At 50.7% G+C, this 70,121-nt stretch overlaps 1 protein-coding gene across 10 annotated transcripts; it reads left to right on the top strand.

The window, feature by feature from the left end:
* The first annotated feature begins 13,438 nt into the window (after window positions 1-13,438).
* NFASC (neurofascin) lies at window positions 13,439-67,498 on the top strand. 10 transcript variants are annotated; one of them, XM_074163151.1, is made up of 30 exons: window positions 13,439-13,532; window positions 16,267-16,284; window positions 17,174-17,279; window positions 17,467-17,663; window positions 18,025-18,147; window positions 18,346-18,516; window positions 21,905-21,955; window positions 26,725-26,836; window positions 27,458-27,642; window positions 28,045-28,176; window positions 28,435-28,578; window positions 28,983-29,094; window positions 29,193-29,359; window positions 29,918-30,065; window positions 31,188-31,312; window positions 32,226-32,261; window positions 33,051-33,152; window positions 33,256-33,453; window positions 34,421-34,491; window positions 35,124-35,346; window positions 37,344-37,459; window positions 38,771-38,975; window positions 40,885-41,007; window positions 41,600-41,773; window positions 43,779-43,793; window positions 50,761-50,997; window positions 60,239-60,370; window positions 60,961-61,030; window positions 64,484-64,495; window positions 66,801-67,144. In XM_074163151.1, the coding sequence occupies exons 1-30, from the start codon at window positions 13,439-13,441 to the stop codon at window positions 67,030-67,032; spliced, it is 3,831 nt and encodes a 1,276-aa protein (XP_074019252.1). In that variant the 3' UTR covers window positions 67,033-67,144. The 10 variants fall into 10 exon arrangements, with proteins under 10 accessions (XP_074019252.1, XP_074019253.1, XP_074019254.1 ...); XM_074163152.1 differs by lacking the exons at window positions 21,905-21,955; window positions 37,344-37,459; window positions 38,771-38,975; window positions 64,484-64,495 and adding exons at window positions 53,142-53,258; window positions 55,163-55,318 and having other exon boundaries at window positions 66,801-67,498; XM_074163153.1 differs by lacking the exons at window positions 16,267-16,284; window positions 32,226-32,261; window positions 50,761-50,997.
* The last annotated feature ends 2,623 nt before the right edge of the window (window positions 67,499-70,121 follow it).

The raw sequence follows: 70,121 nt of genomic DNA, 5'->3' as shown, positions 1-70,121 counted from the left end.
TTGTCAGCAAGAGGAGATTTGCATTTGCAAGGGTTTGTGGGACACGGGTTTCATATCTCCCAGCCCGTGGGATGCTGGAAATGATAATTCTTTGCCAAGAAAAGGTTGGACCAGATGATCCTTGGTGTCCCTTCCAGCCTGGCAGTCTATGATTCTATGATTAGATTAAATGGTTAGTCCTGCAGCTGATTTGTTTTTTTTTTTTTTTCGCTTCTATTACTTATCTGTCATTTATCGCTGACACCTACGCTGTTCCTGTGCCCATCTGCACCTTCTCAGGGCACAAACCGGTTCCTTTTGCCTTCCCATTTCCACAGCCAGTGCCAGAAACAGGGTTTCTGCAGCTCAGGGTGGGCATCGCCCCCGGGCACCAGAGACGGCGGGTTCGCAGGGCAGCTGGGGAGCAGTAGTACAGGGAGCATCTCTCCAGCAAAGCCTCACTGCCTTTGCCTTCAATTTGCTTCTTGTAAAAGAAATACTAAGCGCCAGCCTGGTCTGTCAATATGCATACACATCCCTTTTTCTTTTTTTATTAAAAACAAACAAAAAAAACCCCACAGTGAACAAGTAATCCCTATCCTGCATCCTATGCTCAGTCCTGAAGGTTAAAAGCTGTTTTTGTGCCAGCTTCATTATGCAGAAGCCAAATGCTTCTACCAATTAACTTATTACTGTTTTGGAGGGGGCTCAAAAGGCAGATGGAGTGACTGTGCCGGCAATGTTAATGACCGTGTTGCAAAGGGTGAGAATTTTATGCAGAGTAATGTGAAAACTTGTGAAGGCATTGCTGAGAAATACCAAAGAGTGGTGTTTCCCTTCTGGTTCTGAGCTCGGGGTAACAAATAACGTGTGATTTCACAGCATCTCTGCTACACCGGGCTAAAACGTGCTTGTCTGTCGTTAAAGGCTGTCGGTGTTTCACCTCTGAGGATGGGCAGTGGGAACGGGGCCACCGAAACGTGGATGAATGTCTGTCCCATAAGAGGAAAGCTCCCTGATGGGCCATTTTCAGGAAATTTTCAGGAATTGAATGTCTGTAGCGGAGGCTGAGAGGTCCCCGGCTGGATTTAAAACGGGCCAACAGGTTGGGGAGTTACTGGGCAGCGACCAGCTAAAAGGCAGGCAGTGCAGGGAGGGCTTTTCCTTTGGAAAACTGGCTGAAAATGTGAATTTGTGAGATTTGGTTTGCCCTTTTTTGGAAAATCATTACAAGACACACGTTATGCCTGCAGAATAATCCAGTAAAAGGTAATTTTTCATGAAGATTTGTGAAACAATGGCAGGTGGGCAGTAATTGGAAATCAGATTTCCCAGACATGAGCTCAATCATACTGTAGTAATGTGACTTGGTAAGGATGTCTAGATGAGAGGTAATGATCTCCTTCCTGTGATTCCTGTAATTAGGATCTAACTGTGCACAGGGCAAGGAAAACCCGTTACACAGCATTTTTGCAAAAGCAAACCCGGTGCTACTGAGAGAGGCAGATTTCCAGATAGCCTTGGTTTTTGCATTTTTATGTAAGGTTTTCAAGAACTGCCCTATCTTTCTTGGTCCCCTCCCATTTCTCCAAACTCTTCTGTGTCGTAGCCTCACTAAAGGGATGGCTCAGGGATGAAATGTCAGATTTGCTGCCGCTTTGCTCCGTCACCGCTGCCGAAGCGCCTGGGATTTGAGATTAAATGTCAAAGGCGTTTTGCAGAACACGGGAACCAGATGCGCTCCAAGGCCCCGGCTGGGAAGAGCAGAGTCACGTAATTGCCTCCGTTGACTCTTTTTGGGGAGATTTTTCCCTTGATTTGGGCTGATACCCAGCGTAAGGATGCGGTCCTGGTGAACGGAGGTTTCCTGGTCTAAGGGGGGTGGATGGAGGAGGTGGTGGGATGGGGGACACGGTGTCTGGCAGCTGCCCGCTCTCCACCGCTCGCTGTAAGGTGATACAACAGCTTGAGGGCCCTCGGCCGGGCTCTGGGGAAGAGCCGGTGTCTGTAAATACAGCTCACTTATGGGATTAATCACCAGCAGGCATGTCCCTGCTTTGTCGCTGACACCCGTGCGTTTGATCCGGTTACAGGCTGGGGGAAATGGTGTCTGGGGACCAGCTCTGGGAGCAGCTGGTGGTTGATGGGGTTGGGAGCATTGCCGAAAGCAGCCAAAAGGATGGGGGAGCCTGTAAAGGAGGTGCAGAGCCCGTTCTGCACGGAAAACACCCGTGGGGCTGCAGCAGGTGGGTCCCCGTGGACCTCAGCATCTCTGCTGGGCATGGCCAGCCCGTGCCCTGTTGTGTTCCCACTGGGAACGTGGCATTTCCAGCTTCTTGGAAGGTGCATTCCTGCGCGGGCGGGCGGCTGCACAGTCCTGCTTTGTTCCCCAAGCCCTCGGAGGAGGCGCAGAAGGACTTGCCCCCGACAGCTCCTCGGAGCTGGTCACAGCCCTCAGTGCCATTTCTGCCTCCTGTTCTCGTGGGAAACCCCTCCTTGCTCCCCCTGGTAGCTCTTGTCCCAGCTCTTCTGGGCTTACACCACCCCATGAAAATGAAAGTTTTTATGCTTAAGTCTTTCTTCACCTTTGAATACTGTAATTTCCAGTGGGAAGTGTTCAGCACTTGAATAATCGCACCCATTCAGGGTGTCCTGAACGGCACCCATGGCTGTGAGCAGCTCTGAAAGTGTCCGGCTCTGTCCCCAGCCTGGCCTCGCCACCTGCACAGCTTCAGGACGGTTCCCTAGAGTGGGTACTTCTACTTTCCAACCCTAAACTCCAGAATTATTCACCTTCCTTTTGGTTGTTCTACGGAAATAACTGCATTTCCCTGACGGAAGGAGCATTCGGCTTAATAAATCAAGGGCAGTCTGTACTAATGCAATTGTTTTCTTTTCCGTCTGCTAAATAAAAAATCTGGGTGAATTGTTTTGAAGGGAAAGCCCACGGAATAAGCAGCCTCTGTTTGCAGATGGGCAGGCAGGACCAGGGCTCTCCCGGGTCCCTCTGCTGCTGTGTTTGCCCAGGAATGCTCCCCCCACACTCACCCTTGTCCCCCCTATCACTTGTGACAGTGTTGTCCCTGCCTGGCCACCAAACCCCAGGGCATTGGGGACATTGGCTCTGGGCAAGGGCACAGGGCAACTCTCATTGATGCTGGGGACCATTCTGGGCTGTGGTACAGACCCACCTGTATCTGTGACCCTGCTGAGGCCAAAAACAAGTTTTCCTCCCAGTCAAAGGTCTCAACAGGTCACTGGGGGGTCCTCGGGAGGGAGTTGGAGGGGAATGGAAGGGTTAGTGGTTTTTCCCCAGGCTCTTTAGTGATCACAAGTGACCAGGACCTCAGTAATGCGAGATAGAAACACAAATATTCCAATTCATTGAGTACCAAAGTGGCTTCCTGGTGTCAGAGCAGCCAAGGGCCTTTTAACCCCTGGGCACCCCACGCTGCGGGTCAGGCCCTTTGGTTTGATTGACCTTTTTTTTTCCATCTGCGTGAAGGGAAAATGCTTCTTGCGGTGTCAGGGCATGCACATCTGTGACAACGAGCATCGTGTCCCTGGATACAGCTGAGGCGGCTCGTCCTGCCTGGCACCACATGCAGGAGGGCGTAGGCAGCCCGTGTGCCACCTACCAAAGAGGGGCTTTGGTGGCACAGTCGAATAAGTCACCATTTAGTTATGACTTGAGGGTGGGAGAGATGCCGTGGGCTGCGGGAAAGCCCTTGGCATGGGCAGGGGAGAGGCTGAGCAGGGACCAGCTCTCTGAGCTTGTGGGATCTGCAGGACCCTTCTCCTCCTGGGACCTCTGTGTGACAACCGGAGGCTCAACGCCTCGCTGACCTTTCCAGCATTTTAACTGAATGAAAGCACAGAGGGAGAGGACCTGGCCCGGGCAGCGTGTCCCTTGCCACGTCTTGCGGTCTCCTCCGGCCACGGGGATTGAGTGCGGGCAGCAGCGTGTGTCTGGGGGGCTCAGCCAGCTCACGGCTATTGACCCCTCGCTGCAGGCTCCTCCGGAGCGCTGCTGGGACACAGCTCCTGCCTGGGTCATCGTTATTTGCTGTCATGAAGGAGAAGCAGCCGCAGGAGGAACTCGTTGCTGGGATAAGTTGTGCCTGGTGCCCTGTGCTGGGCTGAGAGCTGCAGGCTGCTGGAGAGCTGGGTCTGTGGTAGGGGGAACGGGGGTCAGCGCTGGCTTGTTCCCATGTCCGACTGCTCCTCATGTGATGGGACATCAGTGCTGGGGTTTTCTACCCAAAGTGGCTTTGACCATTGCCACATCACCCCCGTGAGCATCTCAAGGCGCATCACTCGTGTGGACGAGGTGCATGGTATGAGGGATGTACAAGGAGGGAGGCAAGGGTTGGTGCCCTTAACGAATTCAAACCAAACCATCTCCTGGCCCCATGCAATTATCATAGAATCACAGAATGGTTCAGGTTGGAAGGGACCTTAAAGCCCATCCAGTCCCACCCGCCTGCCCTGGGCAGGGACACCTCCCACCAGACCAGGTTGCTCAAAGCCCCATCCAGCCTGGCCTTGAACCCCTCCAGGGATGGGAAGGGAATTCTCTGAATTAGAGAAGAACATGTTCTTGCTTTTCTCTGGGTGTCACATCCATCGTTTTTGCTGGAGAGGCTCAGCCTGCTGCAGACCCCCAGGTCTGTGTGCTGCTCCTCAGGGCTGTGCCCCACAAAAGGGAGCTGAGGTGGGGCGCGGGGGGAAGAAGGCAGCTTTTCCAGAGCAATTCCCGCACAAACTGTCCTACTGTTGCTGTTTATAGCTCCTGCTCTTTGTGATTAGCAGTTGGCTAATCACCAGGGGCCAGATGCTGCCATCCCCGGGAGGGGTGGCTGAGGGACACAGCGGGGCCGAGGGACACGGCGGGGGCAGACATTAACCGCTCGCAGGCTGGGTGTCCCCTGTTGCTGTTAGCTCTGTCACGCTTCCCCCGAGCAGCGTGGGGTGGCTGGCCCTGGAAAGGAGCTGTGCTGGGAGGGTGGGGGACTGGCACCCTCTTGTCTCCACCTCTCCTGGGACTCCTGGGGGGGCTGGGTTTGTATATGGGTGCTGGTCCATCAGGAACTGGACAGGATGCCCAGAGCGTTCCTCACAGGCACCACCCAACAGCCACTTTGGGGTTTGGCTGTTGGGGCTCCTGCTTCGGTGTAGAAATGGTGATTGAGAAGCTCCTGGACCATCCCCAGTATCACACGCAGCCCTCGGTGCAGGGTCCCATGCAGCACCAAAATAGCCTGCCAAGACAGTGCCATCCCTGTGTCCTGTGCCCTAAAACTGCCCCTTAAAGCTTCTCAGTGAGAAACTTTCCCACCTGTATTTTTTTTTTTCCTTTTTAACCCATATTTTTCATGCCACTTCCCTTCCTTGTCCCTTTTAAACAAATCAACATCCTAATTAAGTATTTTTTCCATGTATTTTTCCAAATAGGTTGCAATATCAGGAGAGCTGTTAAATATTTTCCTCAAAAAATAACAAATAAAAATGATAGCTTTTTCACCTTAGCTGTAACCCACCCTGTGTTCCTGAAAAGTCACGTCAAGCCCAAGATGCAGCCCGTGCAGAAATGATGCTCTGGAGCCCCTTTGTTTTCTACCAGGGATAACTCCCATGAATTGGGTGGGTTTTTTTCTTCCTCGCTTCCCACTCTTGCTGCTGAAAGGAAAAGATGCGGAAAGAAGCGGCTCCCCGGGAGGGTGGGAAGCTGATTAGCGGGGCCGGAGTGACCTGGTGTCCCGCGGGTCCCTGCGGATCAGCTGTCGCGGGGCCAATTCCCAGCTGCCGCGGGGGCACGGCACCGGCTTGGGGGCGATGTGCCGGCTGGCAAAGGCCACGGCAACCTCTCCCATGGAAAGTTTCATGCTTTTCCTTTTTTTTTTTCTTTTTTTCTTTCCCCTGACTGTGACCGGTTTGTAAAGGTTAAATGGTATTTTCTGATTAAAACTGAGTACTCCAGTGATCTCAGCTCATTTCCCACTCATGCCATATCTTTTGTCTGACCTTGGGGTAACACTTAACCTCTCCGGACTGGAGTTCCTCTGTGTAATAGAATGACAGTATTTCCTTACATTACCAGAAGGACAGGATGATAAATTAATTCACATTTATGTAGGGCCGAGATATGACCATGATAGATGAAGAGTCTGTCCCTGGAGTTGTCCGTGCTCTCAGCCAGCGATACCCAGCTCTACACGGGAATGAGTTACCTCCTGAAAGCGTAACCACTGTCTGAGCTCCAGCGCTGCAAAATGCAGCCCCAGCTCTGAATAGCAGCAAGTGCAATTATCCCCTTCCTCCTGAGTTTTTAAAATATTTCTGGAATTGGAGTGCAGGGGCAGCTGGTCCCGACTCCAGAGGTCGGGTGAGCTCTGGCTGGCTGATGGCAGTTGAGACGAGCTAAAGTATAAATCTCCTTTCTGCCGGCATCAGCTCTAAAGTTCAGGGGATTGACGGATCCGTTCCCACTTCCCACGTGCTGCCCTGCATGGAGTCGGAGGGATGCTGCCGTGGCTCTTCCCGGCATGTGCTGGTGGGTGACTTTGGGAAGCCATCCTTGTTCCTGGTGGTATCGCGGTGCTTTCTTCTCTCAATGCTTGTTTGTTTGCTCAGTTCTTTTAAAATGCACACAGCCCGCAGGGCTTGGGATTGAAAACTCCCCCACGTGCGAGGCAGGAGAGTCACAGGGCGTGAAAGGAAAATGCAGCATACGGCAAAAATCCCGTGGAGGAGTGAGACAAGAAACCAGGGGCTGTGAGATACGGGTGGTGCGGGTGTTCCTTAGAGATGTGCTGAAAATGTAACGGGAGGGGTGTATGGGCAGTTATCCCGAACAAATTGTTCTGCCTGGAGTTTTTACCGAGCATTGGCAGCGGTGGTGTCGGAAGAGCCTGTCCCTGCAAACCTCTGCTGCTGCAGGTTGTGTTTGGAGAAATGCCCTTTAGTTCAGAGGACAGGAGGAAAGATGTGTTTGGGGACTCCTTTGGGTCTAGAGCAGGTATAGAAAATGATTGTGGACAGACGCTGGGCCATCAATAATCTCAGCCTAGGACCCATTTCCCATGACAAGCCCAACGTCTTGCCCGTGATTAGAAGGCAGGCAGCTCTGAAGCGTCCGTTGCCGAAAGGATGGGTACCTTTAATTTTTAAGGGGGAGAAGATGAGATGCAAATGAATTTGCTGGTGTTTGCGCTGACAGTTGTTTGGCAGAACAATTGTGAAAGCCGTACCCAACCTCAGGAACAGACACAAAGCGCTGCTCTCTCCTCCAAACGGAGACAGGCGGGACGCGCTGACACCCTCCCCCCACCCCCGACGCTGCTGGTTGTCCCCAGAAAAGGGCACAGTCCATCCCTCGGGATGGAAATGCCAAATGATCATGTCTTGGCTTCTTCGTGATCAGTTCTTTGCTTCTTCATGATCATTTCTTTCCTTCTTTCCACTGACTTCTGCGCCGTAATGCAATGGAGAACCTGAACGGAGCGGGAGGAAAATGAAGCCTTTAGTCACTGTTAGGGAATCACATAAATATATTGCTTCTAAATCAGTGTTTTTCATTATCTGAAACCAAAAGGGTTTTCTCTTTGTGGAAAGGTTGCTCTGTGCTATTCAATCAGTATTAATTAAGCGGCTGAAATGCATTAAATGGTGCTGTAGGAATCTTCTTGGGAGCACTCGCTGCTTGAGTTTTACTGTTCCTCTTGCAACCGTAAATAAGGATAAATGCCTAATTGCTACTGAAAGCGTCCTGCTGGACCTAATGAGCTGATTAAAAACAATCCTTCATTGTGGAATTATTTAATTGTATTTAACTCCAGCCAGAGATTCCCCTTGCTTGCCATTTCTGTGTCTGCTCTACAGCCCCCCTCCCTGCCTGGGAGAGTCCATGCCCGTGGTCGTTTTGCAGGAGAGGGGCTACAGGGGAGGGATTTGCTTCTGTCATTATTCCGGAAGGTGTCATTTCATTAAGCTGTTGAGAAGGAAATGAATTTCAGCCCTTTCCCAGTGACATTTGTGCACCCGGGGGAAGTCCTCGGGCTCTGCTCAGTGTGCCCAGGGCAGGATGAAGGGCTGGGGCAGGGCATCCCAGGAATTATGACAAAGAGCCAAGTTTTGGCCAAATCAGCCGGGGGGGGGATTGGGGTCCCGGCTTCTGCTGCCTTGGCCCGGAGCAGGTTCTCGCTGGTGGTTGCATCTCTGCAGCAAGAGGAGGTATTTTCATATATCATTCCCCCTCCAGCACTGGGAAGCTGTGGAGCTCTGGAGGGGGAACTCAGCTGGAGAAGGGAACAGATTCCGTGGCGTGTGGTTCACGTTGCACTAATGAGCGAAACATGTCAGCAGCCTTGTCCGGCCACTTTCTGCTGGTGGAGGGAGCCTGCGATGGGAAAAATCCCCCCCTCCCACCTCTCCTGGCCATGCCAACTGAAGCCAGCGGGAATCTTGTTGGTGCGGAGCAGATGGGAGCTCTGGCTCGCCGGTGCTGGGGGGAGCAGGGATGCTCCGGGGCTGGGATGCGGGGATTCGCTAGCGCAGCTCTCCACCATCTGTGGAAAGGAGAGATTTCCCCCATCTCAAGGCAGGGAGGAGGCAATGTGCATGTTAAATCGACATGCGCGTGGAGAAATAGAGATTCAAAGTTTCTTCTGTATGGCTGTGAAGGTTTGCAGCTCTGCCAGGCTGGTCCCCAGCCCGCTCTGCTGGCTTGGTGTCCCCGAGGAGAGGAGGCAGTGCCTGCAGACAAAACCTTCTCTAGTGGTGCCGTCCACAGCTCTCCTGTTGCTGGAACAGGGCTCTTCAGGGAGGGAGAAGGACCTAAAGGAATTGTAAAAGCTGATTTTTTCCCCTTTTGCTGCAGATTTTGAGTGGCTTACAGGGAAAGCGCTTGGATATGTTTTCTGTTTTAATTATTGGTATGCGAGCCGTGTCTCTACATAAGGAGAAACCTGAGAGTGTGAAACTTGCAGCAGAGCAGGGCACTGACCCTGTAAGAGCATATGGGCCAGGTACGGTTTCAGTGGGATCCCGTTCACCACATGGCTCTTGGGATAATCCGGGCACGCTCGCCTGGTGGGTGCCATCGCCATCAGCACCTCTCAGGAGAAGGTGTCATTTCGGGGTGGGGGGGCTTCTCCCTGCTGGGGGAGGCACATGGGGCTTCCTGGGGCTCTGCCAGGCCACATGAGCATCCGAGACCCCTTGACTCTTCGTACCTCCTCTTGACTCCACCAACCCCTTGGGGCAGTTGCTTACCTGCCGCACTATCACTTGGAAACCCAGATATTTTCAGAAAACATTTGACAATGCAGCAAAATCACCCTCTGCCTCTAAATAGAAGAGAAAACCCACAATGCCAGGATCTTCTGCCCGTGTGTTTTGTGATGCAGGATGCCCTATGCACAGCAAGATGTTTCCTTCTGGAAACTTCTTTTTCCTTCAATCTGATTTGTCCTGACTGCTGCACAAGCATAAAAACTATGACAAATTTTTCTAGGGAAAGTACAAATCCTCTCCAAACCCTCCAGTTTCCATCCTGCTCGCCCAGCCACCAGCTGGGGCAGGAACTGCTGCTGTTGAATCCCAGCATCTATATTTTCAGCCCTGGGACTAATCATCCCATCATGGGTGTCTCAGTCACCCCCAAGTGTCCAAGCCTTTTCTGTCCTTTCTTGCATTTAATTTTCTCCCTCCAGTGTCTGCTCAGAGAGAGGAGGGAGGCTCCAAACGGAGCAGAGAGAAGGCTTTACATCCACCTCTTGGTTTCAGATGCGCCCCATGCTGGGTGGATATTTGGTTGCATTTTGCCAGGAGGAGTCGTCTCTAGTTTTAAAGGTCCTGTCCTGGGGTTATTCAAGCTTTTGTCTGGAGAAAAATATATTTACCAAAGCATCTGATGCATGTGGAGGGAGGTCTGGGCCAAGGTCTGGGCTGTATTTCTCAACTCAGAGTAACAGTTTGTGAGAACTGTTGTTGCAGTAGGTCATGGGGGAAATGGAAAGCACCAAAAAAGTCTGAAAAACACTTCTGAACTCTGGGTAAATATTTGGGGAAAAGGCATCTGAGTACAACTCACTGCTGTATCTTGCCCGTGGCTGGAGGAAAGTGCAGCAGGGATGTGGCTTTTTTCGGTGCCTGGATGCAGGCTCAACACTGGATGAGAAATGCATTTAAGCAGTTAAATTCCTATTTGATGGCATCACATTCTTGCAACTATTTGTGTGAGATTTTGGCCTGTTTTGTGTTTTTACTGAACATTTGGGGCCCAGATTTCAGATGGGTTTTGGGTCCAGGCAGCTCTGAGGCTTCCTGACCATCCCCAAACTCAACCCTCTCACCTCCATGGCTCTGGCCATCCCGGGAGGTGGCTGCAGGTATCAGGCTGAGGGGCTTGTTTTGTTCTTTGAGCGACAGTCAGATCTTTCCTGTGTTGCACAGGGGGCAGGGAACAATGATTAAGAAATGCCAAGTTGGGGAAAAAGAGGTCTCATTTCGATTTGAGTTAGCCTCAGAAGCAGATGAAGACATCAGGCAGCTTCACGGCTCGTAGCATCCCCAGATAAGCCCCTGCCGCAGCTCCAGCCCTCTGTGCTGGGGAGATGTCCCCGTCCCCGGGCCAGGAGTGGCCCTGACAATGTGGGCAGTGTTCTGCGTGGCTGGGGGCTCGCGGCACTGCCTGTCCCCGGGACCCTCCTACACGCACAGGCACGGCGGCAGCTTGTTCCCGGTGCCCGGCGAGTGGCACCCACATCTGCCCCGAGACAAAGGGGCCCTGGAGCCGCCTGGCGTTCGCTCTGCTCAAGGCGGGGATGCATTTCGCGTGTGCTCGGTCGTGGGTTTGATTATTTGCTCTCGGTCGGTGCTGCTCCATGGAGATGTCCTCCATGGCCGGTCCAACGGCACTGGAGGCGCCCGGGTCATTCCCACGTAGCTCTGCCCACGGGCTCCATCGTGTCCCTGCTCCTCCCTTTGGCAGCTCAAGTTATCTGCAAATTTCTCTCCTCCTGATATGCACAGCCCTTACTTTTCTCGTCCCCATGCGTGTGCTGTCGGGTAGGATACACTCCTTTGCATCAGTTAGATGCCTCCTGTGTATATTTTATATATCACTGTTTGGGCTCAGCCCTTTCTGCATTCCCCATTTAATGCAAAATGCATATAATATACAAATATCTCCCAAGCACGTGTGCCAGGAACCTACTCCTTCGTGTCACAGCCATTTCTTTCACACTAACTGGTACCCAGTCTAAAGGAAACAACTCGTTCTTTGCTTTCCATGCTCCAAGCAGCTCATAGAGATGTGCCCGATTTAAATTCCATCTGTCCTGCGCCTTCCCTCCCGTCGTACATCCGTGAATGAAGAGGGGTTTAAAGCATTTTGTGATGGTGGTGTGAAGCATCAGTGTGTGAGCGTAGGGAGGACACAAGAAATCTCAGCCTTGCGAAATCTCTGGGTGCAGCATTGGCTGATTCAGTTCATAAGTCAGGCTCGTGCTTAGTAACAGAAAGGCATACAAGCAGCTGATCCATTACTCATTTTAAGCTGTAACCGGAGAAATGAACCGCTCTAAAAAATGAAGGCTACAGATCAAAATGATGTCTTCCCTTAGACAGGAAGCTAAAGAAGTAATTTGAAAAGCTTTGTTCAGCATGACCTGATCACAGGACTGCAGAAGTCCTGGACGTGACTTTAATTACTGGCCCGGTCCTATAATTATTCTGTCCTTCAACTATTTTTATTGCAACAGCTGGATTGGAAAATCCTTAGAACAAGCAAAAAAGATCAAAGCAACACTCCCCTCCAAGCCCCTTCACAACCTACAATCTGTCATCTGGTGTAACTGGGACATGCTGGGACAGCAAGTTCCTTTGGGCTTCAGCCCAGGCGTGGGGACACGGAGACCCCAATGGCACTGAGCAGGGCAGTGAGGAGGGCTGGGGGGGGAAGAAACCATTTAGCACATCATGTTCCCCATCAGGGAAACGGGGAAAAGCATCCTAAAAGGTTGTCTTGGGCTGGATTTGAGCCTGTCTGGGGTTCAGGAGAGCTTCCCGGGCCATGTGTCAGGGCTGTTCATTTCCCGTGACATCTGCTGGCTCCTGGCAGTGTTCCCTGTGGTACCCGCAGCCCCCGGCAGCCCCACGCTCCCCGGGTTTTGTCTGTTGTGCCGTGTCCCCCCTCCTCCCTCCCGCAATTGCCTCGTACCGGGCTCGGGAGCAGCTGAAGGGGTAGCAGCATCCAAAGCTGCAGCCGGTTATTTATATTTCATGAAGACGGGCTCTCCTTGCTTGCCAAATGGCCTCTCCTTGGCGAGAGGCTGGGCGAGGGCCGGGGAGGAGCGGTGCTGAGCAAGGCTGGGGATTTTCCACTGTTTTCTGTCCTGGCGTTATTTTTGTTCTTCGCCCAAAGAGCTGTCTGCTCGTCTGATGCCCTTTTAATAACTCTATTACAGAGAGTTGTAACGCAGCCGTGATGCAACCTCTGGGCAGCCTTTCTAAGGGGGCTTTTATCGTACAGATGGGATTATTTATCCTCCTTTTTTTATGCTACGGGTATATTAACAGCAAAATTAAAGGTATGTGTATGGAAATTGCAAATTATAACCTGAGAGGAGGTGCAGGGGGTTTGGCTGGGTGCCTTTGGAAGCCTGGCGGCGGCGTGCTGCACATCTGGCACCAGGGGCTGTCTGGGGAGGGAATCAGTTGGAGTCTGGATGCAAATGGGCTCCTTTAGAGACTGGTTGGGAAAAGGTCCCACCATGCCCCAACCCCTGCTAGGGCTGTGTCTGCTCAGGGACAGGCTCTTTGGTACACGAGGGGGTCTCCAGAGCCAGTCCCCTGCTATTGCTGGGCTGCAGAGCTCATCCCAGTGCCCCACCGGAGGGAACGGATGTTTGATAGGTATTTCTTGTGCGTAAAATACAATTATTATTATTTTTTTAAATGGCAAATCATCCTTTTTATTTTATCCTATGGGGACTGCTCACTGCTTTTGTATTCAGTTGCTCTGAGTAACTTTCCATCCATCCCAGGAGACAGCGTGGTCCTTCTCCTTCTATCCAAGAGGTCTCTCCAGGTTTGAGAGACATAACCTTGATGTAACAAATAACCCTGATTTTCTAAGGCTGATTTTCTGCCAGCAGAACAACCCAGGGGTTGGGAGGACAGTGACTACGGGCTTGTACCTGGGTCACCAGGGCCTGTAAATTATTCCTGGCACTATTCACACCCCCCCCTGGCCCCATCCCTCCACACAAATAGTTTTGGATTGGAAACTCTCTCCACAGTTGCCAAAAGGAAGATGACAGAAACAGAGGTGGAGACGGCTCAGTGACGGCTGGGTTTGTGTTCGTTTTGCAGCTGAGGATCCGCCTGCGCCTGCCGCTGGTCTGCTCGCCCCGGGGGAGGCAACCGAGGTCCTAACGCTGCCCAGGCCTCCAAAATGGTCATGCAAAGACACCACCTCACCTGCGCAGGAATAGCATTGGCCCTCTGCCTTCATCACCTCGTCAGCGCCATCGAAGTCCCTCTGGATTGTAAGTTATGGTTCACCCCTCAAAGCTCCCACTGAAATGGTCGAGGAGGTAGAGTGAAGATGTGTACGGTCCAGGTGGCTTTCCTGGTCCAGCCTAAGGTTGTTTATTTGAAGCTATTTTTCTTTTTAAAACCCATGCCCTCCAGAAAGTCACCTAAATCACTCTCTGACTTAATCTGTCTCAAAAGCTGAGCGAAGGACTCGGTATCAAAATGGGACAGAGTATCTGAGCCCAGCTGGTGAAGAAACTGGGTCCTGGCACGTCTTCAGCCTGTTGATTCCAGGGGAGCATCCCGGGACTCCTGGTGTTCCTACAGAGCACGGGCAGGTTTCGGGATGCTCCTTCATGGAGGACAGATGCTGCCACCCAGGTCCCCAGGGGCAGGGATTTTTCTCTTTCTCTCTTTTTCAGTTAATTATGAGATGGGAGTCATGTTTTATTCAGAAGCGCTGGGGGATATGGAGCGAGGAGGAAAAGGGGGGACACGGGCTGATGTTTCTGCTGAATGGGCATCTTCAGGGCAGCGCATGGGAAAAGCCTGATTTGTTTGAATGCACTTGAGACGGGGGTTCATACCGAGGGCTGCTCAGCCACTCTTCTGGAAACCAGTTGCATAATTTCTTTGTGTCCCAGCTTCCTCCTGGAGCGGCTGTTAATAATAATCAGCCTGTCGCTGCAGGGAATCTCTTCCGACAGCGCAACGCACAGAAATCCTCCAGTGAGCAGTGCATTAGTAGAAAAAGCACGGCTTTTTTCTGGGGTCTAAATTCAGGCTAAAGTGCCTGGGTTGCTCTTGATAGGAGAAATTTCTATCCTGTTGGTTCTTTTGCTCCGTGGAGTCCCGGGTGTGCTGGCTGTAGCCGTGATACCTCAGCTGATCCCAGACTCTGGGCAGCAAAATGAGAGGGAAAAATCTGAGGCAGTGGCTTTTGGGTGAAATTGGGAAATAACTGAAGAGAAAGGGTGAGAAAGCTCTGATTTGTGGAGGGGGATAAATACTTATATTACTTGAAAAGGAGAGGGTCCTAGACTTGAGCGCAAGTCCCTGCTCTGCTCCGTTCCAGATGATTTGGGATGAAAATCTCTGTTCCCCTGGAGTCAGGGCTGTAACACGCACAGGGTGCTCTGGTTCCCAGCAATGGGAGTTTAATTTGATGCGCACAGCTCAGTGGTTCCTTCAGGCCTGGCTTTGTTAGCATCTATAATATTCCAGAAATGCAGGCAGCCGGCATGGAAGCAGGGGCCAGTGCATCTGGGAAAAACTGAATGGGTCTGCAAAGAGCTGCCTTCTGTCATTTCTCATGTTTTGCATCAGGAAAGGAGTGATTTTGCTACTTAAATGTAACGTGACCTTAGGAAAGTAAGAGAAATGCTGACAGCTGGTGGAGAAGAGCTCAAGGCAGCCTGCAGCAGCTGACCATCCTTCTCCTCCTCCTCCTCCCTGCTGCACAGCACTGAGAGCATCGTCCCCTCCAGTGCTGGTGGGAAACCGGGAGCCTAACTGAGAGCATCCTTTTGTCATCCTTCCCTGAATGGGTTCCCTGCATGACAGATATTTGTAAATAATGTGTGTGGGGGCAGTTGTGCCCAGCAGTGCCAAGAGAAGGTGAGTGAGAAGCATCTCCCAGCCCCGGGCGAGGGTCAGGGATCCCACTGATGCCTGTTCCCCCCCGCTGACCCTTCCCAGCCTCCCTCCATGGAGATACGGAGCATCAGCTTCATTTTACTTCCATCCCGACCTTCAGAGCCATCAGGGGTTTGCTCTCAGCTCCTGTTTAAGCCACCTGGTGATCAGGGCTCCCTTTCCTGCTGCTCATCTGTGGGGTTGAGCTAACGAAAGCATCGGCCACGCTCCAGTGGCTGCAGGTCTGACCAGGGGGGGTGTAAACAGCCCCAGCTGCTCTGGCTTTGTGCAGGAGCCAATAAACCTGCAAATCACGCTTCTGTGAAACTGTCTTTTTCACCAGCTGTGAAAGTCCTCCCTGCTCCATGGAGATCAGCTCCTTCATCCAGTGCTGGGGTGTGGGTTCAGCCCTGGGGGTGGGAGATCTCCCCAGGGAGGCATTTTGCTGCCCAGACCTTATGCTTTAAGAGCAGAAGCAGCTCGGGGGGGGGGGGGGGGGGGCAGATACGTGGACAAAGCCTCGGGGTCCCCTCACGGCAGAGGGAACAGCCCTTGCTCACCCTGTCTGATGGGGAGCTGCACTATTTGTTCCTTCTTTTAAGCCAGCCTAGGTGCTTTTTCCCTGACCCAACCATAACAAATTGTCTTCTTTGGAAGACCTACCTGCCCCTGTCCTGGGGACAGGATATATACATACGTCTGTATATTACAGGCACCTTCTCTGAGTTTGAGCATCACCTAAAAAGGGTTTACCAGGCAGGTATTAGCCTCTAACTCAGAGGGATGAAACAGTGGGGTTCAGGGAAAGCCTGGCCGTGGGGAAGGAGGGAAGGCAGTGGTGTGAGCACACCGAAGCCAGTCCAAGCACCCTGTGCTTTCTTTCGGCCTAAAACCCCCTGCAAACAGGACCGTTCAGCAGCAGCTTCTCCCACTTGGACAGTAAGTAGGTAAGATTAGAACATGCTTGAGTTGTAAAATGATTTGTGTGTAGTATTTGCAAGCCCTACAATAACTATACATGTTTATGTTTGTGCACATGATGTATACAGGTTTGTTCTTCAATTAATCTTCTTTCTTTCTTTCACTATGCTTGCACTTGGGAAATAACAGCAAATATTCAGAGTGAATGTAAGTGTCCCCCTCACCCTCTGTGCGTATGTGTCCGTCTCCTCTGCATGGCTGAAACAGGGCATGAGGGGGTCTGTACCGAGCAGGGGGTCACACCGGGCAGGGGGACAGTGGTGGCAGCTGTTTGGCACAGGGTGTACGTGACAGCATCACCCGCTCCTGATGCAGGACTGGCCAGGGTCAGGACAAGCCCCTTCTCCTGCCCAGCCAGGCTAGGAGAGGCACGGGAGGTACTGGAGCAGCTCAGGAGCAGTGCTAAGGCTCTTCTGCTCTCCCTGGAGCGGGTTTAGCAGTCAGACAGTGCCTTTGCCATGCAAATACTGTTTCTGCGGAGGCTTATAAAAGCTACGCCACATCTCAGAGGAGACCAGGCTCCTCTGCTTTGCATGAAGATGTGTGCCAAGCTCAGGTCTCCAAACGCCTAGCTCTGCCCTCCTGAACACCAGTGCTGCACTCCTTTGGGGTGAACCTGGGAGGTTTTGAGTACCTGTAAAGGTCTCTCAGTGGCTCTCTGGCTCCCTGTCCCAGCTGCAGCCCCTCTCTTTGAGGTACAGAGCCCGGATGCCTTTTAGTCCCATTCATATGACCTGAGGTAGCAGGAAAATGTAACTGTGAAATTTCTTAATGAGACCAAGATACCAAGTGAGAAACAGGCTTTTTGGTACCAAAAGGGAGTCTAAACAATGTCAATGGTCCAAGGGGTGGTGAGAAGCACACCCTTACAAGTGTTCATGCTCATTTCCTCGGGTGTTGAAGGGCTTTAAACCACAAATTGCATGTCCAGCCTGGGGAAGAAGCTGAAATCCCATCGGGATCTGCCGCAGGATGGCAGAGAGGGGACTCACTCTCTTTGCATGACCTTCCTCATGGCTTTTCTTTTGCTTTGCAGTGCCTCAGCCCCCCACAATCACCAAGCAGTCCGTGAAGGACTACATCGTTGACCCAAGAGATAATATCTTCATTGAATGTGAAGCCAAAGGGAACCCCGTTCCCATGTAAGTGCATCCACAGCCCTCGTTACGCTGAAGCTCTGGGGTGGCTCTTGAGGAGGTCCTTTCCGGTTGAGCCATGCCATTTACCCCACCACCTAATCCAGCCGGTGGCTTGCACAGCACAGGTAAGGATCTCACCCGGTAAATATGGTCCATGGTTACAAAACCAACCTCTTCCCCACGCTTGCAGTTTTTCCTGGACGCGGAACGGGAAGTTCTTCAACGTGGCGAAGGACCCCAAGGTGTCCATGCGGCGGCGGTCAGGGACGCTGGTCATTGACTTCCACAGCGGGGGGCGGCCGGAGGACTACGAGGGCGAGTACCAGTGCTTCGCCCGGAACGACTACGGCACTGCTCTCTCCAGCAAAATCCACCTCCAGGTCTCCAGTGAGTACCAGCAGCGGAGCAGAGCGAGCAACCAGTGGCTCCCAGCAGAGCAGGGACTGTTTGCATGCTATAAGATTTTGTAGGAGAGACGTGGAGAATATCCACTGCTCAAACATCTCAGTCTGCTTCATCCGTTACCTGTGTCAGGATGTATCCAGTGATGGGACAGAGATGAAGGCGTGGGGGTTGTGGCTGTAGCCAACAGGGAAATACTCAGTATAGATTTAAGGGAATCTTGCACACGTAGAAATGAAGCTTGCATTGAGGCCGCTCCATCAAAACCAGGCCAGGTCCAGCGGGAAGAGATCAGCAAAGTTGCTTCCCTCCCTTCCTCACAAGGTGTCTTTACGTCTTGTGGCAGAGTCTCCCCTGTGGCCCAAGGAGAAGGTGGATGTGATAGAGGTGGATGAAGGTGCTCCGCTCAGCCTGCAGTGCAACCCGCCGCCAGGCCTGCCTTCTCCTGTCATCTTCTGGATGAGCAGCTGTGAGTCGGGGCAACCCCCTTCCCTCTTGGAACCCTGGGGGCAGCCTTTCCGTCACCTGCAGCCTTTACTTAAAATAACTCTGTTTGGGGCCATTGCTGCTAGTTCAGAGCTCAGAGGCACCCAGGAGTGGTCTGGGGTTTCTCCTTGGCGGTGGGAGGATCTGACTTGCTCTGGATGCCTCTTCTCCTCTTCTCCAGCCATGGAGCCCATCCACCAGGACAAGCGGGTCTCCCAGGGCCAGAATGGTGACCTGTACTTCTCCAACGTCATGCTGCAGGACGCCCAGACCGACTACAGCTGCAACGCTCGCTTCCACTTCACCCACACCATTCAGCAGAAAAACCCCTACACCCTCAAGGTGAAAACCAGTAAGTGTCACGCTGATCCCTCAGGATGGGTCTTCCCTGGCCTCTCTGGGGCAGGGTTTTCCTTCCAGGCACCTTGTTTCTGTCCTTGACAGCACTGAGACCTACCGGGGAGAAGAGTGGCTTCCTTCATTCTGTTTAGGGTAGTACAGGAGCCTGTTTGGCTGAGGAATGATAGTCCTGGGATGGGTAACCTGGCAGGGAGGGGTGGCTGCTTCCCCTCCACCATCTCAGAGCTTTGCAGCTTCATGGGTTGAGGGCTGTAGAGGTAGCTGGGTGCAGGTATCGCTCAGTCCGTGTGTCTGGGATAAACTGGAAAGCATTTCAACACAGATGGGGCATTTCACCCATCTTTAGGAAAATTTATAATATCAAGCGATCTTGCCCTAGTTTGAAAAGGTGGAAATAGCCTTGGTTTGCTCCAGGCTTAGGTTTACAGGGAACTCCCAGCCCTGCTGGTGCTGCACGGGGGCACTGAGTGTGTGTCAACATCCACAGCTTAGGATTTACCCACTAACCAGGAGCTGCTGTTTAGCTCCTTGGCTCTGGGACATGCTGAGAGGAGGTCTGGAGCCTTTGGGGTCTGAGTGTGTACACGTGGGACACTCTCAGGATGGCCAGCGATCTCAGCGTCACCTTGAAACTGAGATTCACCCGAGAGCATCGTCTCAGGGGACAGGAGGAGCACGTGGTGGCTCTCTCCAGGCACGTGAAGAGCCTTTCCATGGGGAGGTCCAGCCACCAGCAGTCTCTTCTCTAGAAAGGAGACTGCTTGGAGGAAGGCAAGTTCCTGATGCCAATGCATTTCATGGCACTGGCTGGTGGGAATGCTGGCGGAGGGGAACCGAGCTGAGCACTGCAGGACATGAAGCTCTTGGGTCGATGCAGGTCCTGCAGAGCATGGGCTCGCTTTTGGGGTGGGTGATGGCAGCAATCGACACAGAAACACCATCCCAGTCATCAGAGAGGAGCCATCTCCTGTTCCCAGTAAGGTCTGACTGGGAGGAAGGGGTAGTGTGTGCTGGGAGATGCAGGGCTATGTTTTGGGGAGCAGGGTTTGCGAGGAGCAGGCACGAGGCACTCCTGAATCCCAGTGTTAGGAGCTTAATTTGGTGTCACAGCAGCTTAAATTAGAAGTAACGCTATTAAAGCGACCTGAAAGGGATGCGAGAAGCAGACGGGGCCTGGAGTGTTTTGCGCTTTGATTGTAACAGCTTCTCTCTCCTCCGTGCAAAGCATGAGCGGGGAATCAGCAAGATAAATACTATAAACAGGCTCTTTGCTGCTGGCGAGGAATGTGTGTAGGTAGTTCACGCTGCATGTTATTTGTGTGTTTCCAGGGCTGGCCAAACAATGCCAGGGTTTACCTGTAAGGGAAGGACAGAGTCCTAAATTAGTGTGAGCTGGAGAAATTCTGGCAAACAAAGATATGTGGTCATTTGAGCCTCCAAAGGCTCCAGCCTGACATATTTGTCTAGAAAAAATGTGGAGGAAATCCTGGAAGAATTCTGTGCAGACAGATACAAGCTCCCCCGCCCTGCTACACTCAGATGCCACCGCAGCGTTTTGCTCCCAGGCTACGGAGAATTGCCTTCCAATTATACCGGACCCTCTCGTTAAGTTTTCCTTTGGAAACATCTGCTGTATTATCAGATGCAAATGCCACCCCATGAGCTCCCCAAAGGCCCTTATAATTTGAAGAACGGAGGCTCTAATTTCTCATCTGTTACTATACAAAAAATTCTTTATACGTACAGTGTTCAAAGGAGATGAGCTTGTATTTGTCTCAAGCTGTTCAGTCATCTCAGCCTCAAGCCATGAGCATTGGCTGTCTTTAAAAAAATAAGTTCACCAGCTGCTGAAAAATCATTGCATGGGTTTGCCGTGTCCTTGGATGCAAGAAGAGAAAAATGCAAAAGCCTGGGGGGAGTGACACCCGTGCCTTTCCCTGCAGAGCATTTCTCTGGTGTGCCCAGGGTCAGGTAGCTCTTGGGCATCACTGTTGGAGCGGGGCCAGAGGAGGCCACGGAGATGCTGGGAGGGCTGGAGCCCCTCTGCTGTGAGGACAGGCTGAGAGAGTTGGGGGGGTTCAGCCTGGAGAAGAGAAGGCTCCGGGGAGACCTTAGAGCCCCTTCCAGTCCCTAAAGGGGCTCCAGGAAAGCTGACGGACTCTGGATCAGGGAGGGGAGCCGTAGGAGGAGGGGGAAGGGTTTGACACTGAAAGAGGGGAGATTGAGATGAGATCTGGGGAAGAACTTCTTTGCTGTGAGGGTGGTGAGAGCCTGGCCCAGGTTGCCCCAAGAAGCTGTGGCTGCCCCATCCCTGGAGGGGTTCAAGGCCAGGTTGGAGGGGGCTTGGAGCAACCTGGTGTGGTGGGAGGTGTCCCTGCCCAGGGCAGGGGGTGGCACTGGGGGGGGCTTTAAGGTCCCTTCCAACCCAAACCATTCTGTGATTCTGTGATCTCCTGGGCTTTCTCAACCCCCTGGCACAGAGACCTGGTGTGTGGCTGATGACTTAAGGGTCATATATCACAGCCAGCACAGCCTCTCGCTTCTCCTGTTGGGCAGATGATACTGCAACACAGCTGGGCCACATCCTGGTGGAAACCAGGGCATCCTCACACACCAAAACATTATTTGGGGTAATAGTGGGAGCTGAGGAAGGCAGATCCTCCAGCAGCCATGGGCCAGGACGGTGCATCCCCTGCCCCCTCGCAGAACACGGGGGGCAATTAGCTTTCTTCATCAAGTATAGGTGATGGCTGGGGGTGGTTGTCATTTAATGAGAGCAGCGTGTTATTGAAGAGCTGGTGTTTTGCACGTAACACAATCTACTTTAATTACCTTGTAATTAAGAGGGATTTTACAGCAGATTATGCTTTTAGAACCTAATTATTATTATTATTATTTGTTCATCTTTGCCATGCCTTTCTGCATGGTTACGCTGGTGCCCAGCTGTGTCCAACCTGTGCTTTATGCTGGGAAAAAGTAGCCGGAATATGTTTCCCTCATAGTTAAGAAACTGAGAGAAAAAGCATTTTTCTTCTTCAAATTGAACTGATTTTTTTTTTTTTCCCCCAAAGATACAAACGTCATTAGACTGAGAAGAAAAACACTTCTAGGAAATGTTTATGATACAATTTTCCTACATTTACCTGTCCTCCCACCTCGCAGGAGGAAAACAGCCGTCTTTTCCTCTCCTTTATTGCTGTGTTGTTTGTCCTGAAGGCAGCTGTGCTCAGAGCGCTTTTCTATCCCTGCCGTTGCCTGTCCGTGTTGCTCTTGTGTTTCAGGAACTTATTTTGTTTTCTGTCCCCTGTCCCCCCGCACCGCCTGTCCCCCCTGCCCGCTTTATGGCACTCGACATGCTCACGGTCTTTTGTTTATTGCAGAGAAACCCCATAACGAAACGTCTTTACGAAATCACACTGACATGTACAGTGGTGAGTCAACGCTGGCTTCTGGAGACCTTCACGATTTTAACCCCCTTCTGCCTAACCCTGACTTATCTCCCGCGCTAACCGGGCACCGAGCGGCCCCGCAGCATCCTCTGCCCTTCGGCCGTGCCCACGCACCCCCCCACCCTGTGTCTGCCCCCGTCCCCGCTCGTGGGTCATCGCCTCAACTGCACACAAACGGGTGGGACGAGATGAGCCAAACAGCGACAAAGTCCCCTCAAAGTTGGCAGAATTTAAAATTATTGCATTTCAAGCTAATTCACTGGATCTGCAGGGCCCAGCTTGAGAGGGGTTTGGATTAATAGGATCTTGCCCATGTGAAAAAGTCTGCTTGGCTGAGCGAGCCCAGCTTGGTTCCTCGCTGGAGAGGTGGCTTGGCCTCAGCAAAGGCTCATGAGTTAGAGATAAGACCCCCCATCCCTCTTCTCTCTGTCTCCAGAAAGGGCATCTATTGTATTAGCTGCTAAACACGGGCAGTGACTGGGAGGGAAAAAAAAAAAGAAAAAGAGGAGTATTTGGTTTTCTCAAAAGCTGGGTGCTTTTTTTCTTTGTGGAGAGGTTGTACGTGTGTTGGATGTTCTCGTGAGGCTCTTGCCCTTTCTCTGGGCAGGGAAATTACCTCTGGAGCCGGCATTTGCTGGGAGAAGCCCCTCCCAAACTCATAAATTATGCTTTAGACACAAAACCACGCGGGTCCCCAAGGTGCCCCCCTGAGAATGGATTAGAAGTGCCATGGATGTGACAGGGTGACGTGGGCAGAGTTTGGCAGCAGCAGGGGTTTGCAGGGGAGATGGGGGTGTCTGCGGGCGATGCCGAGAGCACTGGCACCGCCAGGGATGCGAACGCCTCACCAAAGACCACCACAGGGTCTGATTGCCCCAAGGCCAGGCGCTGTCATGGGCAGGATTTCTTTCTGCCCCTTTTGCTGCTTGCAGGAACCAGGGTTGTGGCAGTGGGATGGGGACAACCCCAGCCATGCCCCGTGCTGGTCCCCAGCCGTGCCCTACAGCGAAATCCTGCTCAGCCGTTGTCTCATCCTCTTCCACCCAGAGTTGGTTTGTGCCCCGCATGATCTAGGGCACGTTTTCTTCTTCCACGGGGACTTTTAGGGACAAGGAGTGCTTTTGCCAGCTAAGAGCAGAGAGGGTTGGAGTGTGGGAAGAGGAGGATGTGCCAGGCGAGGGCACAGGGTTCGGTGTCCCTGGCGAGAGCCCTCCTGTCCCTTCCCTGCCGAGGGAACCGGAGTGTTGGCATCTCACCGGCAGCCAGGAGCTGGGTTTCTGAGGATGCTGAAGAGCTGGGGAAGGCTCAGCAGAAGAATCAGCCTCAGAGGAAGCACTGGTGGCAGCACATGGGCTGGGATTAGTCTGAAAATACTTGTAGAAATGGCTGTGAAAGGGGATTTCCACCAAAATTAGCTTCAGTGGGAACAGCATGAACTGCCCCACTGAGAGGCGAGCGGGAGGAGATGCCTCCCTCGCAGGCACAAAGGGCAAGGAACCAAAGAGAAATCCAGATGTTTGCATTTCAAAGAGGATGCCTTCACGCTGCCTGGGCATCATTTCTGCGTTTGCAGCTCTCGCCGGTTCAGGAGGGAGAGTCACTGTGGTGGCTGTGGGCCCCCCCGATCTCCCGTTGCAGGTCTGTGTTCAGGGAAAAGGGATGCTTAATAGTCCCTTGGTTAGGAAAATGAGATGTTATCTGCATAGTCTTATAGATTTCTCCAGATTTCTATTCATAGGCGCATAGGATAAACCGCCTGCTATTTGTACTATATGGATTATTTGCACTTAACGTCTCCCGGAACATTCTGTGGGTCCGGTGGGTTCAAATCACCCACTCATTTTACCCTGTGCTAATCTGAGCTCTGTCTCAGAATTTCTTAATAGTTAATGAATTTGTGAAAAAGTTCTTACCCTTGGCCCTTTTTTCTTTTTGTGAACCCCGTGTTTCTCACTGGAATGACCTGTCTGGCCGTAGGCACCACTGGAACCAGCTGCAGCAAAGGAGTTTTAGGGATGGGAAGTGGGGAAGAGGGACATCAGTCTTCCAAGTATTTTTAGGTTTGGGAGATTTGGGGCTCTGGGACCCTCCACCTTGGGATGCTGGTCCCCAAGGTACGGGCTCAGCTCCAGATGCAGGGAAGGAGGGATGGGATGGGATGGGATGGGAGTGCTCAGAAAAGCAGCAGGAGGCTAAGAGTCCCCTCTCCTGCCCATCCATGATGGCTGTGCCCAAGCTCACCTCGGGGACATGGGACCTGCTGGTGTGGGAGCAGTTCATGGGACGCTTGTCCCAAACTGCACCCGAGGGCCAGGCTTATCGTGGGAGACGTGACCAAACCCTTCTCCCCACAGCTCATAGTGGGTGCAATGATTTTCCTGCTGCAAAGCTTAATGGCCCAGGCAAACAGGCTGCAATTACGAAGGAAAAATTATCTAAATGGATTAAAACAGATTAGTTGAATATTTTATTAGCGGAAGTTTCTCACCTTTTTTTTAAAAAATGGAAATGAAAGTCTGTTTTGTTCTTTTTTTTTTTCTTTCCCTTTTGGCAAACCTGCGGGATGTTTTAAAGCTGGCTGGCTGTGCAGGAGGCGAGCAGATGGGATGTGTCTGGATGTGCATATTCCTATTATCGCCTTTCCGCAGAAGTGCGATTCGATGTACAATTTTTAAACGCCGTCAGGTCAGGACTGTGGGGAGGGGGCACTTGGCTGCTCTGGGGCGAGAAGTGGTTGTTTGTGGGATACCCCACTCACAGCTGAACGGGTCCAGTTTCAGAGGTGGGGACAACAGCAGCAATATGTTGGAAGCAAGGTCTATTTTGGAGGAGAAATAAATAGCCATGGGATTTATTTTTCCAGTTCTGTTCCATCCAAACAGATGAGTGAGACGTTGCTATTTGCCTGACAGCTTCCAGCTGTAGCTGTTGCAAGTCCAGAGCTGGAGCGGTACCCCTGCCCGAGAGAATTTCTGGCCGCTCTCTATTACAAAATAGCAAAATATTTATTAGTAGTGCTGTACTAAGGCAAAAAGCTTATCAGCTATGCAGTGTTGTTGTTAGGTTTATTAAAAACCATGGATAGGATACTAATTTATCTCCCTTATTTTTAATTTTCATCATTAATATATGGCTCGTAAAATTTGGCTTGCACTGCTGCTTATCTCTTCTAGTTATGTCCCGGGCTCCTGAGCAAATGGGAGTGAAGCGTACAGCCTGTTCAAACAGGCTGCAGCGTGTTGGCTAATAAAAGCCAATATGGGCTTATAAAATAATATCCCACTCTCTTAATCCCACGAGAAGAGAGAAGTTCACGGGTCTGGCTGGAGGTACCGGAGCTGTTGATAAACACCGACTTTAAATCCAGCCGCTGGCTCTGTCACCCCCCGCAGAGCCCCACCACGGGCTGGTTGTTTTAAGGAAGATAAAGATCCTCTCCAGAAGCGGGCGAGCAAACAGCAGCCCAGGGAACTGGCCCTTCAGGACAGGGTCAGGATTTGCCTGCCGTTGTAATCCATTAATCAAGTAATTAACTAACCGGCTGAGGAGCACATGCGGAGCGGTAACCTGTGGGAGCGATGGGATGTGTGTGTGTGTGTGTGTGTGTGTGTGTGGCCGTTTCAAAGACATGGTTTAACTCCTGGGGTTGGGGTTTATTTTCCCCTTGTGAGCCTGGTCCCAGGCTTTCCCTGAGACGGGCTGGTGGGAATTCCATGAACAACCCCTGCCCTCTCCCCCCTCCTTCTTCCCAGCCCTTTTCCCTACCAGAGCTCGGGTGGAGGCTTCCCAAATAGAGGTGGGCATCCCCCAAAGCTCCACGGTGCTGGGCGCACCCCACGGATCACTTCAGTATTTGTAGTGACCCTGTGCCAACCCCAGCCACTCTGTCCCCTTTCCTAATCTCATAACCTCTGTCTCTGCTACTGCTGCTTTCAAGCCCATCTCATCCTGTTTTGTCCTCACTGATCTAGTTTAATAATTCCACTTATTAATGGAATTTATTCCATTAATAATTAATATTTTTCCCCTACAAAGAGACCTTCGTGGTGTGTATCTGTAGAGAGTTGTCTTGTGTCTTCCTCTGGTTGTCTCCTCTTAAACTTTCCTGTCTAGTCCTGAAATGTGTCATTTTGGTCATCAAAGTTGTTCCTTTCCAAAGGGCACTGTCCTACCAGGCCCCGCAGCTCCTTGTAAGGGTGGGAAACCTCCTTGGTGCTGCCGGAGCCCCAGACAGTGCCGGGATCCTCTGTATTTCAGAGATCTCTGTGGCAAAGCCGCTCAGTTGTCTGTGAAAACCCTTCCTGTGCCCATTTGTTCCTTTTGTCCTTCATTATGTGTTCTGTCCATCAGTATTTCCAAGGCTCATCTGATTTCAGCCCATTTCTTTGTGCTAGAGGCAGGGGTGGGCAGGAAAGGTGCTGCCCTGGTGGGAGCTGATGGCGTGGGGCTTTTCCCCCATGGCTCAGCTCCCCCTGCCCATCCTCTGCTGCTTCTTTTCCTCCTTGTCTCCCAAGCACCCTCTCTCTACCCTATTTTATTTTATTTTTTTTTTACTTTAAAAATTACCTTGAGCCCTTCTCTACTTTCCAGGTACATTACTGAGTGAGTTCAGTATCCCAGGCTTGGCCAGGAACTTGAATGGAAGCTTCTCCACGAAAACACCATGTATTTTTGAAAAGAATTTAAAAGCATTGTGTTTTCTTTGTTTGTTTTTTTTTTTTTTTTTTTTTTTTCTCTCCCGCTGATTTCAGCCCGAGGGATTACGGAAACTACTCCCAGCTTCATGTATCCCTACGGGACCTCAAGCAGTCAGATGGTGCTGAGGGGGGTGGACCTCTTGCTGGAGTGCATTGCTTCAGGAGTGTACGTACTGCGTCCCGGCCGGTGGAGATGGGCAGAGGGTGGTCCCCGGCAGGATGGCCTGGGACCGAGATGCTGAATCGCCAATGGAAATACCTCTGGAAAGGAAAAGGGGTCATTCCCTTCCTTTTAACTGCTGCTAATAACAGTACTCTCATAAGCTGCTTGAAGCATAAAAGCATGGAGCAAACAGGAGAGCTGAGTTTTGCAGCGCTGTTCAGAGAAGGAGGTGTCCTTGGATACTTGCTCTCCAAGGATAATTCCTTTGGTTTGTCCTGAGAGCTATTTGCAGATCTCCTGGGTGCTGCTCACCACGCTGCAGGGGAGGACCTTTGTGGTCCCTGTGCCTGCAGAAGTGTCCTGGGCTCTGGGTGAGACTTCGGCTGCCTGGTGCTGCCAGACCAGCACTCTGCATCCCCAGGGACCAGGCGGGAGATGGACCCGATCGCCTAGTGATGCTCGGGGTCCTGGTTTAGGGGCTGTGGTAGGGAGGAGGATGTCCCAGCGGTTCGATCAGTCCTTCTCCCTGGGTGTGAGTGGTTCCGAGTGTGGAATCCCACCCTGTTTTCTTAGGAATATTTTTTCTTGTCTTGCAAAAGCATTTATCTGCTCCCCTCTCCTTAGACCAGCACCAGACATCATGTGGTACAAGAAAGGAGGCGAGCTCCCAGCAGGCAAAACCAAGCTGGAAAACTTTAACAAGGCTCTTCGTATCTCCAACGTCTCCGAGGAAGACTCCGGGGAGTATTTCTGCTTGGCATCCAACAAGATGGGCAGCATCCGCCACACGATCTCGGTGAGAGTGAAGGGTACGTCATCTTTACTTTGCCATCTTTTTTAGCTTCGCAGCCAGAGGCTGAGGGATGTGCGTGGGAGGGGATGTTCTGGTTCGTTTCAGTGTCTGAAAGGGGGAGCGGGGGCTGTCTCTGTGCTGTATCCAGCCATACTTGCTCCTTGTCCAGACTGACCTAAAAACAGTGTGAGATGTGATCCCAGCTGGTGTAACTCAGCAGAGCTTCACTGATATAAATGGTTGTGGTTTTGTGTGGCCAAAAGGCGGGGGGGAAGAGGACTCTCCGCTCTCACGGCACCCAAGGAAGCCCCCTCGAGAGGATGACGGTGTTTTCATCGCCTTGGTTCGCAGTGGAGAGGGGATTTTGGATCAGGTACTACTGCTGTGTTTCTAACCAGTGCGTTGGTGTCTTTTAAAGCTGCTCCATACTGGCTGGACGAACCCCAAAACCTCATCCTGGCCCCCGGGGAGGACGGCAGGCTGGTGTGTCGAGCCAATGGGAACCCCAAGCCTGCCATCCAGTGGCTGGTGAACGGCGAACCTATAGAAGGTGAGCAAGGAGGAATCTGTACCTCCTTTAAAAAGAAAAAAACCCTAGCCAAGGATCTCTTGGTTGGCCATGAGAGCCAGAGCTGGTGCCTGGCACCATTCTGAGCGTGACCAGTGGAGCCGTGTCTTTGTAGGCTGGGGACATCATGTGCCATCACCTGTTTTTTTCTGGGCTGAGAGGGAGAGATGCGCAATGATAGGGAGAGTCTTGCGAATTTTAATTTAAAATTTAATTTAAAGAGCGCTCTCTGTTTTGAAGCCTCTCCCCCCAACCCAAGCCGAGAGGTGGCTGGAGACACCATTGTCTTTCGAGACACGCAGATCGGCAGCAGCGCTGTGTACCAGTGCAACGCGTCCAACGAGCACGGCTACCTTCTCGCCAACGCCTTTGTCAGCGTCCTGGGTAAGTGCTTACGGAAGAGGAACACCCTCTACTCAAGTGCTTCCTGCAGAAGTTCTTGGTTTGCTTTCCCCTGTGTTGTTGGCTGCTCTGGGACTAATGTACCTCTGTGCAAGACCTCTGCAGCTGGGCTTTGGAGCAGAAGTCCACCACCATGGACCTGCAAAGCCATGGAAAGGCTGAGCAAGTCCTGCTGGCGCTCAGATGTAAGCTGATTCGTGTAGCGTGGATAGAAAGAGAAGGAGAGATGAGAGGGAATGGAGAAGCTCTACTGAGTCTTAAAAGTGCCAGCAAGGAAGAGTGAACAAAAGAAGAAGGGAGGGTGGATGAAAAGACTGGGAAGGGAAAAACAGTCTGGAAACTGGTTTCTCTTCTTTCTCAACGGCTGTGATTTTTGCTGTTCGCAGATGTGCCTCCGCAAATACTGGCCCCCCGCAATCAGCTCATCAGGGTGATTCAAAACAACAGGACCCGACTCGACTGCCCCTTCTTCGGCTCCCCGATCCCCACCCTGAGATGGTAAGAGCTGCAGCATGTCCCCTGCCAGCCCGGAGGGGTGGGAAGGGGAGGTTTCCTGCTCTTTCTTCCCTTACAATAGCACTTTGTGGTGTTGTGAGGTTTAAGAACGGCCAGGGGAACACACTGGATGGAGGAAACTACAAGGCACATGAGAACGGGAGCTTGGAGATGAACATGGCTCGGAAGGAGGACCAGGGCATCTACACCTGTGTGGCTACCAACATCCTGGGTAAAGCGGAGGCCCAGGTTCGCCTGGAGGTCAAAGGTACGGGCACAAAGGGCTTGTGGCCAAACCCATCTCTTGGATCTTCTGAAACTTGCAGCAGAAATAATAATTGAGGTTAGGGAGGGTTGGCTCTATGTAATTTGGAGCTGGAATCCAGAAAAGGGCAGAGATTCCCTTTTATTGTTGAAAAAAACCCAAAGTCTGTGGATATACTGAAGCTGTAGAAGGGGTTGGTGTGGATATTGAGCTGTGAGATGCCATAAGCATTGCAAAAAGAAATCCAAAGTGTATATTGGGGGTTAACCGATGGCAATAAAACATTTTCTGAATCAAGTTTCCACTGGGTCTTTCCCTGTTCAGCAAAACTGATTGCCGACTCAGAAAACTGGGTATTTTTGTAAAGGGTCAGCATGAATTACTGGCTTGTTAAATTAATTTATTTGCAAGCATCTGTATCAGAGCCAGTTCACTACAGCAAGCTCAACAAACACTCGATGTGCATGGTTGTCTTCTCCAAGTAACGCCACTCTTCATTGAGTTCCTGAGCTGAGACCCAGCAGTTCAGGTGTTTAACGCTTTCTTTCTGACTTTGTGCAGACCCAACGAGGATCGTGAGAGGCCCAGAAGATCAGGTGGTGAAGAGGGGCTCCATGCCTCGCCTCCACTGCCGCGTAAAGCACGACCCCACACTGAAACTCACGGTCACCTGGCTGAAAGACGACGCACCCCTGTACATGGGAAACAGGTCTGTCTTTAACACTTCCATCGGTCTCCTCTCCCAGGACTGGTGGACCTTTTACAGAACATTTCAGGAGTCACCAGGGATAATAAGGACAAACGCTGAGTTCCCATCTAGGCAACATTTGCTGTTCTTGATACTTTTAATGTCACTAGCTCCTGCCAACAGACACTGCCTGGCAATTAGAATGGACTTATCAGTAAATCAAGACTTTGACTATAGGTTTTATTTACAGATATTTTAGGACATCTCGATAAAACGGGTGGTTTAATAACAAGCTCCTTCAAAATTAATGTTTATCTGCTGTGAGTGGTACGGTTGTAATTTCCTTTCCATAGCTGGCTCCCTTCTCGGGAAGTGAGATCTGATCGTGGGACACGAGCCAGGCAGAGGTCAGACTGTTTGCCTAAAAGTGTGATTATTCCAGACATACACCAGAGCAAACGTGCTGATTCCTTAGGAAACAAGGTTTCCAAGAATAACTCGACACATCCTTAGCTGATAAAACCTTCAGACCAGAGACGTACTGCTTGTTCTGTTTAGGCTTTTATATGTGTTTTATCAGAGGACAGTTAGACCTCAGTCCTGCTGCCTGATGTGCTTAGAATCACAAAATGGTTTGGGTTGGAAGGGACCTTAAAGCCCCCCCCAGTGCCACCCCCTGCCCTGGGCAGGGACACCTCCCACCAGACCAGGTTGCTCCAAGTCCCCTCCAACCTGGCCTTGAACCCCTCCAGGGATGGGGCAGCCACAGCTTCTCTGGGCAACCTGGGCCAGGCTCTCACCACCCTCACAGCAAAGAAGTTCTTCCCCACATCTCATCTCCATCTCCCCTCTTTCAGTGTCAAACCCTTCCCCCTCCTCCTATGGCTCCCCTCCCTGACCAAGAGTCCCTCCCCAGCTTTCCTGGAGCCCCTTTAGGGACTGGAAGGGGCTCTAAGGTCTCCCCCGAGCCTTCTCTTCTCCAGGCTGAACCCCTCAACTCTCTCAGCCTGTCCTCACAGCAGAGGGGCTCCAGCCCTCAGATCGTTTTCGTGGCCCTCCGCTGGACCTGTTCCAACAGGTCCATGTCCTTCAGGGACAGTCGTTAGAGACAGTTGTGTGATTATCGCTCTCATCCCCTTTAAGGATGAAGAAAGAAGATGATGGTCTGACAATATATGGTGTGGCTGAGAAGGACCAAGGGGATTACACCTGCGTAGCCAGCACGGAGCTGGACAAGGACTTGGCTAAGGCGTACCTCACCGTGCTAGGTAAAGCTGTCCTCCCGGTGTCCTGACATGGGGCTTTATTTTTAATAGGACAGACTGACTTCAAGGTCAGACCGAAAGGGTGGTCTGTGACCGCAGAGTCGTCCTCTGGAGCAGCGATGCTCGGGGAGATGCTGGCAGAGCGGTTGTTCCCCCGCTGCAGGACTCGGCAAGGACGCGCTGCCTCATCTCCCCCTCAGACAATGGCACTGGATTCGAGTCGAAGGAAACCTGGGTTTGAAAAAGAAAAAAAAGACTAGTTATTACATACAGCTAAAAATATCCAAGTGGGGATGTTGAAGCTCTGCAAGAACAGTTCTAAATTTGTAAGTGGATTTAACTGAATGTCAGGCTGCTGAGCAGCACCCCTGGAAACCCGAGGGTGAGGGAGCCACTCCCAGCCTTGCCAGGTCCCCTTTTCAATACGGGGAGTGACAAAACTAAACCCATTCCCCCTACGAGATCTACTCACAGAACACAGATTTATTGGTCCCTTCTCCTGGCCACCTCAGATCTTGCTGACAAGCTGCGTTCATGGGAATGCCCCAACCTGCCAGCGCCACTGGCATGGACCTCCAGGGCCCTGCAAAAGTCAGAGCAGAGTATGAAATCTCCTGTCCCTAATAATTTGACTGGGCTTGATTTATTTCCCTTCCTTCTTCCCTAATTGCTAATTAACTCTCTAGCAGGCTGATGTTTCCCCCTTGCCATGTACTAGAAGTATGAATAAAGGTTTGTGGAGTATGCCTGGGGGGTCTCTGGGGGAAGGAGGTACCTTCCCTGGTCCCCAGGCAGGATTGGATCCTGCTGAAATCTGTAACTGTGTGTGTAACTTTATATTTGCCAGGTGCTCCTTTGGCCACCCAAGCTTAATGACTAAACTAACACCGTTAACAACCAATGTCTTACCTTGCAGCTGTCCCCGCTAACCGTTTGAGAGATTTACCTAAAGGTAATCATCACTAATTAATTCATTGCCTTTCTTTTTATTTTGTAAATTGATTTTGGTTTGCCTTGCCAATAACGCCAACAGAAAATGGAGGTGTAGTAGTTGAAAAAGCTGGGAGCTGATGCTTCCAAGTCCTGTCCATGTTGGCCTTGAAAACCCATCCAGATGGCTGTGGGTAGAAAGGTCCCGTGTCACATCATTTTTTGCCCCACAGTGCCAGAGCCAGAATCACCTTACCCATACCTGGAAACAGTGAGCCCTGATGGGAGAAAAAGAAAAATCACACTGAATCCCTTAACCTTTACCTGGAAAGAAGTTATTATTGTTATTGCATGAGCTGGCTCTGTGCGACCACATGGGTTGTGGCCAGATAAAGAAACCAGAATTGTGCCCAGAGCATTTCCAGCAAGTTTGTATTTTCATTGAGGGTTCGTGTCCTTTCTATTCCGTTTGCACTGATATTTTGGACAGCTGTGTGTAGTTTGCTGTAAGATCAGATATCCCCCTGCTAAGCCACTGTATCATGCTTCCACCACCAGATAGCATGAGTCGTACTGGGGGGTTTCATGGCAGGGCACAATTAGTACATGAGCACATTTGTATTTAAAAAATTGCACTGATGCACCAAGAGCTGCAGGAGGTGAATCGTGCCACAGAGCACGTGTCCTCCTGGGAGACACGGGGCTGGGCTAAGACGGCCAGGGCTTCCCCTCCCGGGAGAAGTGATGGGAACTGGGACTCCCAGCTCCTGGGACGATCCCAGCCTAATTTGTCTTGTTACTTGGCCAACAGAACGACCCGACCGGCCCCGTGACTTGGAGCTGACAGACCTGGCCGAGAGGAGCGTGCGGCTGACGTGGATCCCTGGCGATGACAATAACAGCCCCATCACAGGTCAGCAGCCGGACCCTCTGCCCCGTATCCATCCCAAAAACGGAGGGGAAACTTTTCCCTGTGAGCTGAACCCTTAACCCCACCTCTCCATCCTCTCCCCCAGACTACATCGTCCAGTTTGAGGAGGACCGGTTCCAACCTGGCATGTGGCACAACCACTCCAGGTACCCCGGGAGCGTCAACTCAGCCGTCCTGAGTCTCTCTCCTTATGTCAACTACCAGTTTCGGGTGATCGCGGTGAACGACGTGGGCAGCAGCCTGCCCAGCGTGCCCTCCGAACGATACCAGACCAACGGGGCACGTGAGTACCCTCTGCCCGGCCCCTCTTGCCGCGGTGACTTGAGGTTGTTCTTAGCATCTGGCCACCACTCTCCATGTAGACTCTTCCCTCATGGTGTCTGATCACGGCTCCTATAAGAGAAGGAGATCTACACAGGTGAGGGAATGAGCTGGGGTGAAATTTTATATATCACCTCCTCAAGCCCATGACTGATATTCTGCAGAGCAGTAAAACTTAAAACGGAAAGATTTAAGCAAAGGTCACTCCAGCAGATTCTGTTGAAGGAAAGCCCAGTTTCACCTTACAGAGAAGCTTTCTAAAGAAAGTCTTTCATCCTTTCTGACCACAGGAAGCCCAGAAGCCTCTTGGAAAATTAGACCTAAGTCTAAACGGGCCACAAGCAAAAGGCATTTTGTTTCCAAACTGCTAATTCACTGTCCACTGCTAGAGCTGGCCAGGAGCCCAGATCGATGCAGGAATAAAGTGTGCTCCAGTCCAAGACCAAGATTTAGGTCTTCACTTTGCGTGCCCGGTGCTTTGTACGTTGTCAAATACTTGGGAAAATTCATATGAGGAATTCACAAGCAGCTCAGTAGTTTTGCTGCATTTCTTAACGTAACCATGGCAGAGATACTTCTGCAATATCTGCTGGCACCTAGTGTTGGCTTTCAACATTACTCTTCTTGTTTCAGATTTCAAAGGTGTCAGACTCGGCTGCCGGGGTTGCTTTACAATGGCTGTCTTTCAAAGATTTAGGACATTTTGGAAAAAAAAAAAAAAAAAAGGCTCCTAAATAAATGGCCTGGTTTTCAAGAGTGCTGAGAGTCTCGTGTTCCATTAACCTGAATGGGAACTTCTGGAAAAATCAGGCCATTAACTTCTCTCTTGGAAGTACTTTTGGCTTGCACAGTAAAGGGTATTTAACTACTCAGATGGTTGTTTTTCAACATTATAAGCAGCATTATCTTTTTTTCAATGCAAATTCCAGGTCCTGAAATTAACCCAACAGGAGTTCAAGGTGCAGGGACTCAAAAAAACAACATGGAGATAACCTGGACGGTGAGTTCGTCTTTGATGCTCAACAGCCACTCAGCATCTTTCCATTCTGGCCACAGGTGCTGAGATATAGAGAACTCAGCACCTCTAGCACATGTGATGTACCCACAGGATACCATAACATTAATGGTCAGAAAGGAAACAAAAAGCAGAAGATTAATCTACAAGAAAGGTCAATGTTAGTGCCTAGAAGAAGGTTTGTGATAAAAACAGTAATTTGCAATGGTGTAAGCCAAAGAAAAGATGCTGGATCACAGACACAGGTTAGGGAGGATGCTCAAAGTCTGGTTCCTTAAGCAGTAAATAGGGCTTACAGACCAGCTCTTGCTTTTTTTCATGGACCAGCAGGTGTCATCCACAAATAAGCCAGCATCTGTAAGGAGGATAGAGATTGCAGTGGGAGTATGGATTGGAATACACAGATATGGTTCTTAGTCCTGCCTTGGGTCTGGAGGGCAAGGACTAGGTTAGGTATGTCTCCCTCTGGGAACAAAAGTATTGACCTCCTTTGAGATTCGCTGAAGGAGCACGAAATAAGAACCAGCTGCTGAACAGAACTTTTCAGAGCTCCATGGCAGAGAAATAGAGTTGCTCCTTCTCCTTCTCACTTTCTTTTTCTGTTTTGGTCTGTTAAGCCTCTGAATGCAACTCAAGCTTATGGGCCCAACCTCAGGTACATTGTGAGATGGAGGCGGAGGGAGCCCCGAGGGAGCTGGTACAACGAGACAGTGAAGGCACCCAGGCACGTCGTCTGGAACACACCCGTCTACGTACCCTACGAGATCAAAGTGCAGGCGGAGAATGACTTCGGTAGAGCACCGGAGCCTGACACCGTCATCGGCTATTCGGGGGAAGATTGTGAGTATTTTCTCAGCCAGAGATCGTAAGTGTTTCAGAAGGGCAGGATCCCACCCAAGGTCAATGGGTTGGCACCTGTGACCGGGACATGTTCACAGCACTGCTTGATCTGGCACAAAAATCCAGTTCCAGGCAGTGGAAGAAAGAGCTTTGGCCGTTAGATTCTGTTCCAGGCTCTGCCTACGTGACCCAAGTCACGTTAGACCCAAGGGTCACTTAGACACTTGCTTTCTCTAAGACCCAGTTAACACTTTGAGTATGGAAGATGGTAAGATTTCATTTAAGATGAGCCCTGGCTGTATTTCAATAAAGTGCATTAAATTTTTTTGCCCCTGACGCCTGTGGAGCACCGAGTTCATCTCAGATGAGGTGTGCTATGAATGGCCAAAAGGGCCTTGGTTGGACTGGACTGGATTCTTGTGCCTCTCTGATAAGGCCCCAGCTTGGGCTCCTGTTTGCAACACACCATTGGCTCAGCTTCTCTTGCTTTAAAATGGCCACATGGAATAGCAGCCAGCTCGTTTAACTCTCTTTTCACCTTCTTTCTGGGCTGCTGGTGTCACCTTCTGGACCTGTAGCATCCAAGACTCTAACTATGATTATCCTTATCCTGTTAGGATAATGTGGTTTGCTGCCAACAGCTATTTTGAAAAAAATATATCTATTATTTCCTCGCATTGCAGTGTTGGTGGGGGTCCCTGGCTGTGTGACTTTGGGATTACCGAGAAGGATGGTAGCCAAGCCATTTAACCATCAGTGGACTCTAGGCTTGAGGTCAAGGGGACACAAACAGGGCACAGCAATTTCAAGAAAATCTGCAATATTGGCACTGAGATAGCACGTACAACATATCCCCCGCCTGGACATCTTCGCCCAGAGGAGACAGGGCAATGGGAGGGAAAATGGGCAGACATGGTGGGAGTTGGGGTAAGAGCGGACCTCTGGAAGCAAAGAGGTTGGGAGGTTGTTACTGGAAAAGCTTCACAAGCACCCAACTGCACTGTCTCTGTATTACCTGTCTGTGCAATACCACGGTGGTTTTTTTTTCTAGTTTCAGTTGAGAACTTGTGCAATAATATTGAGTTTTGGGAGAATGTGAATGAGCCTGCACGTGTGTGCTTTACGCAGAGGTAAACCAGGGAGACCAGAGCTCCCCTCTCACACCCCAGATACAAATGTGTTCCTGCCTGTGTCTCGGGGGGTAGGACAAGTCAAAAAAAACAACTACTCAAATCGAAAACAAACAAAAAAAACCCTACTCCCTGCCCTGTCACGTCTGAATTGCTTCACAAATAACTGCAGATTTCTACACACAACAGGTGACCTGTAAAGAGGAGGTAAAAAAACCCAACTGGATCAGCAGCAGGTTCTGGCCAAATTCAGATTAACGGATGTGGAAATAATGGGTAATTTTGGAACTCTTGGGTCTAACAGTGGCCAGGCAGGTGCAGCGGGAGGGGGACGGATTTGCTGGTACCCCGTGGTGAGCCAGCCCCAGGGTGTAGGAAGCCCTGCTTGGAACTGGATCACCAATACTCTCATGATGGCTGGCTGAGTGAAATATGGGGATTTTTTTTTTCCCTCTTCCTGTGGGAGCACTGCTAAGAAAAACAATAGTCAGCTTTTAAAGCATGCACGTGTCAGGGAGAAAGCGAGGGGGACAGAGGTAAGTGATGCTATCCTGTGTATTCGCACAGTGGAAGGGTCTGCTCACCCCCGACGAGGGCAGCCAGGAAGCTGAGAACTGGCCTGTCGCTGCTGGTTTATGTTATCAAATTTGGAAATCCTCAGAAATTGAATACTGAATTGAAGGAGGGAGAAAAGGAGATGATTATCCCTGTGAAAACACTGCCGGGGTGCCCGCAGACGGCAGAGCTGGCATGCAGGGGAAACCCACGGCAAGGGGGGACAGAGGGGTGTCCGTCCGTCTGTCTGTCTGACCTCCAGGGTACCACTGGGTACCTAACGTATGCTCTGCTTTATCCCTGACTGCTCAGATCCCAAGGCTGCGCCTACGGATGTTAGGATAAGAGTTTTAAACAGCACTGCCATTGCTCTGACCTGGACCCGAGTGCACCTGGACACCATCCAGGGACAGCTCAAGGAGTACAGAGTGAGCAACCCCCCCAAATCCCATCGGCACTGACCAGTAACACAGCTAACCTTCTCACGAGCCGAGGTGGCCCCGGTGACGGAGCTGCCTGCCACGGGGATGACAAAAAACTCTCCTCCGGCCATCGGGACCCTTTTTGCCACGGTCGGGTGCAGAGCACAGGGGCTGAGCACCAGAAATGATGTGCCTTGGCTTTGCTCTTTGTGATGCCTGGAAGGGGCTGGGGACATCTCCCATTGCTCCCCCAGGGCTCGGTGCTGGGCTGGCTCTTCCCAGTGCCTCCCCGCAGGATCTGGGGTGCTCAGGCAAAGCAAGGGGGGCTGCCCTTGAGCACCCAGAGAGGGACTCAGGGGTGGGGGGGTGGGGGGGCATCCTCCACATGCAGTGAGGTGTCTCCTGGCTCTAGAGCTGCCCAGAACCACGAGCTGTGGCTGGCTCTGGTGGGGGAACGACCTCAGACAGGTACAAACAGGCTAGTTTTTGTGTCATCCCCAAAGGACCCACATCGTCTTTTAATGAACACCAACCCCCGCAAAGCCTAAACCCAGCGGTTCGTACTAACTGGCGACTAAAGACAGCATGGATCCTCTTTGTTCGTTATAATACCAGTAAAACACCAGTATTTACGTACAGAGGAGAAACCCTGTTCAAAACAAGCAAAAATCTGGACAGAGCCCCTTCTAGCAGAGTTTAAGACGTTACCAAAAGCGTGTGTCCCACAAACAGTTGTAACATTTCAAATCCAATAATCTGCTGGGCATAAAGAAAGCTCCCTGGGTACTGCTTTCTTCTTCTTTTTTTTTAATCTGCCCCTGCTCTGTCATTCCGGTCTATTTTCTGAATGAATCTTATTTCGGCATGAAATAAGATTAACAGTCAGGGCTTCGAACGGGAGACTTTCCAAGTCCAGACTTTCCTTTGTGCCTGGACGTGTGTCCCCCTTCCCTTGTGGACCGCGACGGTACTAACCGGGGTAGAACGGGGGGGTGTGTGTGTGTCACTCGGTGCCTTGCACTCGGTAGCCAGAAATGGCTCTTTGTAGCCTGAGCTTATTTGGTTTTACTCTGGGACCTTTGGTAAGCACTTAACCCCACGCTCATCCTCTTCCTCGGGTAACACCACTGACCTGCCTCGCTGGGGTGGGGGGGACGTGGAGCTTCATTAATTGCTCTAAAAAGCTTCTGCAGCCCAGAGCTGCTCTTTGGAAAAGCAAAGTTTTGCTCTGCTTTGTTAACGAAAAAAAACAACAACAAACAACCACAATTGCACTTAAATGGGAAAAGCTTCACTTGCCATGCATGTTTCTTGAAGGCCTATTTCTGGAGAGACAGTAGTTTGCTGAAGAACCTGTGGGTCTCCAAAAAACGGCAGTATGTGAGTTTTCCTGGAGACCGAAACCGGGGCATAGTGTCCCGGCTGTTTCCTTACAGCAACTACAAGCTTGAGATGGTTGTAACCAACGGGCGAGGAGATGGGCCACGCAGTGAAGTTAAGGAGTTCCCCACACCAGAAGGAGGTATGTTCTCAGGGGGGGATGTACAGGCACCGTCCCTCGGACACGTGCTGGGAGAGGTTTGGGTGGTTCGGCTCCGCAGAGCGGACCGGGAGCCACGATGCTGCCGGGGAGATGCTCTAGGGACCATTTTTAGCTGAGCCTGGGCAGCATCACCCCCTTTGTCACCGCGGGGTAGGTGACATCTCCGCAGCTACACCTAAAGCGAACTCCCGGCACCGTCCCATCAATCTAAACATCCCCTTCAGGTACTTTGAACACATCAGCGGGTCTCTCTTAGGCTGAACAAGGGAAACGTTGGCGGAGCCCTTCAGCCGTGCCCTTCAGCTGCCACCCGACCGGCAAATGTCACCCCACCTCCCCGAGCGGCGGGGCGCTGAAACGGGAGGGAATATATTCATCGTGCGCAGCAAAAGGCAGTAAAATCTCTCTCTAAGACCTAAGTACTTTCGTTCTGAAAGGACGGCACTAATACCCCCGTCAGGCTTTTAAGGCGAGAGCGCCTCATTCTTCTGTTTAAAGAGCGTGTGTCAAGGATGAACTTGAGATTTTAATTTTCTTGCTGTGACCAGAGCTATTTATAGACACGCCAATAACTTTTTGTTGGAGCTGCACTTTCAGTGCCTGGCAAAGAACCTTCCTAGAGCACAGATGTTTTTTGGCACAGTATGTTACAAAAACGCAAGAGGAGAAAACAGTAGAGACTGGGAAAAAATTTCCATCTCAAGTAACACAAAATGCTTCGGGATCTCCCTCTTCCTCTTCCTCCTATTCCTGCTGTACGAGAACAGCATCCCTCAGGCCCGTCTCCTTCTTCCTTAGCATTTTCTGGATGCTGTCACTATTTTCTAAGGATTTTCAATTGACCGGCCACAATTAAGCTTGATTAAAAAGAAAGGACTCTGTTCCAGTCAGGCAGGTTTGGAGTCGGGTGCATTCTGACTCTGCTGCTTCCCTCTGTGCTAGCGGGAGAGAGAATTTGGGGTAGACACATGCATTTGGTTTTGGTTTTTTTTTCCTTTTAATGACTCTATATTGATGTTCAGGAGATTGAATGATATTCTGCAAAACTTCAGTTTGAAAAAAACCTTCTGTTTAAAAAACCAAATCGCCAATCTCTCAGGTCAGAGAGCCGAGTTCTTTCCCCCGTCAAGACACTGCAATTACGAGTAAACCAGGAGAACAATTGAATTCAAGAATGTATAACGCTTTCCTTCCTTTACTAGCTTTGACTAAGTCATAAAAGCAGCCGTTCCTCAGGGTAAGGACCATGGTATATGTGCACCAGCTCCCTCTTACAGGTCTCAAGGCATTAATAACACAGAGATGCTTTGCGATAAGAGAAGCTGCTACAATATCTTTCACTGTTCCAACAGATAAATAGCTGAGATGTAAATGATGGGCAGGGTGGGGGCTGTAAACAAGACCAGTAAAGTATAAAAATATATATATACACAGATATATCTCAATATATACATACACAAATATATTTAAAAATATATATATACATAAATATATTAAAAAATATATATATAAAAAAACATACGGAAGTGGGACATGAACACTCTCACAGCTCCGCTTCACAGCTGTAGCATCTTTTGCGCTGGGGGGCAGTGGTCCCAGTGGTCCCAGCAGGGTCGGCGCTGGGGTTGCATGCCGAGCTGCTCCGGTTCCTGCTCCTTGCACACCCGCTGCTGCAAACCCGGGGCTGGCGCATGGTTCCTGGCACAGATTCTCGTTCAATCGGTTTCTGCCTGTTAGAGTGTGTGTGTGTGTGTTTACCTGTGTGTGTGTATTCGTGGGTGTCTTGAATGTATCGGTCAGTCCGCGATGCGTACAGTATTGTAAGGTATGTTATCTTGTGTGTTTTTTCTTCTTTCCCCCTCCTCCCTGGTCCCATCCTCCTCCCAAGTGCCCAGCTCCCCCAGGTATTTAAGAATCCGACAGCCCAATCTGGAAAGCATCAATCTGGAGTGGGATCACCCAGAGCATCCCAACGGAGTCCTCACGGGATACAACCTTAGATATCAAGCCTGTACGTTCCACCCCTTATCTTCTTAGTGATAATCATTAAGTCAATAGCTATTTTCCTCGCTGCTAATTGCCCCCTCACCTAGCACAGAAAGCTCTCTGGGCGGATTTTCACCACGAGATGAGAGGTGCTGGTGCTGGAGAGGGGTCCTGGGGCGGTGCTGGGTGGCTGCAGTTAACCAGGGAGGGCGGCGGGTGCTCAGCGCTTCTCCAGACTCGGCCACCAAAGGGAAAGAAGTTTGATTTCTGGTTTAGAAAGACCTTTAAGCGCAGTCTGAGTAGTTTACGTGCTCACTCTGGCTACATGAGAAATGCTGCACGCTCTGCCGAGCCCAGAGCGATGCCCAGGGCAGCACAGCCTGGCACTTGTCCTCTGCCCTTCCTTGGCCACCTCTACAACCCCAAATGTCCCCACTAGCAGGTCCCCCAGCCAAAAAGTCACCAGCTGCCCTAGATTTTAGTGTATTTAACATCTCTGAGCACATGTGGCCCCCCCCACCGACTGCCCGTCGGTCCTGGGGGCGAGGGGATGAGGGAGACAGCACAGTGTTTCTGCAACAAGGCTGAAGCCACCACGACCTGCCTTTCCTCCCCAGTTAACGGAACCAAAACGGGCCAAACCCTGGTAGAGAACTTCTCTCCCAATCAGACAAGGTTCACCCTGCAGAGGACAGACCCCATCTCGCGCTATCGCTTCTTCCTGCGCGCACGGACCCAGGTGGGAGAAGGAGAAGCCATAGTGGAGGAGTCACCAGCTTTGCTGAACGAAGGTATGTGGGGCAGCAGCAGCTCCTGGCTTTGCTGTGGGGCTCGGGGGGGGGGTGATGTTACATGTGTCAGCCAAAAACTGCAGGCCAGAGAATCGGGTGGTCCAAAGAACCACCAGTAGAAGACAGTAACTGGTGCAGAGCTACTATTTAGTGCAGAGATAGAGAGATGAGTGACCGGAACCGAATACTGCAGCAGAAATGCTGGTGACCGGGGGACTGTCCTGTGCTCTGGGGACCATCTTGCTGTCCTGTGTTCCTCACGTGCCCTGCAGCAGGAGGGCATCTTGCTCTCCTCTTGCAAGAGGTGAAGCTCTAATCTGCCCCTCTGCAGTCCCTGCAGGAGCTAAATAACGGGCAGATGTGGGTGATTTTTATGCGTCTCGAAGGGGTGCATCAGCTGCAGCCTCTGGGCAGGGAACCCCAGGCAGGGGCTACGGTGCCACTTCCCTGTCACCCCACAACCAGCGGTTGACCTGACCCTCCAGAGCGAAGCCCCAACTCCCAGATTCATAATAAGATAAAACGCCCATTGTGGGACATTCATCAAACTAAGTGAAAGTTCAGGAGCCCTGAGGGAACTCGTGGAGACAAAAGCTGGCTCTTTCCTTTCTTTAGCGTTTGCTAAAAGACCTATGATTTGGTTAGTGCTCTGATTTAATGGGGTTTTTGTCTCCTTTCCTCCATCTCCCCCTCCCCAACTAATGGCTCTGAGTAGAAAAAGTAATTCCTACTGATGACCCAGTGGAAATGAAATGCTTCCCGACACCTCTTAAGTGGGCTCCAGCATGGCTAGTTGCCGTGTCAGGATGGGAGATGGGGCTGTGTATGCGATGGGAAAAAAAAAAAAAAAAAAATCTGCTAAGTTACACCCTGGCAAACCTGAGAGGGGTCACGTCATTGCTTTAAAAAGGAGCTTTGCTGAAGAAACCACACAGGGATCAGACTGAAGGTGTCGATGGTGATAGTCAATAGTTTTAGTTGTTTCATGTATGTTTGCTTTACTGGGTTTGCTTCCATGTGCTGAAAATATGGACTGTTAGGAGAGCACAGCTAAATAATAGCCATAACTGACCGCTGTTGTACGTTGCTTAACTGGTTGTATCGGGAAATAGCAGGTAGAGCACACGCCAGCCTGACAAGGTAAGGGTCCCTGGCCAAAGGGGACACGGACGGGTGGTGGCACCCAGGGACGAGCGGCTGCCACTCAGCAAAAGGACAAAGCATTGGCCGTTAAGCAATGAGAAAAAACTGAAGAGTCAAATCCCGGTTTGAAGTTCTAGAAATACGGCAAAGTTTGACCTCAAAACACGAGACCCTGAGGTGCAACACGACAGAGGAGAGTCCTGCTAATGACAGGCGTGGAGGTACAATTAGCAGCTCTAAGTGCCCACTCTGGTGTGAAGGTACCTGCTGTAACGCTACAAAAGATGAGTTTGGAATTTAAAAAAAAAAAAAAGCAGACTAAGAAAACTAAACCCATTAATGCATTCAGAGGTGGTTTTCTGCTTGCCAGACTCATTCACCTGAGCAGTCTGAATAAAACACATCCCTCTGGTGCTCTGCACCTCGGGCTCCAACCCACACAAGGCAGGACAAGCTCTGATGTTAGAATTACACCAGAAAAAAACTAAGGCGAAATTCGGAGTGTCAAAACCGGTCCTTGCTGGGATTAGATATAAGCACCTGCTTAAGCACTTTGCTTTATCGACACCACTGGCCTCGCTGCGGCAGAGCTGGTGTGTGTTTAACCAATAATCTCCATCTCCAAGGGGACGTCCCTGCTCTCCCTGCCCTGCTCGAGCGGCTGGGATGCACAGGAGGGTGACGGGTCGCAGCTAATTCATTTATTCCTTCTCTCTCAAGTCTCTGGTGACTGTGTGCAAGTGGTCCCCGAGTCTCTCGTCGGTGTGTTCTGGTTGTTTTATATATTCCTCTGTTTTCTCTTCCCTTCTCTCCTATGCTCTCCTCGTATTCCCCTCTCTATCCTTGGCGCTGCCCTCTGAAGCCACGCCAACCCCAGGTACCGTACCAGCCGGAGGAGGTAACAGGCATGGGGGCAAGGTTCACTCTGCTCGCTCGGGTGTGCTGGCAATTAAGCATGCACTCCGTTAACCCTTTCAATGGGAAGGTGAAGTGTCAGGAGCCTAAATTGGACATACGAAACGGCGGCAGGTAAAATGAAGCCCCGCAGGCAGCAGGGATTAGGGCAGGATCCACCGGTGGGGGGGAGTCTGAAAAGATTAAAACATCTCCGAGCGGGGCTTAACAGCCTCCCGGACACCTAATGATGGTGAAACCCACCAAACGCCGCAGCTGCCACAAGCAAAAATGAGAGACAAGTATCCGTTTTGAAGAGTTTGATTTTTTTAATCCCAGGTCTGCACAAAGCCCTCGCCCTTTTTAAACCTCAACATCCTCACCCTGCGAAATACAGATTTCCCAGCCCTCCCCGACTCACCGGTGCCTGACCGGGCTATTTAAACTGCATTTTTAGACCCGGGAGCCTGTATTATCACTGCTGGAGCCGCTGCCTCCCTGGGCCAGGCAGGTCGGGGCTGCAGCCCCCGGGCACCACAAGCCCCACATCTCCCCAGGGCTCTTCTAGGGCTGCCAGGGCTTTGGGACAGGAGAAGCCTTTTGTTTCCAGGTGCCCATTGAAAGGGTTAAGGACGATGTTTGTGCCACAGCTGTGCATGTCTGCATGCGAGGCTATTGCTGGCTTTGCCCTCGATTGCGAATTTCTACGGCAGTGTTGAAGCAGAGAGAAAACTGAAAACTCTTAAGGGGGGGGTGTGTGTGTGTGTGTGCAGCATCTCTACCTGCTTCCAAGGAAACTCAAATCCGCAGTTGCCCAGTGTCAACCCTGCAAAGTCCAAAGCATAAGCACAACTTCTGGTTGCCCAAAGAAGGACATCCACCTCTTACGAAAACTGCAGAAGTGCCTTTTCCCTCCCCACCCCTTTGAGCCGATATTTCAGGAGCGGGGACAGCCCTGTGACCGAGCTCAGAAGGGGACAGTGGCAGTGCCAGGGGGTGCAGCCGGCCAAAATGGACCCCGAATGCTGCAGAAAAGCTTTTGGTCTGGAGCACCAGCACTCGTTTGCCCTGCACCAAGGGCTCTGTAAGAGGTCGAGCTTTGCCTTTGCTGGACACAGCCCTGGGGCTCCCCAGGGAGGAACAGCTTCCCAGGGAAGGCTCTTCCCAAGGGATACAGGGGCAGGACCCGCTCTCTGCACCTGTAGGTTTTGCTTTCCTACCTCATAGATGTTTCTCCTCCTTTCATTTTGTTGCAGTGATGTCTCTCTACCCAATATAATTTTGCCTTTTTTTTTTTTTTTTTTCCCTTTCTGAATAGATGGCCGATCTTTTTTCTTACTATATTTTTCTCTTCCTGAAAAAAACAAACCATGGGGTAACAGATTGGTCTGCGTTGGGTGGTGGGAAACTGAAAACAGACACAACCTTTTGGCTTCGAGGAGCTGTGTCCTCTGAGCCCAGGAGGGCTCTTTTGCTGCTATAGCTCGTACTTCAGCCAGGGTTTAGCTTATCCACAAGAGTCTGGATTCTCTTTGTGGATCAGGATCACCTTCCAAAGAGCTTTTCTACTTTCAGTGGATATTGCTGAACTTTGAAAACACAACGTGATCTCTTTATCCTTCCAGCATCATATCACTTCAGGTGTCATTTCCTATACCACTGGACACCAGATAAATGAATTGCCATTTAAAGGATAATTTTACAAGAACAGAGCCCCCTGGTCACCCACCCCTCTATTTTTTACCTTCTGCTAGGAGAAATAGTAAAGAGAAAAGATAGACCAGAGCTGAAAGACACCTTAAGAGTCAGTAAGTGGAGTAGTAGGTCGTTAAGTGCTAACTCAGCCCCATCCACAGCTTCCTCGCCGTGCCAGGCTCCGGCAGGAGACACCAAGGCGCTATAAGCCCTAGGAAGATCCAGCACACATCCTTGTCTTGCTCTTGAGCTGGATGTCATTTCTCGTTAGGACACGGGGCGGGCGCAGGAGCTGTTACACAATTCGAGCGGTGTTTGTCCCGAGAGGCTGTTTCTCTTCCTAACAAGTACGGGGTTCGAGTGAAATACTGTTTGACCTTTCTCGGAAGATTTATCTCCGCTCAGTGACCTAGATTTTGTAGATTTTATGGATTCACAGTGCAAGTTGTCTTAAATTGCAGTAAAACGCTCTAGTGCCATGGGCTGCTGGCACTAGAAAAAATAAAATAAAAAGGTCTTTTTTTTTTTCTAGGAGTAACCTTACGTATACAGGGTCGTAGCTGTTTTGTGTGTGTGTGAGAAACGGGACCAGCTTGATGAAATCAAAGTGAAGTGCAGGGACTTTCCCTTAGGAAAGGTTTTACTTTTCCTAAGCCAGATCCAGACAAAGGGAGAGGTGATGTGGGAAAAGAGGGGACATCTAAAAAGGGCTCTCATTTATGCTATGAATGAGAAAAAAACCCACAAAACCAGATTCTATACTGCCCATGTGTATGAAAAAACTTCATCAGGGACCATAAGGAGTATTGGTCTTAGACTTTAAGGAAAAAAGCATTGACTTTTCTCCGCTCCCTTCTTGCCTCTCCATAATTGTGAATCGGAGGAGAAAGATCCCATTGTTCGTTGTAGAAACGACGGCAGCAGAAACAGAGGGAACTGCTGAGCCCTCTCTTTTAGAGGCCACTCAATCGCTCCTTTCTATTCTTGAATTTCTTACAGCTATCAGATTTGGAACACTTTATCTTTATGGTAAAGACTTTGCACTTTCCTTCTCTTGCTAAAAACTGGGAGAGGGCGAGAAGAAAAAAAAAAATGTCTGAAAACGTATTTGGCTAATCATCAAAATTCATGAAAAATTAATCAAATTTCTCCAAGCCTAATTATTTTGTAGACACACACACAAGGGAAAGCTGTTACTACAGCCTAACAACACATTAAAAGCACCTTTAAATAATTAAAGAGCAGTATGGATGTGTATTGTTTCCTGTATTTTGCAAAAAAAACTCATGAAAAATTACTCCCTGAACTGCTATGCTGCTCAGAGCAGGACTCGAGTCCCTCTTTAAATATCCCCCTTTTGCTTTTATGAGTCTTGATATGATTCTTCCTGAATCTGTCTGAGCCTCAGAGTTTTTGTGTGAGGTTTGGGCCCTTTTTTCCTGGCCCATTCACAGTCATAGGAGCCAAGGGGCAGCAGAAAGCTGAAAGTCTCCTCCTCCAAGCATCTCTCTCGTTACTTAGCCGATTAATTGCTCCAGCCAGACCGCTGCATCCCCTGTCCATTATAACAGCCCATCTCCTCCCCACCCTGCCCTCGGTCTCCATTACCTGAAAGGGTAATGCATCTTGCAGACGGAAAAAGCAATCTCAGCCTTGCAATGATGGGGCCTATTAACGAGCTGAATGCTCGTTTAGATGTTTCCAGGAAGATGGGCCAGGCTACGGTGGGAGCCTGAGAAGGGGAATTGCTGTTGCTGGTTTTTACTCTGGGTTTGCTGGGCGTACTGGGGCAATTTCAAGCCTGCTGGAAGCACTGGTTTGCTGGGTGCTGCTCTGCCCTGCAACGGGGACGGTGGCAGCCCCTTCTCTGCACTGGCTCCCGCTTTCGGGGTGGGGGGATGTGGGGGGGAATTATTTTCCCCATCACACAAATGCCAGATGCTCGGTCCTGTATCTAAACTTGAGGCAACTGTTGTCAAAGCCCTTGAGTGAACCTCACGTTGGGAATGCAGAAAAAGAAACAGCTACTCTGCAAAGCTCAGAAACCTTACACCTGCTGAAGTATTGCAACCGTGGGTTTTTTTAGAAGGATGTGTGTGTGATTCCTAAATTTTCAAAACGAGCAGTTCTGGAAATGCCAGCCTGGCCCTTCATTGCCCCTGTCTCCCCCCTCTTTTGTTCCCAGGAGCAGTGATCTGTCCCCTCTTAATTAGCCCCGTCGGGTGGGCAGTGAGGGGGCACCCCGGGTACCCTGTGCAGGCTGCTCCCCCTTTTCTTCGGGGGACACCAGAGCGCTCTGATCTCTGTCAAAGGCCGCCTTTACCTCCCCCCAGACTGAACCCGCTCTCATTAGGGGATGGATTTCAAAACCTAGAAAATGCCCCTTATCTTCTCTTCCCCCAGATCTCCCAGCTGAGCTTTTCTCCCACATACAGTTCATATTCAGACACAAATGAGGCTGTAGCTTTGAATCCCGGGGCAGCTTAGGGCTAAATCCCCCTCCTTCCCACCGCCCGCTCCTGCCCACAGACACTCTCTCCATCCTCCCCCTCTGAATTATTGCTTTCTGGACTCACCCTATCCCATTTTTTAACCTGTTCCTAGTCCTGCCAGGATCATTTTTATCCCGGGTGTTGACACCCACCCCTCTTCAATCCCATGCAGGGACCTGCTCGGGAGCCAACCTGCCTTATCCTGATGCAATGTGATGGCCCTGCTCACGGGGATCGCTTCCACTAGAGCGCTGGGGCAAATCCTGCCTGGCATCAGCATCACCCCGAGCCCGGCAGCACAGCTCAGACCGATGCCGAGCCGTTTCGGCCAGTGCAGCATCCGGGAGGAGCTTCACCTGCGCGCGTATCCGCATGTAATACAGGGAGATGATACCCTACACGAGGGATAGCGAAGCTTTGACTTATCCCAGATGATCTCTTCCCATCGAGGGTCTAGAGGAGCATTAAAGCTGAATCCCTCCTTCTGTTCAAGGCATTACAGCAGCGCAAGGTGGTGCAAACAGTCCTCAAAGGTGCTGTGCGGGATGCAGAGACGCGTAACAGGGGTTTGTACCTGGTTTCCCACCAGCTCCTACCTTGCAGCAACTTACTTTGTGCCTTGTTGGGTCTAGTTTTCCCTTAGAGGGGAGCCAGGGATTCAGAGGGGAAATGCTGAGACGGCGTTAGCTAATAACGAGTGTCTACGGCGCTGTTTGAGTGTGTGCACTGCAAACCTACCGAGGAGCTGCAGCTTAATCGGGTTAATGATGACATTAACCTAGTGACAGTCATCTCCTAACCTTCCAAAAAAACCCTGCTATGAATCAGCAAAGATGGATGTTAGTACTTCTCAACCCAAGACAGGTTTGGGTAACTTATAGAATCATAACATTGTCCAGGTTGGAAGGGATCTTTCAGATCATCAAGTCCAACCATCAACCCAACACTGACAAAACCCACCACTAACCCATGTCCCTCAGCACCACGTCTGCCTGGCTTTTAAGCACCTCCAGGGATGACGAGTCCACCACTTCCCTGGCAGGCTGTTCCAATGCTTGACAACCCTTTGGGTGTAGAAATTTTCCCTAATATCCATCCTAAACCTCCCCTGGAGCACAGCCCTCGATCAGTAACCCCTATTGCGATGGCTGGGTCAGGTCGGAGAGGACTTTTCTTCACTACAGACACCCGAGGACAAAGCCATGCCATTTCCCAGCCAGGCTGGCTCCCTTCCCTGTCACCAACCCTCCCTGCTGCCCCCCAGCCCAGCTATGGGGCAGCCAGTGGGTCGGCAAGGGGCGGGGGGGGTGTGCTTTCTTTGGGTGGCTGCACTGCTGCATGGGGCTGGCTGTGATGCTGCCATGGTGCCACCGCCGAGAGGACACGTGGCTCCTTCAGGCACACCTTGGGGTGGGCTGGGGTTTTGGGGACGTGCCAGTAACTGTGGTTTTATTTCAGCCGCGGCTGGGGAGGGAGCTGGACTGAGTGACCTACTGCTCTTCTCTGCTTTTGGAGGGCTGAGATTTTAGGGGTTGGTCCTCCTCAGGGATGGACTCGGTGAAGGAGAAAACCCTGGCTTGGTTCTGGGACACCTTTTAAAGTACTTTCCTAGAGCTATTCTTGTTTGTTTGCGGGTGATATTTAAAATAGCCGGTTTCATTTGCCTGACAGAGGCATTTGTAATCCCTTCATCTACAGTAAGAGTAAGTAAATACAGTTCAATGCGAGCATCACAGGGTCAATCTCCGCTCATGTACTTTAGGCAGTTTAAGCAGCATTTCAGCTGCATTTTCTGCTGGCAGGTTTTCAGACCCAAGCCAATGCACCCCCCATTTGGTTGTGTTCAGGACCCTCTCAACCACACGTAAAGTGCACGTTCACCCCTTTGCTCTGGAAACACAGCAGAGGTGAGGTGTGGATGGGGGCTATTTAGAAACCAAATTGCTCAGACTTTCCCCCTGGACAGCTTGGGGTGTGCCAACCCCTTTGGCATAATTTAAATGTAAATTGTGAGGGGCAGCGATGGGGAAGCACCATCCATCACATCCAAAAGCCACGTTAATGCTAAAGTTGCTCCATCCTCAGCCTGCAGCATTAGTACAGGGAAGGAAGCAGCTGAGAAACTGCAGGCTCAATTGGCAGCTCAAAAATGCTGGAGGTGTAGTCCAGGGGCTGCTGAATTAATGGAATTGTGGCATGCCCGGCCCACCACAAATGGGATTATTATGTTTTCTCAAGAGATAAATCCTGTTCCTTAATTCAGGGAGCCCTGAGTGCTCTCAGCGTGGTTCTGCGCAGGGGGGAGTGAGTGACAGGGTGAGGACAGCGTGTCCTCTGCATCCCCCAAACACCCCTCACTCTCCTCCTTCCATGCCCTCCGGAGCATTTAAGCCCAGGGCGGTGGGGGACACCGGTGGCAGAGCAAAGGCAGAGGAGAAGCAGGTCGTTCAGCCCTGGGGAAGGGATCAAACTGTGGGTGTAGGAGCAGCTTGTGTGGGGCAGCCCCCCCTCCTCGCCCCCAGCATCGCTCCCTGTCCCTCGGCCGGGCATGTGGCCATCCCCGCACGTGGATGGGTACGGGAAAAGCGGTTCCGCCTCGTGTTTCCCGGTGCCGTTTGCTGCCTTCCCCCCCGGGTCCCCCGCCGTTGTGCCGTGCTGCTCCGCTGCCTCTCGTGTGCCTGCGCCTCCAGCCCTCGGGGATGGCGAGTGCGAGCCCCCAGGAGACACCACCGCGTCTAAAAAGCCAGTGTTTCCCTCTCCCAGCTGCAACTGGGCTGCCTCCAACTACAATCGGTCTAACCAGTACTACAACCACCCCAACTACCACCACCACCACCGACACCACAACTACCACAACAACTACCACAACAACTACCGACACAACTACCACCACTACCACCACCACCACCACAGCCGCCACCACTCTACCCGCCACCACCGTCGCAAGCGCTACAGCAGCTACAGAGAGGGCTCCGGCAGCCACCACAAAGCAGGAGTTGGGTACTGCGCTTTCCTTTTCCTCTAACCCTGTCTAACCCTACTGGGACCTTCCCCGCATCTCGCTCAGAGCGAGGGTTGATAACGGGCAGAGGCAGAATTTAAGACATCCCACGCTCCGGGACTGGCCTCGCGAGGAGCCGGAGGTGGCGCAGGCTCAGGAATCGAGGTGCGCAAGTGGCTCCCGGCAATTTGGGGGTCCCTGTGCCACCCTCCCGGTCTCAGTCTCAGGGATAAGACAGCCCTCCCCGGGGTGTCGCGATGCTGAATTAGCATCAGTGTTTGGGAAGGAGGCGGAAGAGCCTACGAAAGCTCTCAAAAGTATTATCTTGCCTCTTATTGCCATTAAAAAAAGGGGTTCTGTTACTATTATAGAATATGTCACTTCAAATTTAGCACATCGGCTGTGAGCTAAGAGACCTGTCAGCATTTATACGAGTCTTTTGGTTTATGCCACTGCTCTTTGCGATGTAACCGAGCCGTAGCCCACAGGAGAGCTGGGGAAGGGTTCAAGTCACAACACGCAGGGGTGGGCCGGGTATTTATCAGGTCAAGATAAACTTCCCGCGCACTCAGCTAGAACGGGGAGGTCAAACTCTGCTTTGGTGGAGGCGTATTCTCCACTATATGTGTTTTACTGGTAGATACAGAGAGGTATCTCGCTGAGCCTTGTTTTTGAAAGTGCTGCTATAATCATATCTACAGTTAATAAATAATTATGGATAGTTATATTAAGGTTATTAAAAAATAAATCAGACTAGTAGCAAAAGGGAATACAATCAAAATTCAGTTGCGTAGCTGGATAGGATACACCCAAAAATACAAGTGCAAAAATAGAGAATTCTTGTTAACTCTTTATAAATAGGGAAAGGCGATGATAGTAAAGCTGGCACCCAGTTAATTCAAAATTTCATTAAAGCAGTTCAGACCCCTTTCTTTATATTCTTGTGTAACAGTAGCTCAGGTTGGTTAAATAACCCACCAAAAACACGTGCTGGGAGGAGCAGCCTCCACCTGACGCTCCGCAGTAAAATAGATTTGCCAATCTGCAGCGCCTTTCCTGCTCTGCACTAATTCGCTTGTTAAAGATGCAGAGCTGAACTGAGAAATGTGAATTTGGGTTCCAGCTGGTGGCTGGAACCACACACCACCAACCCCCCCAGCCAGAGAAGCCTTACGCCGGGCAGGGAAAGGGAACGCTATTAAGTCACTATTAAGTGACTGCGTGGGAAAACGTTTCTAATTGAAAATAGGCGATTAAGTGGTGAGGCACGGAGCAGGGAGAGGCGACGGGGGGAAAAGAGGAGCTGGAAGAGGAACCGCGCGTGTCCCCAGCCGCCCTGGGGACAGGAGGGAAGAGGCTGAGCCGTAATGCGGGCAGACAGGGCAGCACAGGTTGTACTTGTGCGAGGGATTCTAGGTCACGTCCCCGACCCCACAGCGTCGGGTCTTTGCAGTTTTCTAAGAGTCACAGAGCTGGCCTCATTCCAGGAACCCTCATTAATCCGTATTTTGTCAACCCAAAACCTGAGCTACACCCTGAAGTAAATAGCAATAGTAATAAAACCCAGGTGTAATTTATCTGACGTCACTTAAACGCACACTAAACTAGTGGATTAGCTCTACTTCACTAGAAACGAGGTTCATCCGCTCTCCAAAGCAACGTCGACAATCCTTAACTTCAAAATCAGAAACGAGTGACTTCATTGCCCCACTGGCTGTCTCTAGACCCAGTAACGTGACAATATTCTCTCCTAGTCTTTCCATCTCGGCTGTGGCAGTGAGTCCCTGCGCACTCATGCAGGCGTCTCCCGTGTCCGTTTGGGCACGAGTTTAGCTGGGAGATTTCCCTGCTGACCAAAATCCTCAGGGATGTGCCACAGAAGTCTTCAGACTCCAAAGATAAGCTGAGTGCAGTTGGACTTAAGCACCAATATGCAATGAGCTTCTGCTACCAAACTTCCCCCAAAAGCTTAAAGCTAAGGATCTTGAAAGTCAAAAATACGTCCTTAGGCACTCTCGTAGGCTAAGATCAAAGAATTAACCACAGGAATGATTTTGTAAGGTTTTACCAACACCAGGTGCTAGATGAGGTCTCATTCGTGTATAATCCAAAATACTAACTCCTGTTCTAACCTGTCCACCAGCCACCAATGGATCGTTCATATGGGACATAAGAGCTATGGCTAATAGTAACTGGGCAAACATCACCTGGAGCCACAATTACTCTGCAGGAACTGACTTTGTGGTTAAGTATATCACCAGTAAGCATCAGATCGCGTGGGGACTCTATAGGGTGGTGATGCCATTAGAGATCCTGCCAGCTCCCACGGTTGCAGCCTATCACTCGCTCTTAATTACTGCGTGTGGAATGATGCTCTGTGGGCACGTGGAGGATGGGAGAGGAACAGGCAGGCCGTGGCCGTGGCTGTTGAGAGCTCACCAGGGCTAATCCTGGTGATCCAAAGCGATCCCCTCTCCTTGCACTGTCACAAGATGTTTATGAAACACAGATGAGAAAGGCTGGTCATTTGTGAACTGGTTATTGAGCTGTATGTGGTCACAACATAAAGAGCCTTTTTACATATATATATATTGAAGGGGACAAAATTTTTAAGGGAAAACGAATGAAATTCTCTAAATTGGAGAGCAATTTTAAGTGCCTTTGAAGACAGGCTTCTTGAACCTGGAGTTGGCAGAATCATCTATGATCCCAAACCTCCTGTCGTATCGAATATCGTTGTCTCTTAAAATTGTAAGGCTATGTACTTAGTCTGGAAACGCAAAGCCAGTAGCTCTGGATTTAGTTCTTGTTTAGAAAAGATGTTTACATGTTGTTGGTTGGTTTTTTATTATTATTTTTATAGATAGGCAGTGATGACTACTGCTTATCTCTGACTTTATTTCCCAGCCATTCCAGCCCCCACATCATCTGGTATGCCACTCTTAAATCAGCAGTTAAAACAAACCAACTAGGCGTAGTCATTGGCAGCAAACCACTTTGGGTCATTTACAACATTGCCTAAGAGATGACCTTGATTTCTCCTTGAAACAATTTCTAACACACAACCAGTGCCTGCTCTCGCTCCGCAGCCTGCAGGGCTCCGGTGAGCAGCGCTGGCTGGGCTCGGCTCAGCCTTCCCTTTTTTAGCTGGTTTCCACAATTCAGGATACGCATCAACTTTCCAAGCCCTAAATGCTGATTATCCCAGCTCCCAAACCACCCGCTGCCAGCCCTTTTTTTTTTCCTAGCACCAGGAATCACAAAATTCAGGTGATGCCCTTCCAGAGCCCTCTGAGTTGATGCTCAGGATGGGCTGTAGCAACAGTTTGGGATACCCTCATTAGGATCTGGCCGAGAGGGAAGGAGTCTCATCCCTTCCCAAATAGCCATGGCTCTCCTCCTTTTCTGGTGGCTTTTGAAGCAAGCAGCATGCTTTTGGCCTCAAAGCCACATTTCTCCTTCCCCACAGCACTGCTGAACCGGGAGGCGCATACCTCCAGAGCCGCAAATCAAAGCCCCGCTCTAGGCTTTCTTAGAACTCAATGGTTTAATGCTCAGCGTTAAAGATCATCAGCAAATGATTCCCATCACAGTGCAAAGAACAGGTCATCCTTGGATAGACCCCTCTCACCCCCAAAAGCAGCAATCTGCCAGCTGGGGCGAGCGGTCTCGTAACACGTTTAATGCAACATCCAGCTCCTTCAAAGCCTCCTTAACCAACTGGCAAACCCGGTGCATGGGTACCACTCCTAAAGCACAAAAATTGGCTCCTTTACCGACTCCTGTAGCACCTTCACCCAGCTGAGCGGGACCAGGCAAATTCCAGACCTTTTGCGGCAAATATCCAAAGATCCAGACCTGAGGCTGGGCAGATAAAGGATTTGTCGGGTCTTGAAAGTAGGGAGAGATGAGAATAGCTACCAGTATTTTTTCCAGTACGGCAAGCAGGGATGCAGCAAAACCCACACCATATTCCTGCATCGCCGATTTTCTTCTATTCTCAGTGAGTAATAACCACGGAGCCGTTAATAGCTCCTTGACCATCAAGCTGTATTATTTCTGCTCGGCGGTCAGGGGTAGCATAATGCATTGCCTGCAGTGTCAACACGGTAATCTCTCCGAGCCTCCTGCGGCTGGGTTTGATGTGCGGTTTCTGTTTCTCAGGTAACAAGACAGAGAAATCTATCCCTGTTAAAGCTCAGACCCCTTCCTCTGTGCAGCTGGCGGATCTGACGCCGGGAATGATGTACAAGCTGTGGGTGTTCCCCATATGGTCTAGCCCCAGCGAACACTCGTACATAACCTTTACCACCAGCTCAGGTGAGAGGGGCTTCAGCCCCGCCGCGGGGTGCGTTTCCGAGGCATGTCGCATCCATCACCGCCGACGTCATTCGCGTGGTGGCGGGAGGTGGTTTGACCATGACTGCATGGAACAACCCTCATCCACCCCACCCCACCCCCGGCAGCCCCCCCCCCCATCTCTGCCCTTATCAAAGAGCCCCCTCCAGCATCGCCGGGAGGTTGCACGGAGGAGGCGAGGCCCAGGAGGGGATGGAGATCCCTTCGAAGGAAAGGGTCTTTAGCGAGGGTGGAGAACACGCTCGTGTCATCGTGCGGCTCTGCTTGAAGCCCCGCCACTGTGTGTTTGCACTTCCACACACGCGTTGCTACTCGTGATGATGGTGGCTTTGGCCCCAGAGAGCGTGGACACGTCTGGTCCCAGGTTGTAGCAGATGGCGATGGGATGCGAGTGAGGGGCAGGACCGGGATAGGGAATGTGGTGTTTGCAGAAGACCTGGGTCAGAGTCACATGTAGCATATGCCTAGGGCTTTCCATCCTCCAGGTATGCTTCCTCTGGCAACTTTGCATTTAATTGCACAAGCAATTTTCCAGGCTTAGCACCTGAGTGATTTTTACAGCTTTCTAATTATTAGCTTCCTACACTGCCAGAGAAATACCCTTATTGACTTCCACAGGCACTGAACTGGGCTTTATGCATTTATAAAACTTCACCGTTTGCGCTCAGTGAGTTTCAGTAAATCAAAACAGCCGTAACTTCCTTTGTATTCACCTGGGGGTTTTGCCGTAGGAATCTGCACAAACGCCTGTCAAAGCGCGGGTCCAAACACTTAGGCTGAAAAACCAAGGAGCAAGCAGCACCCGAGCAGCCCACATCGACAGATGTAGTAGGTAGAGGCTGTGATTTTCAAAGAACTACAATTATTTTGCTCAGATCCAGCCACGTAATGGAAAGCTCAAGCGTTTCCCAGGCTCCTGGCCGAGAAGTGCAAAATGAAAATGTAATTCACAGCAAGGGAAGCGCTGCAGGGGGAGGTGGGGGGCACCAGCTCTCCCCACACACCCCTGTGCACATCTTATTTGGTGTCTAAAAATTTGGCAAGCCATAAAGCCGCCGAATAATTCTCTTGACGTGCTAAGACGACACAGAGACAGATGGCAACTGCTGGTATTTCTGCATGTCTGACGCTGCCCGACGCTGAGAAATAACCAGCCAGTGCTGACCTTGGCTCTGTCCTGCCTCTGCCCCGCGCCCGGGGCTGATGCGCCTCCTCAAACCGCTCCATCACCCTGCGATGTGGTCAAACCCACGGCACGGCAGCCCCTGGAACGTGCTAGGCTTTGCAGAGCGCCACGTTTTCAAAAAGGATTTATTTTCGCCGGGTTTTCCCCCCCTGGCTCCGCCGCTGTACGTGCCGTGCAGCACAGCTGCCTTGCCCCGGGAGTTTTCACGGCTTTGCTTGGGCAGGACTCGGCTCCCAGACACGCAAACTGTCTGCAGGTTTCAAGTCCCTGGGCTCCCAGCCTGATCCTACATTGCAGAGGCTGATTCTGACCCCAGACAATAAACGAGCTGATTTTTCAACTCAGACTCTCTCCAGAACAGCTCCACTGCAATGTTGCATCCCCAATTTCTGCTTCTAGACCCCCCCCCGCCCCCAACTCAGAAATCGCCTGACAGCCCCCAACCATACCATGCACCGTGTCTTTTTGAATAACTATTTCCCAATTTGGACCCGTCTCTTCTCTTTTCTCACCTGCTTTTCACCTAGTTTGGGGTCTGGGGATAGGGAGAGGGGCAGCCCTCTCCACAAGAGACACCAAGGGGCAGGGAATCATTAGAAATAGGGGAAAAAAAGCACAATTTCCTTGGCTGATTGATGCTGGCAGTCTCGGCATATCTATTTTCTGTAATTGAGGGGTTCCTACTGATATTATCACTGAGACTAAAGGATGGGGCCACCTTCAGTGGCGCCTGTGATGGAGGCAGATGGGTGACCTGAGCCCCATCACCGTGGGACACGCAGAGCTCTCGCCGTCCCTGCATGCGTAAACGCTGCAGCTCCATTTCTTCCCTGGCTGGATACTGCTGACACGAGCGCTCGGCCCCCGCGGACAGTCATATGCCATCAGGAATGCTTTTGACAAAAAAAAAAGCAGCACTGTTGGGGTTCTTTTTTTCTTTTTTTTTTTTTTTTTTTTTGCATGTTTTACTTTTTAGTGTTTTGCAAATAGCTATTCTAAAAGTTTCTTCAGTTTGAGCATAGATAAATACAGAGAGAGAAATAAGCAGCAGTCCCCCTGCCCTCTGACTGCGCTTCTGATGAACTGACAGCTCAATAACCCAACAGAGCGCCTTCCAGTAGCAAAGGACACTTCGAAACCGCAGACACAGCTTAATACAGAGAGCCCTTCTAAATTTTACTTGGTTTTTTTTTTTGTTTTGTTTTTTTGTTTTTTAAATAAATCCCCAACCTACACAAACACCAGGAAGAGGATCACGCAAGGCTGGAGTTAGTGAGACTTCACATACCCAGCCCTCTGCTTTACCAAGACAGCCAAAAACTTAGCTGATCTTCTGTTGGTGAAACACAGTCAGCTTTGCTCCTGGCATATAAACTACGCCTGTTAGGTAATAGGTCTTCTGCCACAAAATTGTAATTAATTTAAAAAAAAAAAAACAAACAAAAAACCACAACAGGTTTTTTGAAATGCAGTTGCATTTCAAATCAATACCTGTTCGATTACACAGCTGCTTCCCGCTATTTCCCCTTGACGTTGGCCTTGCATTAAAGCAAATCAAAACATCCTCTCTGACAGCCATGTACTTAATCTCCTCCTCCTGAATGCTGCAATGACAGTCACTCGTTTACTCTAAATACAAGATTGCTGTGACTATAATTTTGTCGTCATGTGTTGCTTTTTTGGGAAGGATGGCAATTATACCTCTACCTTGGTGACAGGCAGTGCCATGATCCTACTGCAAGATCCCCTGGTGACTTGGTACAAAACGCTCCCTCCCCATAAAACTCACCCCAAACCCACCTCTTGGGCTGCTTTGAAGACCCGCCCCCCCCTTATTTCTCCCTTAGCATTGGTTTCAGTACAAACCCCATCCCATCAGGACTGCTAATACAATCTTTTTCCATTTCAAAGCTCTCCAGTAAAGCTTTCTTCCCCTTTCCTCCCCGAGCACTCAGCTAATTGAATCCAGTTCTCAGCTCCACACCGTTATAACCTCATTCTCTCCATTATAAAAAGTGCACCTTCAAGGACTCCGTAGCTCAGGTTGTACTAAAGGTAAACATTAGAAGGGGCAGCATTAAAGGGAAAAGCAGCAAAAAGGAGCCAAGGCACCATTAGGCAGCTGCTTCCACCCTGGCTTCCCCAGGAGCTCAGTGATGCTCGAAAAAAACACAGGGTGTTCAGGGTCCACCATCATTTCTTTAGCAAATGGTGCTCTTTCTGGTTGTTCTCCTCTTTTATCTGAATTTCCTTGTCAGGGTTTGGCTGCAATTACCTATTGGCAACGTGGCTTAGATTTCATCCTAAGGAAAGCACCTCTTCCCTAGGGTTCAATTTTAATGGAACAAGTGTGCGCTCACAAGTCCTAGAACGGTGTGGGTTAGGAAAGTTTGCCAATTCAACCCATTTTTAAAGTCGTCGTCTCTCTTACAAGAGCCTTTCGTTCAGAACATGCTAAGGGAGGGCTATCTTTTATGCTTTCTTCGTAAGCACCATCTTGTTTTTTTGTCACACGGGCACCGCAGAAGGATGCTCTCGCCGTGCTGTCCTGCCCGTTTCAGGCAAAACCCTGCTAAATCCCAATTCAATCCCATTCTGCTCAGACCTCCCGCGCTCCTGCCAGGAATACCTCTCTCTGTTTGCACTGCGGTCTGGTTAAATTTAGCCCCCCTGCTGCGCTGAAGGTTATTTTCTCCTCTGCTCTGTCTTGCTGAATACGAAGCGCATGTCAATGAGAGCCAGAAAATGGCATCTTGTTGCTATTTATAGGACACAGATTTGTCTGTCTGACCGTGTACGGGAACTGCAAACAAGAAGTCAGAGTACGTGAGGGAGGACACGGCAGTTATGAGCCGGAGCGTTGTTTGGGGAAAAAAAGACACCTCCTTGCTTGGTATTAATTTATTAATATTCAGTAACAGAGCTTGCCCCAGGAGAAAAGACTTTCCAGCGCTATCAGACCACCTCTCGACTACCTGGGACCCTGCTGTCGTTCCTCAAAGAGCTCTTCCCACCACCGCATCCCCTCTCATGCATTGGCCAAGTCTTGGTGGGCTTCCACAAGCCCGCTCTCAGCCCTGGAGTCCCCCCATGGCCTCCCAAAGGCAGCAGGACCCCGACAGTGGTGGCAGCGGTGGCTGCCATCACCTCTGTGGCTCAGACAGGCCTGTCTCACGCAATCTGGGTTTCTCCCAGCTTGAAGCTGCTGAAGGGCCCTTCAGGGCTCCACAACCCTCTGGATCCAGTGGTGCTGGCTCAGCCTCACTGGACACCGGGGACAGGATCCGCTTGGGCACGTTTCTTTCAGACCTTCTCGCTTCCAGGGTGGTTTTCAGGCATAGTAAATGAAAGATCAAATCTGTTACCCAGCTGCTTTTGCCATTATTTGCAACGCGCCTTTCTCACCGGTCTGTGCTAGGTTTTACTTTATGTTGTGACCCTTCGCTGTTTGTAGCTCCTGCTAAAATGTTGAGTTGACTTACCACCACAAAAGAAAAGAGAAAAAAAAAAAAAAAAGAAGCCACAGATGCTACAGTCTCAGATAATCTGGTCAATACACACAGAGACACACAAATGCAGCGATAAAGATAATTTCTAAACCAGTGGACTGTGCCTTTCTATTCATCTTTTCCCCCCCTCAGAGGTGCTGGTCTAGTCCCTCATAGCTTCTTTTTTTCTTCCCATTTTCCTCCCAGCTTATACCAAGAACCACGTGGACATCGCAACGCAGGGCTGGTTCATCGGGCTGATGTGTGCCATAGCTCTCCTGGTCCTCATCCTCTTGATAGTCTGCTTCATTAAGAGGAGCAGAGGCGGGAAATATCCAGGTAGGAGCGTTGCACGGCAATCGTTTGTGCTCATGGTTTAAACATCTCCAGGCTTCTGGGGGCTAATCAAATTGTATTGCTCTCAGATAGATGCTTGTGATTACAAGGGCTTTTCTCTCTCTGTAGTGGGAACGCTATTATTAGTGGGAAGCATTTCAGTTAATTAAAGGTCGGGTGAGGGCTCTGCGCTGAGCAGGCTTTAGGCTGCCGGAGCTGGATGCTCCTGCGATGCATGACCCAACCTCTACTCTGCAAATTTCCCTGTCCTCATCTAGAAAGATATCTTTTCAGGCAAAAAAAAACCCAACTTCATTAAAAGTTTTGCAAGGCAAATATAAGGCTTCAGAAAATATACCAATTAATACATCCTCTCCCCCTGTCTGGGGCGCCCGTGCCCTGGTGCCCCCACAGCAGCACCTCTGCAAACCCTCCCCGGTGCGGGATTTTTACCGAATCCATGAAAAGCTGTACTTCACCCCGCAGCGATCTCACCAAGGCAGCCACGACGCCGGCTGCTGTTACTGCCTCGTAAAGCTTTTATCTTCTCTACTGCTTTTTAACGCCAATGTTGGGGCTGTGCTTGCTTACAGTACGAGACAATAAAGACGAGCATCTAAATCCCGAAGACAAGAACGTAGAAGACGGCTCGTTTGACTACAGGTACGCTCCCATCGGCATGTGTACCCACGTCCCCCCATCCGCCCCCGCTCCCAGCCATCACAGACCTCACCGCGCTTCCCCTCCACGTAACTGCGGTGCCACACAGCCTCCTCAGTTATTTCTCCCACCTTCCTCCTCCTGCCTCCTTCCCTCTGCAAGTCCTCTACCAAAGGAAACATTCCCTGGGAGAATCACCGGGCGGCGAGGATGCTGCCAAGGTCTCCTCCTTTCCCCGTCTCAGCCTGGAAGGATCGGTCCAGGCAGAGAGCCTGGATTCTGGCATCAGCTACCCCAGACACAGCTCTCACCAGGTGCAGAACAACCTTAATGACACCCCTAAAACATAGGATAAAACACACAAAAAACCATCCCAAACCCCCAAAACCCTCTGAAGCAGCCTGGGGATATTTCAGGTCAGCCTCTCTCCTACCCATAAGAGAGTATTCAGGGGAGAAATGCCCGAACTTCTGTTTGGATCAGCCCTGAAAGTGTGCGAGGATACCTATTTGGGGGTCTGCCTGCACCCCACTCAAGGCTTTTCTGTAAGGTCTCCAGGCAAACCCTACAGAAACGCCCTAAGGGCTAAAACCGCCCCAGTTTTCCCCCCATCTCCGCTCAGCTGCTTTCACCCAAAAGGGCATCCTTGGACAAGCAGCAGCACCCGTTTTCACTCCAGGAAACCTCCCAGGATATTTCAGAGAGGGGCAGACGCTCTGCCGAGCCTGCTCTCCTGCAGTGCAGCATCCACAGCTCTGCTGCTGTTCCCGGTTGCCCCCGAGGAGCAGGAGCAGGTAAGGATGTCAGGTCTCATCAGATTCCCACACCTGACAGATGACAGGGATGTATTAACAGCACCTACAGCAGGCTTTGCTTTTCTTTAAAGAATTAAAATGCACCTTTCCATCTGAGCTGGATCCAAAGCCCAATTAGGCCAGCAGGAATTTCTCTCCTGACTTCAAAACAGGGGTTAATTAAACCCCATGTCATTACCGATACTCCTAGCATCGCAAATTGAGGTAGCAAAGATAGAAAGAATTTATTTACAATTCAGTAGGGGATGTAACAAGACACAAGTGTTCCGCCAAAGACTTTAGAGGAAACAAAATGAATATATCTCCCTGCACACAATACATAAATGGAAGCAGAACAACTGCAGCCCTCAATACGACCACATTTATATTGTTAGTAGCTCCGTAACTCTATTTCAGTAGCGAGTCTTTCTCCAAAGGATGTCGTAAGCCCAAAGCTCCCCAGTCTTTCCATAGCACAATACAGAATACAAATACACCTCAGCAGGAACCAGAATAAATGGCATGTTGTAGGAAGAGGTCACCCTTCCTTATCGGCCTAAACAATACCCAGGGGCAACACCTCCCTGTGAGGTTTGGGTGTCACTTCCAGCAGCGGCAAGCCACCCCGGAGCAATTACATTAAATCCACATACAAATCACAGTCTGGGGATGATGTTCCCTTCAGATTCCCGGCCAGGACATGGAGAGCGGCAGAGGAGAAATTAGCTCAGCCTGGTCCTGTTGCAGGCTTTGCCCCGGATCACACACATCTCTTCCCAGGCGTGATTTCACGAGCGCAGGCAGTGCTCCCTGTACCGATACGAGCCATAACCATAACTGCATGGTGCACAGCTAGTGTCCAAACTCTGACCAAAACAAGTCCCCTTAATGCTCCGAGTCACGACAGCGATCCTCTTGGTTCCCAAATTTGTGGGATGGTGTAAATACCATGTGGCAAGCCTGAAACATCTCATCACCTACCCACACACAACCCCCCGGGCTCAGCTCTGTCACCTGGATCTCAGACGAGGTCTCCACGGCCGAGCTTCTGGCAGTACGCACTGATTTCGGAGACCTGCTTCTCAAGAGTCCATCGAGGTGGTTGCAAGTCAAAACCTCCTCACCCCCATCGTTCCTAAGGCCATCCCATTGCCAGGGACCACTTGCCTTGCAGAGAAGGAAGACCAAGCCCTTGGCACGGCTGGTGGCATTGCCACAGTCAGCAATGCTGCATTTACTGCCCCAGCGCCATCCAAGGGGCATTGCCTTCCAGGGAACGGGAAGGAATGGAGTAAATCCTTCATCCTACGACACAGCGGCTTCTGCTTAGCTGAAGCTCAAACTTTTATCGACAGCTCCAGTCCCAAAAGTTTGGAAGCTAAAGGCAGAGGTCAGTAGAAGGGCAACTACCATGCTCCAAGATGCTCCCACATTTTCAGTCACACTGTCCCATGGGAAAAACACCCAATCAAATAAGAACAACAAAAAAACCCCAACAACCCATAAACTTTGCCCTCTCCTTCTCAGGAACAACAGGTTTCCTGGGAAAAGTAATAGGAGGCTTCCCTCAAGGAGGCAGAAAGGAAGGTGAACCTGAAGGATTGATATGAAATGCTGTTGGCTGATTAAGATTCAAAATGATTGCGATGTTAGGCGCAAGGAGGGTAGCAATTAGTATTTCAAGCAAGGACAGGAATTGAGCTGACGTGAGTTCTTCATTGGTTTCCCTCCCTACCTCCACATAGCATGTCTGATATGCTCTCATCATATCTCACGTCCTTAATGCCCTGTGCATGCAACTTTCAAATCTCTGCAGCCTATAATTAAGAGATACTGTCACATCTCTCTGTTCCACTAACAGAATAATGGTTTTCCTGAGCAGAGGCTAAGCTGAGAAGCTTATTTTCCAAGCAGGAGACCATTATCCTTGGACAATGTTCTGTGCCAGTGACTGTGCCTCATTATACCAAATGTTTAAGCTGCACGTGGGGGAGTCGGCTGGAAACCCTGGCCATTGGGAAGGGAAGGTTGAGTGGTTTTAGCTTCTGGGCTCCAGTTCAGATTCAGTGGCACAGGTTACACGCTGCAGGCAGGGCCAGCTTGCCCCGCATGGACCATCTCGGCAGACATCATGACAGGAGGACACAGAGCCGTCCTCTGAGGCCAGTGAGGGGAGAAGAGCCCTGGCAAAGCAGCCTGGGGAGGTGTAGCCTTGTTCGTAGATAACACAATTCTGGTGCATGACCCTATCATGGAAACCCAGCAGAAACCCCTTCACATGGCCCTCGTCCCGCTGCATGTCCATCCCCAGCAGTGACCGCTGCTCCCGACAGCCACTCGCCAATGGGCTTCAGCCACAAGCCCTTTTTTGAGCAGCCCGATGGCAAACAGCTTCCCACCCGCGCCATCCGCTGCTGCATTCGCTTCCTCGGGGAAGCCAATGAGGCTCATCCAGCTCCCAGCAATTATACTGGCTCCATTTGGTATAACGAGGCAATTAGCTCCATGAGGAATGCAGACGGTTCTTTTTGGTTTTTAGCACTGCCCCTGTAAATGCAGACCTCATCATACCTCTCTCTGATCAGGCTCTTTCTGCTTCTCTCTGTTTTATTCCCATTCCTTCTTCTCCTTTTCACCTGGTCTATCCACATGGACCATGAAGGTCTCTTGAAAGGTAGGACCACGTGTTGCCAGAAGTCCGGCACATTTAGCTTTTTTTTTATTTTCCTTCCTTTTAGCTATTTATTTCTTTATAGCTGAAACTATACCTCCCCCTCCCTATTCCCCGTGTACCTGCCTCCACCTAACATATTAAACAAGATCCCTCTCACTCCTGCTGGCACCGGCGGTACCCCCATGTCCAGCCAGTTGCACCTTGCTTGGAAATGCCCCATGGGCTGGGGGCACCCCCAAGAGCCAGCCCACCCCCCAAAAGCCCCACGCTCCAGCAGCTGAGCCCTCCTGGTGCAGCCGGACCTGCTGAGCTCCCCAGGGCTCGGCCAAGGGTTGGACCTGGGGATGATGCCCTCGGTGCCTTCAGCGCCCACCCAGAGGATGGTGGCAAGGGACCAGGAGGAAAAAAAAAAAAAACGCTAGTTCCTAAACAATCTGCCCACTCTCAGTCCTGAAAATCCTCCCCCCTCTTCTCAATGATTTATGCAACTCAGGACAACGTTTCCCAAATGGTTTTCATCTGGGTGCTCTGGTTCTCTAATGCACACATCAGCAAACCCCATAGAAATCCATTTTAACAGGGTTATAGTGCATCAAGACACTGATGAATATCTGCTTCGCCCTCCTAATGCACTAACAGGATAAATAGTACCGGAGAGAGGTAAAACCAGGGGGCAGTTTCGGGAAATGCATTGGCGGGGAGTTTGGTGCTGCAAACCCCCCCCCATCAGGGAAAAATCTGGCTTTAACTGAACCCCAAACCTTGGGAAAGGATATTGCAAATAAAGGGATCTGGGTTTTGCCACTCTCTACTTGGCATTTACTGGGCTTTCTAACTGGCAGTCCTGCTTGCAGACTGAATTCTCTTCCTCCTCCCCCCAGAACGAAGCCGCTTTCAAAGCTAACAAGTTATTTTTCATTGTGATGCCAAGTTAACACAAGGCCTCAAATATTGTTTTTGTATTATTGCTTAATTCACAAAGCGCTGATATAAGGAAATATGTTAAAAAGCCGCGTGTTGTACTGTGAGATACCAAATTCCTCCCCCGCTGCCGAGAGCTGATGCCATTAATTCAATGGCATGAGGGAGAGTTAATGCCCTCCCCAGCCAAAGAGCATTTTTGCTCCCTGGTCCAAGCAAAGCGTTTCTCGTGCCTTCACGGGAGGCAAACACCTGAGCGTGGGCACCGACTGTCAAGGGCTGCAATCAAAGCCCAGCACTTTTACCAATTTTAAGAAAAATAAAAGAACAGAGTAGAGTGCCACGCTGGGGAGTGAGCCTGAGGAGTCCCGAGCTAAAACAACAACAATAAAAAGAGAGGAATGGAGGTGGGAGGAAAAAAATATTTAAGGTACCCGTGTGATATCTTTAGGAATATTACACAATGCGCATGCTGGACATAAGATCAAATATAAACTAAGGACTAGTCAATATGAAAATTAATTTTTCTGTATAGTGAGCCACTTGTCCTCCACACAATGTTATCTGTATTTATGAGATACCAGCCCTTGCCCTCCAGAGAGAAAACAGCTTTTCCCTGGTTTTGGTTTGGTTTTTTTTTTTTTTTTTTTTTGTTAAAAGGTTTTCTTTAAAGGGTTGGTTTTTTTTTTCCTGTGGGTCAGACTATTTATTTTTCAGTGACCTGGCTTAATCTTTCTAGTGAAAGAGAGAAAAGGATAAAGAATTGAGCAAACAAGCTTAGATGCTCAGAAATAAGCTTGGAAAGGTAAATTCCCATGAGTTTTGGAAGCTGCACAGAACTTGGCATCCTCTACATGCCCCCTTCGCAGTGCTTTGAGTGCGCTCCCCATTGCATGTAGCTCTCTAAACAATGAGTGTGGTTTTGCAAGGAAATCTGGAAACAAACCTCAGGTTACACCAAGGTTGGCTAAAACGCTAAGAGAAAGAAAGAATATAAGCAATGACAAGGAAAGGATATTTATAACATACATCCAGTTGGACAGATCCAAGCATCCTGTGTAATATAGGTTTGAAAGAAAAAGATATAAAGGCTTTCTAAAAAGAAAAAAAAAAAAACCATGAAGGTTGGGCTTGCAGAAATACCAACCACAGCCCCGATTGCTTGGGCAGCTGTGGGTCTCCTACACGGAGGTTTTCTCCCCACCTTCACCTACGTGCCCAGACGCACCACGACTTGCTGTCTGCGGCCAGAGCACCCCAGATCTGTGGTCTCTGGTCAGTATATTTGCACACTGGATTTATTTTTGAATATCCAGACCTTGGGTGAAGGTTGTAAGCCCCGTTTCTCAACCCTTACTGTGTCTGTCTGTCTTCTGCTACCCAGCGATGAAGACAACAAACCCCTGCCAAACAGCCAGACCTCCTTGGACGGCACGATAAAGCAGCAGGAGAGTGACGATAGCTTGGTGGACTATGGAGAGGGGGGAGAAGGGCAGTTTAATGAGGACGGCTCCTTTATCGGCCAGTACACGGTGAAGAAGGACAAAGAGGAGACCGAAGGCAACGAGAGCTCGGAAGCCACCTCCCCAGTCAATGCTATCTACTCCCTGGCATAGCACGATGCACTGAACCCACCAACGGCCCGAGGTGTTTGTAGTGGGTGGGGGTTAAACAACAGCCGCCGCCACCACTACCTCCAACAGAAACGTGTGAATGAAACCAACCAATGATGACAAAAAAAAAAAAAAAAGAAAAAAGAAAAAAAAAAGAGTAAATAAATTATCCAAGCAAACAGGCAGACCAGGTGGCTGCCGATGCCATCTTATCCTTAGCAAACAAGCGAACGGCAAGGACTCCCGAGGCGCGGATGGGTTGTAGCTGTAGCTGAACTCTGGGCTGAGCCAGAGGAGGAGCGGGATGCTCGAGCTGCACCCCAGCTTCGGGGCTGGCCCCGGCGCCCAGAGCCAGCCCGGCGGGGGCCACCACCGGCTCCCCCGAGGCCCTTTTTGTTCTTTTGGGAGGCAGTTAAAATTTTCTTCTTTTTAATCTTTACAGGAAGGTTCCAGATAAGAGGGAGAGGGGGGAAAAAAGAAAAAAAAAAAAAAAAAAGGTTTTGGGAAGAGAAGGGAAGAGGGGTGAGTGGGGCCTGGGCAGAGCAGCGAGAGCAACGTAAGTGCATGAAAGGAGGAAAGTGGTGGATCTTTGGGTAACGACAGCACGGCACTGTATTACTGAGATGTCCATCCTCATGGCAGCATCTTGGCCATAGGCTTTCCCAAACCAGGCAGAGCCACAACCTCCTTCCCGAAAGATCAAGCAGCACCTATGCAGGGAAGAGCAGGTCCTCGCCACTTCCCTTGGCGCCCTAACTCATATCAGTGCTGAGCCTCCATGATCCATCCCCCCAGCAAAGCCTATGGCGGGGGGTCACCTGCCACCCCCACAGGGCTCCAGAGCATCCTCAGAGGACAAGAGGTTGCAGAAGAGCTTGTGGGATTTGTGGAAGGACAGTCAGGTGCCGCTCACCCTCCGAGCCCAGGACAACAGCATCGCTCGCCTGGGTCACCGCAGGCAAACCATTTCAGTTTGGTCTTTGCTTTGTAAGAATTTGGGGGGAAACCACCCCCAGACCATGCCTGCTCTCTTTTAAAGGCAACTCCATAAATCTTATGTAGCAAAGAGGGAGTGGAAGCAGGACCAGTGTTAACGTAGGATGAGAGGACCAGAAATCACTTATTTTTACAAAAAAAAAAAAAAAAAAAATCAGAGCCACCTGGTCAGGATGAGAAGCACCCGCCGGGATCGGGCGGAGGATCCCCTGCAGCTCCCGATCAGCAGCTTGAACGGTTCAGGGACACGCGTCCCTCAGGGGACACACAGCAGGAGGGCAGGACCCGAGGTCCATGTCTCCCCCAGGCACCGGAGATGAGCCAGATCGACAGTGTTTTCCACTAAACTCCCCTCCTCGTTTCTGACAGTGGCCTTTCCCCCCCCTCCCTCCATCAATCAGCCTGAGCGAGACCCTTCCACGAGCGAGCGCCTGCACCGTGGGACTCCCCTCCGCTGTCTTATCGACATATCAAGACAACGCGCGATTTAAGTTAACCCGTTAACACACTGTAACGACGCGTCTCGGGTAGGAGTGCTCCTTCACATGCCTTACACAGCTTCGAACTTCCCGTGAAGTTTAATAAACTGATACTATTTCCTCTCCCCACCCACCCCCACCGCTTACGCGCCCCTAACGCCATGGTCTTCGATCCGTCAGACCAGTAGGAGTAGGATGCCTGGGCGGCTCTCCCAGCTGAGACAGCATGGATCATTGTAGAAGGTAGAATTTTATAATAGACAGTACTTAGTGGCCAACGCCATGTGTATTCTCCCACTTCCTGCACTTTTGAAACCAAAGGTACCTTCGCTGAGAGAGATCGGATTCCTTCGGACCGTTTCACAGACGGCGAACGACGTTAGGATGGATTTTTCTTTCATTTCTTTTTCTAAGGAGGATGTTGTTGTTCAGCATAATGGATTAAATGCAATAGGATTAATGCAATTATTCTTTTAGCTTTCAAGCCGGTTTGCTATGAAGACATATTGCTAACGAGAATACTTCTACTAATATGGATTGTCGAGATGGACTTTGCCACACTCTTTAAGCTGCTAATGGCACAACTATCTTGCGCTTCGGGGCAGAGCCCGGACCCGGTCAGCACCTACTGCTGGATCACACGGAGAAAAGAGGAGAGAGACGGATGCAAACCACACAGCACAGGAGTTACACGCACCACGTGAGCCAAGGAGGGTGTAGGCTGGTGTCACCAGGCAGAGGAACCCCCTAGAGCTGGGGGTGTTCCTGCCACCCCCAGGGATGTCCCCGCTCCTGCCCATCTGCCAGGGTCCTCCATCCGTGTTATCTCGCAGGGTGGGAGCCTCCCGTCTTGCTCCGTTACCGTCGGTGTAAATGCATTCCTGCAATGAGCCTATTCCTGCTGCTGCCACTTGCCACCGATCCGTCCCAAGGAGAACATCTCCCAGCCCCTTCCCAGGACATGGATTCAGTTTTTAAGCAAACACAGCAGGCCAAATGTAACACAGCCCTTGGTCACGGGGACAGGCGTTTCCCAAGCCTGTGGCTGTCCTTTAGGCGAGAGTTTGCGCAACTTCTTGCCCAAGCACTGGTGGAAAGGAGGAGAGAAAGAAACTACAGTGGAAAAACCTCTGCCACCAGAGCTGGGCATCTGCATTCGCACCCAGCACCCCAGATCCTCGCTGCTTTGTGGGCCAACCCCTAACAGGGACCCCAAGACCCTCGGCTCCCACACACCACCTCCAAAACCTCAGGCGTTACTGGAAGCAGGGCGGTCTGTGTCATGTATCTGTATCACGTGCCATTTGTATTAAAGCCTGTGTTTCTGTCCCGACACGAACCACCACTTTACTGAGCAAACTTGGAAATGGAGAAGCGTTTCCCCCTGTAGCTTTGCAGCGTGTGCCCCACAGCGTGGCTCGGCAAGCGGGGAGGGAAGGAGCCGGACCCAGCCCAGCTGGTCCTGTCCTAGCCCCAAAGAGTCTCACAAAAGCCATTAGAGTCCTACCACCACCTTACCTTAAACAATCAGAAAAGGAGGAGCCTGCAGAGGGCTCAGCAGACAAACGGCTCAGTGTAAGTTACTTGGAGCCTTGTATTGGCTTGGTGTAAAAACTA

The sequence above is a fragment of the Numenius arquata genome, chromosome 24, assembly GCF_964106895.1.
Source record: "Numenius arquata chromosome 24, bNumArq3.hap1.1, whole genome shotgun sequence".
NCBI lineage: Eukaryota > Metazoa > Chordata > Aves > Charadriiformes > Scolopacidae > Numenius > Numenius arquata.
The sequence above is the reverse complement of the archived record's forward strand: the minus strand, read 5'-3'. Positions and strand labels throughout refer to the sequence as shown.

Coding starts and splice junctions, on each gene's coding strand:
- NFASC (XM_074163151.1), top strand. CDS start 13,439: ATGGTCATGCAAAGACACCACCTCACCTGCGCAGGAATAGCATTGGCC. Junction 18,148..18,345: donor CATCTTCTGGATGAGCAGCT/GTGAGTCGGGGC, acceptor CCTCTTCTCCAG/CCATGGAGCCCATCCACCAG. Junction 26,837..27,457: donor GAGTGCATTGCTTCAGGAGT/GTACGTACTGCG, acceptor CCCTCTCCTTAG/ACCAGCACCAGACATCATGT.